Genomic DNA, 72089 nt, shown 5'->3' with positions numbered 1-72089 from the left:
GCCATGGCGGGGACCGATGTGCTCAGTGTGCGGTCAGCTGTCTGGGTGTTGGTCAGGAGTTCTGGACTCAGGCTGTGTCAGACAGTGCATTATTGCCCAGGTTAGACTATATAATTTGGGTACAATCAAGGGCTGTGTAGGTTTATCCTCATTTAAGGTGACTGGGATGCTCATTGGGGCAATATTTTTCTTCTGGAGGGCAGGCAGAGTGCTGCATTGTGGTTCTGGAATTGCCAAACTTAAGGGCTTGTGGGCCAGGAGTGTGAGGACAGAAGTCTGAGAACACAAGCTAGACGTAGGTTTCAGGGCGAGGGCACGGCAGGTAACCTCTGCAGATCTGAATAGAGATCTCGTGCATCTGAAGTCAGGGCGAGGATCAAACATTGGCTCAGGTTGGAGTTTCTGTCCATGACGGCCCCTTCATGAAGGGGGCGGAATCTCGAGGCCATGGAGGTTTTCCCACGTTGGGAGGTGTGGGATGCTCCAAACTGCAAGGATTCCTTCTGCGGGACAATTGAGACCTGTTGGATGGCTCCAGGACGTCCCATATGGAATGACTCCAGAGCACCGTTCTAAGGATAGATGCCTGGGCAGCCTGTCTCACATTCCAATTGTCTCATAGCAACAAGACAGGTTCGATCTAATGGCTCTGTGGGAGCAGCCAGGGAGGTGGGGATGAGTTGAAATGGACTCTCCTGAGGATGGGTCCTAATGTGTGTTTGTGTCCATGAGGACCTTGTAATGGGCGGTGGCACCGGGTCCCTGAAGGATTCTCCTAAGCCTTTGACACAACTCCAATGCACAAGTTTCCATGTGGAGACGAGATTTGTTCTGATTGTGCCTCAGGAAACCCCCCTATGCTGGTATTGGAAATCAGGTCTCTGAGGAGCCATGCCTGGAAACCAAAGCAATGGATCTGATTATAGCATAGGGTCCTGTCTGGTTGAATCTTCTTCTCTGGGGACATCAGGCTATGGGTCTGATGGAGGTAGTTGCTCAGCTGGTGTCAGATCGCCCCTGTTTGTCCTCGGCAGCATACATTATTAGAATGGCCTCGGGGACTTTGGAGGTTTCTCCTATTCGTACTGTTGTGGCCAATGGAATGGGCAGAATTCCCTTCGAGAGGGCATGCACAGTCATGAAGTGTGGCTCCATGGGCCCCAGTCTATAGGGTGTTAGGGCAATGCTATGAGGAAAGTTGTCTGAAAACAAAAACTTGGCTTAGGTTTCAAACATAGGTATGGCAGACCTTATCTACAGGCCATAAGGAAAACTCTTCAGGATATAAACAAAGGGCCAGTGTGAGGCACATGCTTAGGCTTTGTTTCTGGATTTTGTGTCACCGATGGCCATGAATGTCCGGGTGGCCTCAGGTGCCATGGACGAGTCTCCCTCTCTGGGGATTTGGCCCCATCCCAAGAATCTGGGGTCGTTTTGTGGGATGGGAGAAAACACTTCTGTTTTTATACCTCGGGTATGCCACAAAAGAGGGATTCCAGAGCAGAGCCCTGGGGAGGGACAACTAGAACTGTGGTTAAGATTCGGGGCCTAGGGACATGGCAAGCCACATATTCAGGCTCTTGGTCCAGCCACTGAGAGGCCTTACTTAATGACAAGGCTCACACTGAGGGTCACAATGCGTGTTTGTGCCCAACACAGCCCTCAAGCATGGGCGGGGCTTCATGGGCCACACTTGTTTCTTCTACAATGATGTTGGACAATATGCCAACCATAATATTTCTTGACGTGTGGAAGGGGGTTCCTGATTACTGCATCACGTTCATTCCTGGGCAGTGATTGGAGATAAGGTCTAAGTTCTGAAGCCTGAAAACTGAGGTTGGGAAGAGATGATGACCTAAGGCCATGGCGGGTCCGAAGTGCTCAGTGTGCAGTCAGCTGTCTGGGTGTTGGTCAGGAGGTCCGGACTCAGGCTGTGCCAGACAGTGCGTTACTGCCCAGGTTAGACTATATAATTTGGGTACAGTCGAGTGCCGTGTAGGTTTATCCTCATTTAAGGTGTCTGGGAGGCTCCGTATGGCAACATTTTTCTTCTGGAAGGCAAGCAGGGTGCTGCATTGTGGCTCGGAATTGCCAAACATGAGAGCTTGAGGAACAGGAGTGTGAGGATGGAAGTCTGAGGACACAAGCTAGACTTAGGTTTCAGGGCAAGGGCAAGACAGGCACACTCTGCAGAGCTGAATCGAGATCTCGTGCATCCGGAGTCTGGGCGAGGATCAGATGTAGGCTCCAGTTGGAGTTTCTGTCTATGATGGCCCCTTCATGAAGCAGGGGGTGGGGTGTGAGGGCGTCACAAAGCCATGGAGATTTACCCACATTGAGGCTTGTGAGATGCCCCAAAACGTAGGGATTCCTTCTACATTCCCTTGTTGAAACGTAGGGATTCAACAAGTCCCACGTTGGGACTTGTGAGATGCTCCAAAATGTAGGGATTCCTTCTGCAGGTCATCCAATTGACCTGTTGGATGGCTCTATGACGTCCGATACAGAACAAGGCCAGAGCAGGGTTCTAAGTATGGATGCCTGGGCAGCCAGCTTCACATTCCAATTGTCTCCTAGAGACAAGACAGGTTCAATCTGCTGGCGCTGGGGGAGCAACCAAGGCAGCTGAGTTGAAATGGAATCTCCTGCGGATGGGTCCTAATGCGAGTTTGTGTTCATGGAGACCTTGGAATGGGGCAGTGGCACCGGAGCCCTGAAAGATTCTCCTATCTGGCAGTTTTAAGACAGCTCCAAAGAGCAAGGTTCCCATGTGGAGATGAGATTTGTTCTGACTGGTGTCTCAGGAATCCCCCATATGCTGGTATTGGAAACCAGGACTCTGAGGAGAGATACCTGGTAACCAAAGCAATGGATCCGATTAGGGCCTAGGGGCTTGTCAGTTCAATCTTCTCTGGCGACATTTGTCTATGGTATGAGTGGAGGTAGTTGCTCAGCTGGTGTCAGACCGCCCCTGTTTGTCCGGGCAGCCTACACTATTGGGATGGTCTTGGGGACTTTGGAGGTTTTTCCAAATTTGTACGATTATGGACAATGGAATGGGCAGAATTCCCGTAGAGTGGGCAGGCACAGACCGGATGTGTGGCTCCAGGGGCCGCAGCCTGGAGGGTGTGTAGGCCAGGACTGAGGCAACAGATCTCTGAAAACACAAAACCCGCTTAGGTTTGTGGACGTAGGTATGGCAGGCCCGATCTACAGACCGTGAGGAGAATTTTTTGGGATATGAAGAGCGAGTGAGTGTGAGGCACTTATTCATGATTTTGTCTCTGAACTTAGTGTCAACGATGGCGGTGGAATGTCAGGAAGACCTCATGGGTCATGGACGAGTCTTCCTCTCTCTGGATTTGGCCCGATCCCAAGAGTTTTGGGTCAATCTGTGTGATGGGAGGAGTCCTTTCTGTTTTGTTACCTCAGGAGTCCCAAAAAAAAGAGGGATTCCTGAGCATAGCCCTGGGGAGGGCCGACTGGACAACCAGAAATCTGGTTAAAAGTTGGGGCCTAGGGACATGGCAAGCCCATTATGACGTTTAATGGTCTAGCCACTGAGAGGACTTACTAGAGGACAGGACTCACGCTGAGGGTCACAAAGCGTGTTTATGCCCTCGCAGCACTCATGCATGGGCGGGGCCTCATGGTGAATGCTGGTTTCTCCTACCCTGAACGTTGGACAACATGCCAACCACAAGGTTTCTTGCCATGGGTAAGGAGGAGTTCTGATTTCTGCATACGTTCACCCCTTGGCAGGGTTTGGAGTTAAGGTCTATGTTCTGAAGCCTGAAAAGCTAGGTTGGGAAGAGATGACGAGCGAAGGCCATGGCAGGTCCGATGTGCTCAGTGTGAGGTCAGCTGTCTGGGTTTTGGTCAGGAGGGCCAGACTCAGGCTGTGTCAGACAGTGCATTAGTGCTCAGTTTAGACTATATAATTTGAGTACAGTAGAGTGCCTTGTAGGTCAATCCTCATTTGGGGTGTTTGGGAAGCTCCATAAGGCAACATTTTTCTTTTGGAGGGCAAAAAGAGTGCTGCTTTGTGGGTCCGGAATTGCTAAACTTGAGGCTTGGGGGCCAGTAGTGTGAGGACGGAAGTCTGAAAACACAAGCTAGACTTAGGTTTCAGGGCGAGGGCACGGCAGCCACCCTTTGCAGATCTGAATCGAGATCTCGTGCATCTGAAATCAGGGCGAGGATCAGACTTTGACTCAGTTTGGAGTTCCTGTCCATGATTTCCCCTTCATAAAGGTGGGGGGATCACAAAGCCATTGAGGTTTTCCCACGTTGGGAGTTGTGTGATGCTCCAAAATGCAAGGATTCCTTCTGCAGGACATTTGAGACTTGGTGGATGGCTCCAGGACCTCCCATACGGAATGACGCCAGAGCAGGGTTGTAAGGATGGATGCCTGGGCAGCCGGCCTCGCATTCCAATTTTCTCCTATCGACAAGACAGGTTTGATTTGCTGGCTCTGGGGGAGCAACCAGGGGGGCTGAGTTGAAATGGAATCTCCTGCGGATGGGTCCTAATGTGGGTTTGGGCCCATGGAGACCTTGGAATGGATCAGTGGCATCAGGGTGCTGAAGGTTTCTACAAACCAGAGGTTTTGACACAGCTCCCACGTCCAAGTTTCCCATATGAAGACAAGATTTGTTGTGATGGATGCCTTAGGGAAGCCCCATATGTGGTTATTGGAAACCAGGCCTCTGAGGAGAGATGGCTGGAAACCAAAGCAATGGATCTGATGAGGTCCTAGGGGCCTTTCTAGTTCAATCTTCTTCTCTGGGGACATCGGTCTCTGTGTCTGAGTGGGGGTTGTTGCTCAGCTGGTGGGAGATAGCCCCTGTTCGTCCCGGGTGGCCTACACTCAGGATAGTTTTGGGGACGTTATAGGTTTATCCTAATTTGTTGTGATTGGTGCCACCCCAACATTCCACGGCTCTCGTTGACACAAAATCCAGACAAAAACCTGAGCAAGCACCTCACACTCGCCCTTTGTTCATATCCCGAAGAGTTCTCCTCATGATCTGTACATCGGGCCTGCCAAACTTACATCCCCAAACCTCAGCCGAGTTGCTGTTTTCAGACTTCTGTCCCCACAACCCTGGCCCACTCACCCTCCAGGCTGGGCACCTCGAGCCACACCTCAGGACTGTGCCTGCCCTCTCAAAGGGAATTCTGCCCATTCCATTGGCCACAACGGTACAAATTAGGAGAAACCTCCAAAGTCCCCGGGGCCATCCCAATAGTGTAGGCCACCTAGGACAAACAGGGGCGATCTAACACCTGCTGAGCAGCTAGCTCCACACAGACCCATAGACAGATGTCCCCAGAGAAGAAGATTTAACTGTACAGGCCCCTAGGCCCTAATCAGATCCATTGCTTTGGTTTCCAGGCATCTCTACTCAGAGGCCTGGTTTTCAATACCAGCATATTGGGATTTCCAGGAGCACCCATCAGAAAAAATCTTGTCTCCACATTGGAAACGTTATCTTTGGAGCTCTGTCAAAACCTCTGGTTGGGAAAATCCTTCAGTGTCCCAGATCCACCACCCCATTCCAAGGTTGCCATGGACACAAACACACAATATGACCCATAGTCAGGATAGTCCATTTAAATTCACCCCCCTTGGTTGCTCCCCCAGAGCCAGCATATCTAACCTGCCTTGTCACTAGGAAATAATTGGAATGTAGGCGGGCATACCATACATCCATCCTTAGAATCCTTCTCTGCAGTTGTTCCGTATGGGACCTCTGGAAGCCATCCAAGAGTTCTTGAGGGTCCTACAGAAGGAATCCTTGCTGTTTGTCGCATCTCACAACTCCCATTGTGGGAATACCTACATGGACTCTTGATAAACTCCCCCTTCATGAAGAGGTCATCATGAACAGAAACTCCAACCTGAGCCAAAGACTGATCCACTCCCTGAGTTCTGATGCATGAGATCTTGATTCAGCCCTGCAGAGTGTGCCTGCCGTGCCTTCGCCCTGAAACTTAAGCCTAACGTGTGTTTTCAGACTTCCTTCCTCACAATCCTGGACCACAAGCCCTCCATTTTGGGAATTCTAGAGCCACAATGTAGCACTCTGCCTGCCCCCAGAAGAAAAACGTTGCCATATGGGGCTACCCAGGAACCTCAAATGAGGATCAAACTTCAGGCCATTTAAATGTACCCCAATTATACAGTTTACCCTGGTCACTAATGCCCTGTCTGACACAGCCTGAGCCCAGACCTCCTGACTCACACCCAGACATCTGGCCGCACACTGAGCACATGGCACCCGCCATGTCCTTAGGTCATCATTTCTTCTCACCTTCGGTTTTCAGGCTTCAGAACCTAGACCTTATCTCCAATCACTGCCCAGTGGTGAACGTGATGCAGAAATCAGAACTCCTCCTTCCCCATGGCAAGAAACCTTGGGTAGGCATGTTGTCCAATGTTCAGTGTAGAAGAATTGCCATGCCCCAAGGCCCCCAATCTTTTTTTTTTAAAGATTTATTTTATTTATTTGACAGACAGAGATCAGAAGTTGGCAAGAGGCAGGCAGAGAGAGAGGAGGAAGCAGGCTTCCCACAGAGCAGAGAGCCCGATGTGGGGCTTGATCCCAGGACCCTGGGATCATGACCCGAGCCGAAGGCAGCAGCTTAATCCACTGAGCCACCCAGGCGCCCCCAAGGCCCCCAATCTTAACCAGAGGTCGAGTTTTCCAGTCGCCCCTTCCCAAGGCTCTGCTCTGGAATCCCTCTTTTGGTGGGACACCTTAGGTTTAAAAAGACAAACAAACAAACAAACAAACAAAAACAGAAAGCATTCCCCATCCCACATAATGACCCCAGTCTTTTGGGATTGGGACAAATCCCCAGAGAGGAAGACTCGTCCGTGGCCCATGAAGCCACCCTGACATTACACGGCTATTTTTGACACTAAATTCAGAGACAAAAGCCTGAGCAAGGACCTCACACTCGCCTTTTCCTCATATCCTGAAGAGTTCTGTATTTCAGGCCGTCCATACCTTCACCCCCAACACTAAGACGAGTTTGTTTTTTTAGACTTCTGTCCCCACAGCCCTGGCCCACACACACTCCATGCTTGCGCCCCTGTGGAGACACACATCAAGAGTGTGTCTGCCCTCTCCAGTGGAATTCTGCCCATTCAATTGACCACAACCCTACAGGTTAGGAGAAACCTCTACAGTCCCTGTGGCCATCCCAGTAGTGTAGGCACCCTGGGACAAACAGGGGCGATCTGCCATCAACTGAGCAACTACCTTCACTCAGACCCAGAGACAGATGTCCCCAGAGAAGAACATTAAACGGACAGGCCCCTAGGCCCTAATCGGATCCATTGCTTGTTTTCCAGGCATCTCTCCCCAGACGTCTGGTTTCCAATACCACCATCTGGGCGTTTCCTGAGTCACCAATCAGAAAACATCTCATCCACACATGGGAAATTTTCTCTTTGGAGCTGTATCAAAACTTCCGATTAGAGCAATCCTTCAGGGCCCCAGTGCCAATGCCTCATTCCAAGGTCTCCATAGACACAAATCACAATGCTCTTCTCTGGAATCCCTCTTTTGGTGGGACAACTGAGGTATAAAAACAGAAAGGACTCTTCCCATCCCACAGAATGACTTCTGAATCTTGGGATCAGGCCAAATCCCTAGAGAGAAAGACTCGTCCATGGCCCATGAGGCCACCCCGAAGTTCCATGCTCACTGCTGACACAAAATCCAGAGACAAAAGCCTGAGCAAGCGCCTCACACTCGAAATTTGTTAATAGCCCCCAAATTCTCCTTACGGTCTGTAGATTGATCCTGCCATTCCTACATCCTCAAACCTGAAAGACCAGAAAGGACTCCACCATCCCACAGAATAAACCCAAACTCTTGGATTCTGGCCAAATCCCTGAGAGGGAATCTCGTTCATGGTCCATGAGGCTACCCCATCATTTTACGGCCATCATTGACACAAAATCCAAAGACAAAAGCCTGGGCAAGCGCCTCACACTCGCCCTTTGTTCATTTCCCAAAGAGTTCTCCTCAAGGTCTGTAGACCGTGCCTGCCATACCTATGTCCCTTAATCTAAGCAGTGTTTCTGTTTTCAGACTTCTGTTCCCACAGCCCTGGCCCACACACCCTCCAGGCTGGGACCCCTGGAGCCACACCTCAGACTGTGCCTGCTCTCTCCAAGGGAATTCTACCCGTTCCATTGGCCACAACTATACAGATTAGGAGAAACCTCCACAGAACCCGAGGACTTGCCAATAGTGTAGGCCATCTGTGATAAACAGGGGCAATGTGACACAAGCTGAGCAACTACCTCCAATAAGACCCATAGACTCATGTCCCCAGAGAATCAGATTGAACCAGGCAGACCCCTAGGCCCTAATCAAAAACATTGCTTTGATTTTCAGACATCTCTCCTCAGAGGCCTGGTTTCCATACCCGCATATAGGAGATTCCTGAGGCACTCATCAGAACAAATCTTGACTCCATGTTGGAAACGTAATCTTTGGATCTCTGTCAAAACCTCTGGTAAGGAGAATCCTTCAGGGCCCAGATCCACCTCCCCATTCCAAGGTCTCCATGGACACAAATGCACAATATGACCCATTCTCAGGTGAGTCCATTTCAACTCAGGCCCTAGGTTGCTCCCCCAGAGCCAGCAAAGTGAACCTGCCATGTCGCTAGTAAATAATAGGAATGTGAGGCGGGTACACCACACATCCATCCTTAGAATCCTTCTCTGGAGTCTTTCCATATGGGACCTCTGGAAGCCACCAAACTATTCTCGAGGATCCTACAGAAGGAATCCTTGCGGTTTGGAGCATTTCACAACTCCCATCATGGGAATACCTACATGACCTTTTGAAACATTCCCCCTACATGAAGGGGCCATTATGGACAGGAACTCCAACCTGAGCCAAAGTCAGATGCTCGCTCTGAGTTCAGATGCACAAGATCTCTTTTCAGCTCTGCAGAGTGTGCCTGCCATGACCTCACTTGAAACCTAAGCCTAGCTTCTGTTCTCAGACATCCATCCTCACACTCCTGGCCTACAAGCCCTCCAGATTGGCAATTCAACAGCCACAATGCAGCACTATGCCTGAGCCCCAGAAGAAATACGTTGCCCTATGGGGCTACACAGAAACCTCAAATGAGGATTAACCTTCACGCCACTCGACTGTACCCCAAGAATACAGTCTACGCTAGCCACTAATACCCTGCCTGACACAACCTGAGTTCGGAACCCACGACTGACACCCAGACATATGGCCGCACACCGAGCACACCTGACCCACCATGGCCTTAGGTCATCGTCTCTTCCCAGCCTCGGTTTTCAGGCTAAACCTTATCTCCACTCACAGCTCTAGGGTTGAACACAATGCATAAATCAGAACTCCTCCTTCCACATGGCAAGAAACCATGTGGTTGGCATGTTGTAGAACGTTCAGAGTAGGAGAAACCAGCTTGGCCCAGGAGGCCCCACCCATGCTTGAGGGCCAGGTTGGGCACAAACTCGCATTTTGACACTCAGCGTGAGTCCTGTCCTCAAGCAAGTCCTCTTGGTGGCTGGACCAGGAGCCAGCATATGGGACTTGCCATGCCCCTAGGCCCCCATTCTAAACCAGAGGTCGGGTTGTCCAGTCGCCCCACCCCAGCGCTCTCCTCTAGAATCCATCTTTTGGTGGGACACTTGAGGTAAAAAAACAGAAATGAAACTTCCCATCCCAAAGAATGACCCCAAATTCTTGGATTTGCTCTAAATCCCCAGAGAGGGATACTCGTCCATGCCCGATGAAGCCACCTCGACATTCAACGGCTATCACGGAAGCAAAATCCAGAGACAAAAGCTTGAGGAAACACCTCACATTTGCCCTTTGTTCATATCATGAAGAGTTCTCCTCACCGTCTGTAGATCGTGCCTTCCATACCTACATCTCCAATCCTCAGCCGAGTTTGAATTTTCAGACTTCTGCCCCACAGCCCTAGTCCACACACCCTCCAGGATGGTGACCCTGGAGCCACACTTCAGGACTGTTCCTGCCCTCTCCATGGTAACTCTGCCCATTTCATTGGCCCCAACACTACAGATTCAGAGAAACCTCCAAAGACTCCGAAGCCATCCCAATACTGTGGGCCACCCGGGACAAACATAAGCCATATGAAACCAGCTGCACAACTACGTCCACTCAGACCAATAGACAGATTTCCCCAGAGAAGAAGATTCAACAAGACATGCCCCTTGGCCCTAATTGGATCCATTGTTTTGTTTCCAGGCATCTCTCCTCAGAGTCCTGGTTTCCAATACCAGCATATGGGGGTTTCCTGAGGCACCGATCATAACAAATCTCATCACCACATGGGAAACTTGCTCGATGGAGATGTGTCAAAACCTACGGTTAGGAGAATCCTTCAGGGCACCAGTGCTACCACCCCATTCCAAGGTCTCCATGAACAAAAACCTACATTTTGACTGTTCCTCAGGGGAGTCCATTTCACCTCAGCCCCCTCGTTTGCTCCCCCAGAGCCAGCAGATTGAACCTGTCTTGTCGAAAGGATACAATTGGAATTCGAGGTGAGCTGCCCAGGCATCCATCCTTAGATCCCTGCTCTGGGTATTTCCTTATGGGACAACCTGGAGCCATCTAACATGTCTTGACTGTCCCGCAGAAGGAATCCTTGTGCATGGAGCATCTCACAACTCCCATCATGGGAAAACTTCCCAGACCACATGATTCCCCCATTCTTCATGAAGGCAGATCATGGGCAGAAACTCCAACCTGAGCTAACGGATGACCCTCGCCTTGACTTTAGAAGCACGAGATCTCGAATCAGCTCTTCAGAGTGTGCCTGCCATGTCCTCACACCGATACCTAAGCCTAGCTTGTGTTCTCAGACTTCTGTCCTCACACTCCTGGCCCACAAGCCCTCCAGTTTGGGAATTCTGGAGCCACAATGCAGCATTGTGCCTGCCCTCCAGAAGAAAAACGTTACCCTATGGGGCTATACAGAAATCCCAAATGAGGAACAACCTGCATGCCACTCGACTGTTCCCCAATAATACAGCCTACTTTGGGCACTAATGCCCTGTCTGACACAGCCTGAGCCTGGATATCCCGACTGACAACCCAGACAGCTGGCCATACAATGAGTACATCGGAACTGACAGGAACTTAAGTCAACATCTCTTCCCAACCTCGGTTTTTGGACTTCAGAACCTAGACCTTATCTCCAATCACTGCCTAGTGGTGAACATGATGCAGAAATCAGAATTCCACCTTCCCCATGCCCAGAAACCAATGGTTCGCATGTTGTCCAACATTCAGTGTAGGAGATACTAGCATGGCCCATGAGGCCCCGGCCATGTTGAGGGCCGCTTTGGATATAAACACATTTTGCGACATTCAGTGATTTGACACAAGCTGAGCAACTACCTCCACTTAGACCATAGACCGATGTCCCCAGAGAAGCAGATTGAACCAGACAGGACCGTAGGCCTTAGGCTGTCATATCTTCCCAACGTGGGTTTTCAGACACCTGAACCTAGACATTATATCAAATCAATGCAAAGGTGGGTACCTGAAGCACAAATCAGAACTCCTCCTTCCCCATGGCTGGAAAGCTTGCTGTTGGCATGGAGTCACACCTTCAATGTAGGAGAAACCTTCATGTCCCCTGAGGCCACGCCCAAACTTGAGTGCCGACTTGGGCATAAAGTCGAATTGTGACCCTCTGTGTGAGCCTCATGTCGAAGTAAGGCCTCTCAGGGCTTGGACCAAGAGCCCACATATGGGGCTTGCCAAGCCCCAATGCTCCCAATCCTCACCAGAGTTCCAGTTTTCCAGTCGCCCATACCTGGGGCTCTGTTCTGGAATATCTCTCTTGGAGAGACTCCTGAGCCAGAAAACAGGACTCCACCCTTTCCACAGAATGACCCCAAACTCTTGGGAGTTGGGCCAAATCCCCAGAGAGGGAGACTCGTTCATAGCCCCTGAGGCCACCCTAAAATCCACGGCTATCCTGGACACAACATCCAGAGACAAAAGCCTGAGGGACCGCCTCCCACTTGCCCATCTTTCAATAGCTGAGAAGCTCCCCTCAAGGTCTTTAGGTTCGGCCTGCCATACCCTCAGTGCCACACCTAAGCCGAGATTTCAGTCCTCTGTGCACACAGCCAAGACCAACACACCCTATAGGCTAAGGCCTATGGAGCCACACCTCAGGACTGTGCCTGTCCTCTCAAAGGAAATTCTGCTCATTCCTTTTGACACAACCCTACAGATTAGGAGAAACCTCTAAAGTCCCCGAGGTCATCCCAATAGTGTAGGACTTCCAGGACAAACAGGGGTGATCTGACAAAAGCTAAGCCACTACCTCCACTTAGACCCATAGACAGATATCCATAGAAAAGAAGATTTAACAGGACAATCACCTAGGCCCTAATTGGATCCATTGCTTTTGTTTCCAGGCATCTCTGCTCAGAGGCCTTTATTCCAATACCTGCATATGGGGGTTTCCGGAGGTACCAATCAGAACAAATCTCATCTCCACATGGGAAACATGTGCTATGGAGCTGTGACAAAACCTCTAGTTAGGAGAAACCTTCAGGTCACAGGAGCCACTTCCCTGTTCCAAGTTCTCCATGGACACAATCCCACATTATGACCCATCCTTAGGAGAGTCCATTTCAACTAAACCCCCTCGGTTGCTCCACCAGAGCCAGCAGTTCGAACCTGCCTTGTTGCTAGGATACAATTGAAATGAGAGGCGGGCTCTTCAGGCATCCATCCTTAGAACCCTGCTCTTGCGTCATTCCTTATGGGACATCCTGGAGCCATCCAAAATGTTTCGACTGTCCCGCAGAAGGAGTACTTTCGGATTACAGCATCTTACAACTCACATCATGGGAAAACTTCTATGGGCACTTGATGCCCCCAATCTTCATGAATGTGGATCATGGACAGAAACTCCACCCTGAGCTAATGGCTGATCTTCGCCTTGACTTCAGATGCAGGAGATCTTGATTCAGCTCTTCAGAGTGTGCCTGCCGTGTCCTTTCCATGAAACCTAAGCGTAGCTTCTGTTCTCAGACTTCTGTCCTCACTCTCCTGACCACACGCACTGCAGTTTGGGAATTCTGGAGTCACAATGCAGCACTCTACCTGCACTCCAGAAGAAAAATGTTACCCTATGGGTCTACCCAGAAGTGACAAATGAGGACCAACCTGCACGCCTCTCGACTGTATCCCAATTATACAGTCTACCCTGGGCACTAATGCCCTGTCTGACACAGCCTGAGCCCGGACCTCCTGACCGTCACCCGGACAGCTGGGGTCACATCTCAGGACTGTGACTGCACTCTCTAAGGGAATTCTCACTATTCCATTGGCCACAACCCCACCGATTAGGAGAAACCTCCAAAATCCCTGAGATCATCCCACTTGTGTAGGCCACCCGGGACAAAGAGGGTTAATCTGACACAAGCTGAGCAACGACCTCCACTCAGAACCTTACACAGATATGCCCAGAGAAGATTGAATTGGACAAACCCCTAGGCGTGAATGGGATCAATTGCTTTGGATTCCAGGCATCACTCCTCAGATGCCTGGTTTCCAATACCAGCTTATGGGGGCTCCTGAGGGACCAGTCAGAACAAATCTCTTCTCCACATGGAATCTTGCTCTTTGGAGCTGTGTCAAAACCTCCAGTTATGAGAATGCTTCAGGGCCCCAGAACCGCTGCCCCATTCCAAGGTATCCATGGACACAAACCCAAATTATGACCGCTCCTCAGGGAAGTCCATTTCAACTCAGCCCCCTTCGTTGCTACCCAGAGCCAGCAGATCGAACCTACCTTGTCACTAGGAGACAATTGGAACGCTAGTTGGGCCGCCCAGGCATCCATCCTTAGAACCCTGCTCTGGAGAACTTCCTTATGGGATATCCTGGATCCATCCAACAGGTCTCAACTGTCCCAAAGAATGAATCCTTGCAGTCTGAAGAAACACATACTCCCACCGTGGGAAAACCTCCATGGCCTCGTGATGCCCAACCACGTTCATGATGGGATCATCACAGACAAAAACTACAAACTGAGCCAACATCTGATCCTACGTCCCCAAACCTAAGCTGAGATAGTGTTTTCACACTTCAGTCCCAACAGCCCTGGCCCACACACCCTCCCACGTGGGTCCCCTGGAGCCACAACTCAGGACAGTGCCTGCCCTATCCAAGGGAATTCTGCCCATTCCATTGGTCACTACTGTACAGATTAGGAGAAACCTTCAAAGTCGCTGAGGCCATCCCAAAAGTGTAGGTCGCCCAGGACAAACAGGGGCGGTCTGTCACAAGTTAAGCAACTACCTCCCCTCAGACCCATAGACAGAAGTGCCCAGAGAAGAAGATTGAACCGGACAGGCACTTAGGCCCTAATTGGATCCATTGCTTTTGTCTCCAGGCATCTCTCCACAGAGGCCTGGTTTCTAATACCAGTATAAGGGGGTTTCCTGAGGTACCAATCAGAGGAAATCTCGTCGCTACTTGGGAAACTTGTCCTTTGGAGCTGTTTCAAAACCTCCAGTTCGTACAAATATTCAGGTTGCCTGAGCAACCACCCCATTCCAAGGTCTCCATGGATACAAACCCACATTATGACCCATCAGCAGGAGAGTGCATTTCAAATCAGTCCCCTCCGTTGCTCTCCCAGAGCCAGCAGATGGAACATGCCTTGTTGCTAGGATACAATTAGAATGTGTGGCGGGCTCTCCAGGGATCCTTCCTTAGAACCCTGCTCTGGCATCTTTCCATATGGGATGTCCTAGAGCCATCCAACAGGTCTTGACTGTCCAGCAGAAGGAATCCTTGCGGATTGGAGCATCTCACAATTCCCATCGTGGGAAATCCTCCAAGGCCTCGTGATGCCCCCTTCCCTTCATGAAAGGGCCACCCTGGACAGAACTCAAACCTGAGCCAACATCTGATCCATGCCATGACTTCCGATGCACGAGATCTAGTTTCAACTCTGCAGAGTGTACCTGCCGTGCCCTCGTCCTGAAACCTAAGCTGAGCTTGTGTTCTCAGACTTCCGTCCACACACTCCTGGCCCACAAGCCCTCCAGTTTGGGAATTCTGGACCCACAGTGTAGCACTCCGCCTGCCCTCCAGAAGAAAAACTTTGCCCTATGCGGCTACCCAGAAATGCAAAATGAGGAACAACTTGCAAGCCACTCAACTGTACCCAAATTATACAGTCTAGCCTGAGCATTTAAGCCCTGTCTGACACATCCTGAGCCCAGACCTCCTGACCGACTCGAAGACAACTAGCCAGACACAGAGTACATTGGACCCTCCATGGCCTTAAGTAATCATCTCTTCCCAACCTCAGTCTTCAGGCTTCAGAAACCTAGACTGTATCTTAACTCATTTCCCAGGGGTGAACGTGATGAAGAAATCAGAACTCCTTCTTCCCCCTGGCCAGAACATTGTGGTTGGCATGTTGTCCAATGTTCATTGTAGGAGAAACTAGCTGGCCCATGAGTCCCCGCCCATGCTTGAGGGCCACGATAGGCACAAACATACATTGTGACCCTCAGCGTGACCCCTGTCTTCAAGAAAAGCCTCTCAGTGGCTCGACCAAAAGCCCACATATGGGGATGCCATGCCCCAAGTCTCCCAATCTTAACCAGTGGTCGAGACATCTAGTCACTCCAACTCAGGGCTCAGCTCTGGAATCCCTTTTTGGTGGGACACCTGATGAAAATAAATACAGAAAGGACTCCTCCCATCCATAGAATGACCCCAACAACTTGGGATCGGGACAAATCCCCAGAGAAAAAGACTCTTCCATGGGCCATGAGGCCACACTGACATTCCAAGGCCAGCGTTGACACAAAATCCAGAGACATAAGCCTGAGCAAGTGCCTCACACTCACCCTTTGTTCATAGCCTGAATAATTCCCCGCACAGTCTGTAGATCAGGCCTGCCATAGCTACGTTCACAAACATAAGGCGAGTATGTGTTTCAGACTTCTGTATGACAGTCTTGGCTCACACACCATCCAGGCTGGGGCCCCTGGAGCCACATCTCAGGACTCTTCCTGCTTCTCCAAGGGAATCCTGCCTATTCCATTGGAGAAAAACCTAGATATTAAGAGAAAACTCCAAAGTACCCAACGCCGTTCCAATAGTGTAGGCCTCCCAGGACAAACAGGGGCAATCTGTCCCAGGATGAGGAACTACCTTAACTCAGACCTGTACACAGATATCCCAAGAGAAGATTTAAACGAACAGGCACCTAGACCCTAATTGGATCCATTGATTTTGTATCCAGGCATCTCTCCTCAGAGGCCTGGTTTCCAATAGTAGCTTATGGGGGTTTCCAGAGGTATGAATCAGAACAAATCTCATCTCCACATGGGACTCTTCCTCTTTAGAGATTTGTGAAAAGCTCCAGTTAGGAGAAACCTTCAGGTCCCTGGAGGCACTGCCCCATTCCAAGTTCTCAATGGACACAAACCCACATTTTGACCTATCCTCGGGTGAGTCCATTTCAACTCAACCCCCTCGGTTGGTCCCCCAGAGCCAGGAGATCGAACCTGCCTTTTTGTTAGGAGACAAATGGAATGCGAGGTGGGCTGCCCAGGCATCCATCCTTAGAACCCTGCTCTGGAGAACTTCTTTATGGGACGTCCTGGATCCATCCAACAGGTCTCGACTGTCCCGCAGAATGAATCCTTGCCGTTTGGAGCATCACACACTCCCATTATGCGAAAACCACCATGGCCTCGTGATGTCCCCTTACCTTCATGAAGGGGCCATCATGGACAGAAACTTCAACCTGAGCCAATTTCTACCCTTGCCCTGACTTCAGGTGCACGAGATCTCGATTCAGCTCTGCAGAGTGTGCCTGCCCTGTCCTTGCCCCGAAACCTAAGCCTAGTTGTGTTCTCAGACTTTTGTCCTCAAATTCCTGGCACACAAGACCTCCAGTTTGGCAATTCTGGAGCCACAATGCAGCACTCTGCCTGTGTTCCAGAAGAAAAAGTTTGCCTCAATGAGGCTACATGGAAACCATAAATGAGGATCAACCTGCACACCACTCGACTGTACCCCTATTACACAGTCCAGCTTAGGCAGTAATGCATTGTATGACACAGCCTGAGTCCGGACTTCATGACTGACACCCAGACAGCTAAATGCACACTGAGCACATTGGACCCACCATGGCCTTAGGTCATCATCTCTTCCCAACCTCGTTTTTCAGGCCTCAGAAACTAGACCTTATATCCACTCACTGCCCAGCGGTGAACGAGATGCAGAAATCACAAATTCTCCTTCCCCGTGGCAAGAAACCTTGTTTTTGGCATGTTGTCCAACATTCAGTGTAGGAGAAACCAGCGTGTCCCATGAGGCCCTGGTCATGTTTGAGTGCCGCGACGGGCACAAACATATATTGGGACCCTCAGCATGAGCCCTGTCCTCAAGTAAGGCCTCTCAGTGGCTGAAACAAGAGCCCGCATATGGGGCATGCCATGCTCCTAGTCGCCCAATCTTAACCAGAGTTCGAGATGTCTTGTCACCCCTACTCAGAACTCGGCTCAGAATCCCTCTTTGGTGTGACATCTGAGGTAAAAAAATACAGAAAGGACTACTCCCATCCAAAGAAGGAAACCAACCACTTGGGATTGGTGCAAATCTCCAGAAAGAAAGACTCATCCATGGTCCATGAGGCCAGCCCAACATTCCACGGCTGCCATTGACACAAAACCCAGCGACAAAAGCCTGAGTAATCACCTCAAACTCACCCTTTGTTCAAAGCCCGAAAAATTCTCTCACAGTCTGTAGATCGGGCCTGCCATACCCATATCCTCAAACCTATGCCAAGTTAGTGTTTTCAGACTTTTGTCCCCACTGTCCTGGCCCACACACCATCCAGGCTGGGGCCCCTGGATCCACAACTCAAGACTGTGCCTTCCATCTCCAAGGATATCCTGCGCATTCCATTGGACACAACCTGACAGATTAGGAGAAACCTCCAAAGTCCCCGAGACCATCCCAATTGTGTAGGACACTCAGGACAAAGAGGGGCGATCTGTCACAAGCTGAGCAATGACCTCAACTCAGACCCATAGAAAGATATCCCCAGAAAAGAAGATTGAACCAGACAGGACCCTAGACTGTAATTGGTTCCATTTCTTTTATTTCTAGGCATCTCTCCTCAAAGCCTGGTTTCCAATGCCAGCATATGGGGGTTTCCAGAGGTACCAATTAGAACAAATCTTGTCTCCATGTGAGAAACTTCTCCTTCAGAGCTGTATAAAAACCTCCAGTTATAAGAAACCTTCAGGTACCCGGAGCCACCGCTCTATTCCAAGGTCTCCATGGAAACAAACCCACATTGTGACCACTTCGCAGGAGAGTACTTTTCAACTCAGCCCCCTCGATTGCTCCCCCAGAGCCAGAATAACAAACCTGCCTTGTTGCTAGGAGACAACTGGAATGTGAGGCGGGCTTTCCAGACATCCATCCTTAGAACCCTGCTCTGGCGTCGTTCTGTATGGGAAATCGTGGAGCCTTCCAACAGGTCTTGACTGTCCCGCAGAAGGAGTCCTTGCAGATTGGAGCATCTCACAACTCCCATTGTGGGAAAACCTCCATGGCTTCGAGATGCCCCCCTACCTTCATAAAGGGGCCATCATGGACAGAAACTCCAGCCTGGACCAACGTCTGATCCTCGCCCTGACTTCAGATACACTAGATATCCATTCAGCTCTGCAGAGTGTGACTGCTGTGTCCTCGACCTGAAACCTAAGCGTAGCTTGTGTTCTCAGACTTCTGTCATCACACTTCTGGCCCACAAGCCCTCCAGTTTGGCAATGCTGGAGCCACATTGCAACACTCTGCCTGCCCTCCAGAAGAAAAATGTTGCCCTATGGGGCTACCCAGAAATGGCAAATGAGGATCAACCTGCACGCCTCTCGACTGTACCCCAAATATACAGTCTAGTCTAGGCACTAATGCTCTGTCTGACACAGCCTGAGCCCGGACCTCCCGACCGACACCCAGACAGGTAGGGCCACACATAAGGACTGTGACTGCCCTCTCCATGTAAATTCTGCCTAACCCAATGGAAACAACCCCACAGATTAGGAGAAACCTGCAACGTTCCTGAGACCATCCCAGTAGTGTAGGCCGCCCGGGACAAACAGGGACTATCTGACACAAGCTGAGCAATGCCCTCCACTGAGAACCATAGACAGATATGCCAGAGAAGATTGAAGCAGAGAGGCCCCTAGGTGCAAATTGGATCTATTGCTTGGGATTCCTGGCAACTCTCCTTGATGCCTGGTTGCCAAAACCAGCTTATAGGGGTTCCTGAGGGACCATTCAGAACAAATCTCGTCTCCACATGGGAATCTTGCTCTTTGGAGATGTGTGAAAAACTCCGGTTAGGAGAATCTTTCAGGGCACCGGCACCACGGCCCCATTCCAAGGTCTCCATGGACACAAACCCACATTATAACTGACCCTCAAGAAAGTCCATTTCAACTCAGCCCCCTCAGTATCTCCCCAGAGCCAGCAGATCAAATCTGCCTGGTCGATAGGAGACAATTAGAATGCGAGGTGGGCCACCCAGGCTTCCATCCTTAGAGCCCTGCTCTGGAGAACTTCCTTATGGGACATCCTGGATCCATCCAACAGGTCTCTATTGTCCCCCAGAATGAATCCTTGTGGTTTGGAGCATCACACAACCCCAACGTGGAAAATCCTCACCCCGAAACCTAAGCCTAGCTTGTGTTCTCAGACTTCCGTCCCCACAATCCTGGCCACAAGCCCTCCAGTTTGCAATTCTGGAGACACAATGCAGTACTCTGCCTGCCCTCCAGAAGAAAAACGTTGCCCTATAGGGCTAACCAGAAACGCCAAATGAGGAACAAACTGCGTACCACTCAACCGTACCCCAATTATACAGTCTAGCCTGTGCACTAAAGCCCTGTCTGACACAGCCTGAGCCCAGACCTCCCGTCTGACACCCAGACAGCTCACCGTACACTGAGCCCATCGCACGCATAATGGCTTTAGGTAATCATCTCTACCCAACCTCGGTTTTCAGGCTTCAGAACCTAGACGTTATCTCCACTGACTGCCCAGGAGTGAACGTATGCAAAAATCAGAACCCCTCCTTCCCCACGGCCAGAAACCTTGTGTTTGACATGTGGTCCAATGTACATTGTAGGAGAAAGCAGCATGGCCCATGAGGTCTCACCTATCCCTGAGGGCCACGATAGGCACAAACACACATTGTGACCCTCAGAGTGAGCCCTATCCTCAAGTAAAGCCTCTCAGTGACTGGAAAAAGAGCCCGCATATGGGGCTTGCCAAGCCCCTATTCCCCCAATCTCAACCAGATCTTGAGATGTCTAGTCACCTCTACTCAGGGCTCTGCTCTGGAATCCCTCTTTGGTGGGACACCTGAGGTAAAAAAAAAAAATACAGAAAAGACTCCTCCCATCTACAGAATGACCCCAGCCACTTGGGATCGGGTCAAATCCCCAGAAAGAAAGACTTGTCCATGGCCCTTGAGGCCACACCGGCATCCCATGGCCAATCTTGACACAAAATCCAGAGACAAAAGCCTGAGCAAGTGCCTCACACACACCCTTTGTTCATAGCCTGAAAAATTCTCCTCACGGTCTGTAGATAGGGCCTTTCATACATACATCCCCAAACCTAAACTGAGTTTGTGTTTTCAGACTTCTGTCCCCACAGTCCTGGCCCACACACCCTCCAAGCTAGGGCCCCTGGAGCCACACCTCAGGACTGTGCCTGCCCTCTCCAGGGGAATTCTGCCCATTCCATTGGCCACAATCTACAAATTAAGAGAAACCTCCAAACTCCCCAAGGCCATCCCAGTAGTGTCAGTCGCCCAGGACAAACAGGGGTGATCTGTCACAGGCTAAGCAACTACCACCACTCAGTCCCAGAGAATGATATCCCCTAGAAGAAGATTGAACCAGACAGGCACCTGGGGCCTAAATGGATCCATTTCTTTTGTTTCTAGGCATCTGTCCTCAGAGGCCTGGTTTCCAATATCAGCATATGGGGGATTACTGAGGCACTCATCAGAAAAAAATCTCATCTCCAAATAGGAAACGTACTCTTTGGAGCTCTGTCAAAACCTCAGGTTAGGAGACTATTTCAGGGCCCTGGATCAAGCGTACCATTCCAAGGTCTCCATGGACTTAAACCCATATTATGACCCACCCTCAGGAGAGTCCATTTCAAATCAACCCCCTTGGTTTCTCCCCCAGAGCCAGCAGATCGAACCTGCCTTGTTTCTAGGAGACAATTGGAATGGGAGGCAGGCTGCCCAGGCATCCATCCTTAGAACCCTGCTCTGGAGTCGTTCTATATGGGACATCCTGGATCCATCCAACAGGTCTCGAGTGTCCCACAGAAGGAATCATTGCAGATTGTAGCATGTCATAACTCCCATCGTGGGAAAACCTCCATGGCCTCGTGAGACCCTCCCCTTCATGAATCGGCCTTCATGGACAGAAACTCTAACCTGAGCCAACGTCTGATCCTAGCTCTGTCTTCAGGTGAACGTGATCTCGAATCATCTCTGCAGAGGGTGCCTGCCGTGCCCTCACCCTGAAACCTAAATCTCGCTTGTGTTCTCAGAATTTGGTCCTCCCACTCCTTGCCCACAAGCCCTCCAGTTTGGGAATTCCAGAGCCACAATGCGGCACTGTGCCAGCTCTCCAGAAGAAAAACGTTGCCCTCTGGGGCTACCCGGTAACCACAAATGAGTATCTAACTGCACGAAACTCGACTTCATCCCAATGATACAGTCTAGCATGGTCACTAATTCCCTGTCTGCCACAGCCTGAGCGCACAACTCCTGACCCACACTCAACAGCTGGCTGAACACTGAGTACATTGTATACGCCATGGCCTTAGGTCTTCATCTCTTCCCAACCTCGGTTTTCAGGCTTCAGAACCTATACCTTAAATCCAATCACTGTCCAGGGTTGAACGTGTTGCAGAAATCAGAACTCTTCCTTCCCCATCGCCAGAAACCTTGTGGTTAGCATGTTCTGCAACGTTCAGTGCAGAAGAAACCAGCATGGTACATTAGGCCCCGCCCAGGCTTGAGGGGCTCATTGGGCACAACTATGCATTGTGAACCTCAGCGTGAGCCCTATCTTCAAGGAAGACCTCTCAATGTCTGGACCAAGAGCCCGCATATGGGTCTTGCCATGTCCCTAGGTCCCCAATGTTATCCAGAGGTCGGGTTTTCCAGTCGCCCCTCCTCAGGTCTCTGCTCTGGAATCCCTCTTTTGGTGGTATACCTGAGGTAAAAAACAGAAAGGCCTCCTCGTTTCCCACAGAATGACCCAAACTCTTTGGATCATGCCAAATCCCCAGAGAGGGAGAATCGTCCATGTCCCATGAGGCCACCTGGACATTCCACAGCCATCGGTGACACAAAATCCAGAGACAAAAGCCTGAGCAAGTGCCTCACACTCGCCGATTGTTCATATCCTAAAGAGATCTCCACACTGTCTATAGATTGGGTCTGCCATACCTACGTCCCCAAACCTAAGCAGAGTTTGTGTTTTCAGGCTTCTGTCCCAACAGCCCTGGCACACACACCCTCCATGCTTGGGTTCCTGGAGCCACACCTCAGGACTGAGCCTTCCCTCTCCAAGGGAATTCTTCCCATTCCATTGGCCACAACCTTGCAAATTAGGATAAACCTCCAAAGTCACCGAGGCCATCCCAATAGTGTAGGCCACCCAGGAAAAAAAGGGGTGATCTGACACAAGCTGAGCAGCTTCGTCCACTCATACCATAGACAGATGTCTCCAGAGAAGAAGATTGAACCGGACAGGCCCCTAGGCACTAATCAGATCCATTGCTTTGGTTTCCAGGCATCTCTCTTCAGAGGCCTGGTTTTCAATACCAGCATACGGTGGTTTCCTGAGGCACAAATAAGAACAAATCTCATATCCCCATGGAAAACGTGCTTGTTGGAGTTGTGTCAAAACCTCTGGTTAGGTGAATCCTTCAGGGTCCTGGTGCACTGCCCCATTCCAAGATCTCCATGACACAAACTCACATTATGACCCATCCTCAGGAGAGTCCATTTCAACTCAGCCCCCTCATTTGCTACCCCAGAGCCAGCAGATCAAATGTGTCTTGTTGCTAGGATAGAATTGGAATGTGAGGCCAGCTGCCCAGGCATCAATCCTTAGAACACTGGTCTGGATAACTTCCTTAAGGGAAGTCCTTGAGCCATCCAACAGGTTTTAATTGTCACACAGTAGGAATTGCGGTTTGGAGCATCTCACAACTCCTATTGTGGGAAAACCTCCATGGCCTCGTAATGTGCGCCCCCCCCTTCATGAAGGGGCCAGCATGGACAGAAACTTCAACCTGAGCCAACGTCTGATCTTCGCCCTGACTTCAGATGCATGAGATCTCGATTCAGCTCTGCAGAGTGTGCCTGCTGTGCCCTTGCACCAAAACCGAAGCGTAGCTTGTGTTCTCAGACTTCCATCCTCACTCTCCTGGCCCACAAGCCCTCCGGTTTGGGAAATCCAGAGCCACAATGCAGCACTCTGCCTGCCCTCCAGAAGAAAAACTTTGCCCTATGCTGCTAATAAGAAACCCCACATGATTATCTAATACACGCCACTCTACTGTACTGCAATTATACAGCCTACCCTGTGTACTAATGCCCTGTCTGGCACAACCTGAGACCAGACATCCCAAATGACGCCCAGATAGCTGGCCTCAAATTGAACACATTGGACCCATCATGGCCTTAGGTTGTCATCTCTTCCTAACTTCGGTTTTCAGGCTTCAGAACCTAGACCTTATCTCCAATCACTGCCCAGGGGTGAACGTGATGCAATAATCAGAATTCCTTTTTCTCCATGGTAAAAAACCTTGTGGTTGGCATGTTCTCCAACGTTCAGGGTACGAAAACCTGCATAGTCCAAGAGGCCACGCCAGTGACTGAGGACTGCCTTGGGCACAGAAATGCATTGTGACCCTCAGCGTGCATCCCGTATTCAAGTAATGCCGCTCAGTGGCTGGACCAAGAGCCCGCATATGGGGCTTGCCATGCACATAGGTCCCCAGGCCTTACCAGAGGGCAGTATTGCAGTTGTCAGTACCCACTACTCCACTCTAAAATTCCTCTATTGGGACACCTGAGACAGAATACAAGACTCCTCCCGTCCCACAGAATGACCCCAAAATCTAGGGAGCTGGGCATATCACCAGAGAGGGAATACTCTTCCTCGGCCCATGAGGCCACCCCTATATTAAACTACCATCATGGACAAGCATCCAGAGACAAGCGTGAGCGGCGGCCTCCCACTCGCCCTCATTTCATATGCCGAGGATATCCCCTATCGGACTGGAGATCAGGCCTACCATAACCTCGGCCCCAAACCTGAGCCGAGTTTGTGTTTTTGGACGTCTGTCCCCACAGCCCTGGCCCACACAGCCTCCAGGTTTGGGGCTCTGGAGCCACACCACAGGACTGTGCATGCTCTCTTCTAGAAAACTTTGCCCATTCCATTGGCCACAACCCTACAGAACAGGAGAAACCTCAAGGTCCCTCAGGACATCCCACTACTGTAAGCCGCCCTGGACACAAAGGGGCATTTTGACACAAGCTAAGCAACTACCTCCACGAAGACACACAGACAGATACTCACAGAGAAAGAAGATTGAACTGGACAGACCCCTAGGTCCTAATCTGAACTCTTGCTTTGGTTTCCAGGTGTCACTCCTCAGAGGTCTGGGTTCGAAAACCAGCATAAGGGGCTTTCTTGAGGCACCAAAGAGAATACCTCTAGTCTCCACATGGGAAGCTTCCTTGTTGGAGCTGTGTCAAACCCTTCAGGTTTGAGAATCTTGCAAGGACCCTGAGCCACCACCACTTTCCAAGGTCTCCATGAACACCAACCCACATTATGACCCATTCTTAGGAGAGTCCATTACATCTCAGCCCTCTGGGTAGCTCGCCCAAGATCCTACAGATTGAGCCTGCCTTATCCTGACCAGTCAACGGGAATATGAGTTGGCGTTTCCAGGCATCCATGGTTAGACACCAGCTCTCGAGTCTTTCTGTAGTTGTGTCCTGGAACTATCCAATAGGATTCGACTGTCATGCAGAAGGAAACCTTGAGGTTTGGAGCAGCTCACAACTCCCCACATAGGGAAACGTCTCTGGCCTCATGACAGCCCCACCCGCTTTAGGAAGGGGCCATCATGGACCCAAACTCTAGCCTGAGGCAACGTCTGATACTCGCTCTGACCTCAGATGCAGGAGATCTCGATTCAACCTCTGCAGAGTGGGCCTGCCGTGCCCTCGGCCCCAAACCTCACACTAGATTGTGTTTTCAGACTTCCTTCCTCACACTCCTGGCCAACAAGCCCTCCAGACGGGGAATTCCGGAACCACAACACAGCCCTCTGCCTGCCCACCAGAAGAAAATAGTTGCCCTTTGGGGCTCTCCAGAAACCCCAAATGAGGGTCAACCTGCTCGGACCTTGACTGCACCCCAATTGGATAGGCTGCCCTGGTCACTATTAATCTGTCTGACACAGCCTGAGGCCTGATGTCCTGGCAGACAAGGATACAGCTGGCCTCACATCCAGCACATCAGACATGCCATGGCCTTAGACCGTCATCTCTTACCAACCAGGTTTTTAGACATCTGAACCTAGACATTATATCAAATTCCCACACAGGAGGATACCTGAAGCACAAATCAGAGCTCCTCCTTCCCCATGGCTGTAAAGCTTGTTGTTGGCAAGTAGTAACACCTTCAGGGTAGGAGAAATTTCATAGCCCTTGAGTCCACGCCCAAACATGAGTGCCGACTTTGGCACAAACTCGCATTGTGACCCTCAGCGTGAGCCCCATTTTGAAGTAAGGCCTCTCAGAGCCTAGACCAAAAGCCAGCTTCTGGGGCTTGCCAAGCCACTATGTTCCCAATCCTCACCAGAGTTCGAGTTTTCCAGTCCCTATACCTGGGGCTCTGCTCTGGAATCTCTTTCTTGGAGAAACACCTGAGCCAGACAACAGGTCTTCACCCTTTCCACAAAATGACCCCAAACTGGTGGGTGGTGGGCCAAATCCCCAAAAAGGGGCACTCATCCATGGCACCTGAGGCCACCCTACAATCCACAGCTATCTTGGATAAAACATCCAGAGAAAATAGCCTGAGGGATCACCTCCCACTCGCCCTTCTTTCAATAGCGGAGGAGCTCCCCTCACAGCCTGTAGATCTGGCCTGCTATACCATAGGTGCCACACCTAACCTGAGTTACTGTTTTCAGACTCTGTGCTCAGAGGACGGACCCACACACCTTCCAGGCTAGGGTCTATGGAACCACACCGAAGGACTGCGCCTGTCCTCTGCAAGGCCAGTGTGCCCAATCCATTGGCCACAACCCTACAGATTAGGAGAAATCTCCAAGGACCCTGAGGCCATCCCGATAGTGTAAGCTGCACTGCACCAAGAGGGGCACTCTGACACCAGCTGAGCAACTATCTCCATTTAGACACTCACACAGTATCCCCAGAGGCAGAATATTGAAAAAGTGAGGCCTGTATGCCCTAATCTGAACCCTAGCTTTGGTTTCCACGTGTCTCTTCTCAGAGAACTGGTTTCGAAGACTAGCATCTGGGGCTTTTCTGAAGCACCAAACAGAACCTCTCTGGTCTCCACATGGGGAGCTTTCTTACTGGCGCTCTACCAAACCCTTCTGGTAGGTGAATTCTGCAGGGCCCCTGAGCCACCAGCACATTCCAAGGTCTCCATGGACACAAAACCACATCATGACCCATCCTCAGGAGAGTCCATTTCAACTCAGCCCCCTGGGTATCTCGCCCCAGAGCCAGCAGTTCAAACATGACTTGTCGCATAGAGCCAATGGGAATGCTAGGTATGCTGTGCAGGCATCCATCCTTCGAACCCTGCTCTCCACTCCTTCTGTATGGGATGTCCTGGAGCCATTCACCATGACTCGACTGTCCTGCAGAAGGAAACCTTGTGGTTTGGAGCAACTCACAAACTCAGCGTGGGAAAACCTCCTTAGCCTCATGAGGCCCCCGCTTCATGAAAGGGCATCTTGGCACAAACTCCAGATCAGCCAACGTTTGATCCTCACCCTGACTTCAGATGCAGGAGATCCTGATTCAGCCTCTGCAGAGTGGGCCTGTTGCGCTCTTGGCCCCAAACCTCACCCTAGCTTCAGTTTTCAGACTTCAGTCCTCAAACTCCTGGCACACAAGCCCTCCTGACTGGGAATACTGGGGCCTAAACGAAGCACTCTGCCTGCCCATTGGAAGAAACACATTGTCTATGGCGTTGTCCAGAAACCCAAAAGGAGGATCAAACTGTTCGGCCCTCAGCAACACCCCAATTGCGTAGGCTACCCTAAGCACTAATGCTCTGTCTTACATAGCCTGAGCCCAGCTCTTCCAACAGACTCCAAGACAGCTGGCCGCACACCCTGCACGTCGGACCTGCCATGGTCTTAGGACATTCATCCCTTCCCAATGACCTGCATGTCTTCCTGGAGGTATGTTCTGAGGCTTGTCAGACTGCATTTTTCCAGAACGGCCTATGGAATTGGGGTGGGCTTAGCGGCCTTGCAGGTTTCTGCTAATCTGGAGGGCTTGGGAAACTGAGGCAGAGAGAATTTCCTCAGAAAAGCAGGCCCAGTGATGTGATGTGGTTCTGGAGGCCCCATCCTGGGGTCCATGTGGGTCAGTACTTTGGGACCAAAGTCTTCAGACACAGACTCGGGTAAGAATTAGGGGGGAGGTGATGGCAGGCCGATCTACGGACCCTGAGGGCAGCTGCCCGGGATTTGAAATTCATACAGCTGGGAGGCAGGAGCACAGGATTTTCTGTCTGTATTGTGTCTAGGATGGCCATGGAATGGAGGGGTGGCCCCGTGGGTCCATGGGAGATTCTACCTCTCTGGGGATTCTGCCCGGCACCCCAGAATTTGGTGTCTTTCTGGGGGAAGGGGAGAGCATGATTTTCCATCTCAAGGGTCCCAACCAAACAGGCATTCCAGAGATTGGTTCTGCATTCGGGCACCTGGATAACCCCACCAAGGCTTAGGATTTGAGCCTAGGACCATGACAGGCCCACTCTTTGGGCTCCTGGTCCAGCTCGTGATTGAGCTTGTTGGAAAGGGTCTTAGGGTGAGGGTCACAATGACTGTTTGTGCCCAGATATCCATCCTGAGTCGGCATGGTCTCTAGGGCCATGCACCTGGCTCCCACTCTGAGGGTTGGACTGCCATCTCATCATTCAGTGTTCCTGCCATGGGGAAGGAGGAGTACTCATTTCTGCTTCAGGGTCCCCCATGGGCAAGAATTTGAGATAAGTCTTGGGAAAGTTACCTGATTACCCAGGTTGCTTCAAGATGACAGTCTCAGGCCAAGGCAGGACCCATCTGCCGGATATGGGACCAGCTGTCTGGTTGGCTGACCAGAGGTCGGGGCTCGAGCTGTGTCAGACAGAACATTCATGCAGAGGGTGGCCTATGATATTGGGGTGCCATTGAGAGCTGTGCAACTGGATCCTTATGTGGGGTTTCTGTGCAGACCCATAGGGCACTTCTTTTATCTCGTGGGTAGGCAGTAGGCTGCATTTTGGCTCCAGAATTCCCAATATGGAGGGCTTACAGGCGAGGAATGTGAGGACAGAAGCCTGAAAACACAAGCTATGGTTAAGCTCAGTGCCGAGCACATGGCCGTTCCAATGTACAGTGGTTGTTTCGAGATCTCCAGCACCTGAGTATGGGCGAAGTCAGATGTCTGCTCATGCTGGAGTTTGTATCTATGATGGCCAACAAATGAGATATCCAGCACCTGAATAAGGGTGGATTAATGTTTGCTCACACTGGAGTTTGTGTCTATGATGACCGATAAATGGAGAGGTGACATCAAGAGGATATGGAGGATTTCCTACACTGATGCTTGTGAGGTGCTCCAAACAGCAAGGTTGTTTTTTTTTTTTCTACTGACAGGTAGAGCCTGGTTTTTTACTTCAGAGTCCCCCACGTGGAAAGTATGGATAGCAGAGCTCTTCCGCATGCATGCCTGGAAAGCACACCTCAAATGACCATTGCAGCTGAGGAACATGGCAGGTTCCTTCTAGTGGCTCTGGGGCGAAGTACCAAGGCCTTGAGTTGACATTGAATCTCTTGAAGGTGGTTCACAGTGCTGGTTTTTCACCAGGGAGATCTTAGAATGTGCTGGTAGCTAAGGTGCCATGCAGGATTCTCTTACCCCTACGGTTTAACACAGGTGGAAGAGCACGGTTTCCTTCTGGGGACAGGAGATGTAGTGTTGTGTGACTCAGGGACCACATGTTGTATCATAAGTTCATATTCCAGAACAGGCCTCTGACGACAGATGTCTGAAAACCTATCTAGGGTTCCAATGAAGTCCTAGGGGCATGTCAGGCTCAATTTTCAGACTCAGGACAGTAGACTTGGGTGTATGCCTTGATGTAGGTGATCAGAGTGTTTCAGATTGTGCATTTGCATCCAGTGCGGCCTCCAATATTGGGGTGTGCTCAGGGGATTTGCAGGTTTCTCCTAATCTGGAGGGTTGGGAAACTTTGATGTGTATAGTTTCTCTGGGTTGCTGACACTAAGTCGGGACTCAGTTTCCTAGGGGATGGCACGCAGAGTACACTGTAGTGTGATTCCACGACCCCTTCCTGGAGGGCATGTGAGCCATGGTTATGGAGAGAAGTCTGCAAACACAAAATTGGGTTAGGGATAATGGCGAGGTAATTGCAGTCCCAATGTGTAGATCTGGATGGCAGCTCATCAGGAACTGTAATTAGGGCAACGAGAAGGTGGTAGCACAGGCTTTTATATCTGGATTCTGTAGCCAGGATGGCCTCGGATGCAAGTGTTGTCCCATGAGTCCATGGGAGATTTTACTCTCTAAGGATCCTGGTGTCTCCCAATAGTTTTGTGGGTATTTCAGGGAAGGGAATAGTGCAGTTTCCATCTTAGGGGTGCCCCAAAACAGGGATACAAAAGACGGGCTCTGGGTCTGAATGCTTGGAATATCCCACCAAGGGTCAGGATATGGGCCTAGGGGCGTCCCTGGCTTAGAAAGGGGGTACTGGTGGTGCAACGGAGAGATCTTGTTTGAAGGCATGCTCAGGCTGAGGGTCACAATGCCTGCTTGGGCCCTAGGCGGCCCTCATGTGTGGTTGTGTTGTTACTGGCCATGCAACTGGCTCCAACTCTGTGAGTTGTACACCCATCCCAACAGTTAGGAATTCTGCCGTGGAAAAGGTGGAGTGCTCTGATGTGCTTCAGGTTCCCCCATTGGCAGGGATTCCAGCAAAGGTCTGGGCACATATGTCTGAAAACCAAGGATGAGTAGAGATGATGGAGTAAGGCCATGTTCAGTCCCACATGATAGACACGGGTCCCGCTCTCTGGGTTGCTGACACTAAGTCGGGACTCAGGCTCTGACAGACACTGTATGAGAGATTAAGCAGCCTATAAGTCGGGTTCCCTCAAGCGCCTCGCAGGTTGATCCTCATGTGGGCTTTCTGGGCAGACTCACCAGACACTTCTTTTTTTTTTTTTTAAGATTTTATCTATTTATTTGACAGAGAGAGATCACAAGTAGGCAGAGAGGCAGGCAGAGAGAGAGGAGGAAGCAGGCTGCCTGCTGAGCAGAGAGCCTGATGCGGGACTCGATCCCAGGACCCTGAGATCATGACCTGAGCCGAAGGCAGCGGCCTAACCCTCTGAGCCACCCAGGCTCCCGGCACTTCTTCTTTCTATGGGGAAGGAAGAATACTGTGTTGTGACTCTGGAATTCTGTATCCAGAGTGCTTGGGGTCCAGTAGGATGAGAATGAAATTTTAAACAAAAGCTATGGTTAAATTTAGTGCCAAGTGGAAGACTGTCCCCATCTGCAGCGGATTCTGTGAGATATCCAGCATCTGAGTAAGGAAGGATATCAGATGTTTGCTCACAATTGAGTCTGTGTCTATGATGACCGACAAATCGAGAGGTAGCGTCAAGAGGGCAAGGAGGATTTCCAATGCTGGGGCTTGTGAGATGCTCCAAACAGCAAGGTTTCCTTCTACTGGACAGGGCGAGTCTCGTTTGTTTGCTCCAGGGTCCCCCATGTGATAAGTTAGGTAGTAAAATTCGCCCGGATGGATGCCTGGAAAGCACACCTCCATGGTCCATTTCAGCTGAGTAACATGGCAGGTTTGATCTGTTGGCTCTGGGGAAAAGTTCCTTCCAGCTTGAATTGACATGGATTTTTATGCTGTTGGAACACAATGTTGGTTGGTATCCTTGGAGAAATTAGAATGTTGCTTGGTCAGAGGGCCATGCAGGATTCTCCTACACTGTATCTGGGACACAGCTACCAAGAGCAAGGTATCCTACTTCGGACAGGAGGGGTTCTTTAGTGTGGCTCAGGGACGACATGTTGGAATATAAGTTGTTATTGGGGAACAGGCACCTGTGGACAGGCACCCGTAACTGGTGTTTACAATTCCATCCTCACCCTACTCATCCCCATGCCCACTTGATAGGGAATTCTGGAGCCACACCGTGGCATTCTGCCTTCCCCATAGAAAAAAGGGGTGCCTGGTGAGACTGCCCAAAAACCCCATATGAGGATAATCTGCTCGTCCCTAGAGGATCCCCATTTCATAGGCTGCCCTGGCCACTAGTGCTGTGTCTGACAGAGCCTGACACCCAACCTCGTGTCAGCCACCCAGAAAGCGGGGCCCTTATATAGCATGTGAGACTTGTCATGACCCAATCTGTCCTCTCTCTGCATCCTTGATATTCGGGCATCTGTCTTCAGACCTTTGCTAGAATCCCTTCCAATGGGAAAACCTGAAGTCCAATAGAGAACTCCTCCTTCCCCATGGCAGGAAACCTAGCTGTCGGGATGGTTGTCCAACCCTCATAGAGGGATCCAGTTGCATGGGCAATGAGACCATGCCCACTCCTGAGGGGCGCCCTCAGAACAAACAGGCATTGTGACTCTCAGCCTGAGCATGCTTTCAAACAAGCCCTCTATATTGCACCACCAGGATCCCACATTGCAGGCCTGGTATGTCCCTAGGCCCAAATCTTAAACCTTGGTGGGAATTTCTTGGTGCCCAAACTAAGAGTCCGTCTCTGGAATTCCTGTTTTGGGGCACCGCAAGATGAAAAACTGCACTCTCCCCTTCCCCAAAAAAGCCACCAAACAATTAGGAGCCACCAGGATCCGTAGAGATGAAGAATCTCCCATGGACCCATGAGACCACACCTCCATTCTGAGGTCATCCTGGACACACAATGTCAATAAAAAAGGCTGTGCTACCATCACCGAGTCACCCTAGTTACAGTTCCTGAAGAACTGACCTCCAGGTCAATGCATTGGCATGTGATCACCGTGCCACTAAGCCTAAACCTAGTTTTTGTTTTCAGACTTCTCTCCCAAAACCATGCCTCACATGTCCTGCAGGATTGGGTCTCTGGAGCCACACCACAGGACTGTGCCTGCCGTCTTCAAGGAAACTTTGCCCATCACATTTGCCCAAACCCTGCAGATTAGGAGAAACCTCCAAGGTCCCTGATCCCACCTCAATATTGGAAGTGGCTCTGGATGCAAATGCACAGTCTGAAACACCCTGATCACCTACATCCAGGCAGACACCAAACTCAATGATCCTGAGTCAGAACATTGAACCTGACATGCCCCAAGGACATCATTGGAACCCAAGAATAGGTTCTCAGGCATCTGTCATCAGATGGCTGTTCTCTAAAGCCAACTTATGATACAACATCTGTTCCCTGAGTCACACAACAGAACACCTCCTGTCCCTATAATGAAATTCTCCCCATTCCAATGTCTCCATGGACCCAAACCCCCATTAGGACCCATCCACAGGAGAGTCCATTTCAACTCAGCCCCCTCTGTTGCTCCCCCTGAGCCAGCAGATCGAAACTGTCTTGTCACTAGGAGACAGCTGGAATGCAAGGCATGCTGCCCAGACATCTATCCTTAGAACCGTGCTCTGGAGTCCTTCCATATGGGACGTTCCTGGAGCATTCCAACAGGTCTCAGTTGTCCCGCAGAAGGAATCCTTGCAGTTTGGAGCATCTCACAGGTCCCATCGTGGGAAAAATTCCATGGCCTCGTGATGCTCCCTCCCCCTTCATGAAGGGGCCATCATGGACAGAAACACCAAACTGAGCCAACGTCTGACCTCGCCCTAACTTCAGATGAATGAGATCTCGATTTATCTCTGCAGAGAGTGCCTTCAGTGCCCTCGCCCTGAAACCTAAGCCTAACTTGTGTTTTCAGACTTCCGTCCTCACACTCCTGGCCCAGAAGTGCTCCAGTTTGGCAGTACTGGAGCCACAATGCAGCGCTCTGCCTGCCTTCCAGAAGAAAAATATTACCCTCTGGGGCTACCCAGAAACGCCAAGTGACTATCAACCTCAATGCCACTAGACTCTACCCCAATTATACAGTCTATCCCTGGGCACTAATGCCCTGTTCGACACAGCCTGAGCCCAGAACTCCTGACCAACACCCAGACAGCTGGCCGCACACTGAGCATATAAGACCCACCATGGCCTTAGGTCCTCATCTCTTCCTAACCTAGTTTTTCAGGCTTCGGAACCTAGACCTTATCTCCAATCATTGTCCAGGGGTGAACATGATGCAGAAATCAGAACTCATCCTTCCCCATGGCAAGAAATATTGTGGATGTCATGTTGTCCAACATTCAGTGTAGGAGAAACCTTGTGGCCCATGAGGCCCCGCCCATGCTTGAGGGCAGCGTTCGGCACAAACACGCATTGTGACCCTCAGCGTGAGCCCCCTTCTCAACAAAGGCCTCTCAGTGGCTGGACCAAGAGCCTGCTTATGGGGCTTGCCGTGCCCCTAGGCCCCATCCTTTACCTCTCAGTGGGGCTTGCCATGCCCCTAGGCCCCATCCTTAACCTCGGGCTATCAATTTGCCCCTTCCCAGTGCTCTGTTCTAGAATCCCACTTTGGTGAGACTACAAAGGTTAAAAAACAAAACAAAACAAAAACAACAACAACAAAAACCATCCCACAAAATGCGCCCAAACTCTTGGGATTGGGTCAATTCCAACAGAGGGACACTCATCCATGGCCCTTGAGGCCACCCCGACATTCCACGGCCATCGTTGACACAAAATCCAGAGGCAAAAGACTGAACAAGCGCCTCACACTCGCCATTTGTTCATATCCCAAATAGTTCTCCTCACGGTCTGTAGATCAGGCCTGCCATACCTATGTCCCCAAACCTAAGCCAAGTTTGTGTTTTCAGACTTCTGTCCAAACAGCCCTGACCAAACACCCTCCATGCTGGGGCCCCTGTTGCCCCAACTCAGGACTGTGCCTGTCCTCTCCAAGGGAATTCTGTCCATTCCATTGGCAACAACCGTACATATTAGGAGAAAACTCCAAAGCTCCCAAGGCCATCCCAATAGTGTAGGCCACCCAAGACAAATAGGGGTGATCTGACACCAGCTGAGCAACAGCCTCCACTCAGATCCATAGACAGATGTCCACAGAGAAGAAGATTGTACCAGATGGGACCATAGGCCCTAATCAGATTCATTTCTTTGCTCTCCAGGAATCTCTCCTCAGAGGCCTGTTTTCCAATACCAGCATATGGGGGTTTCCTGAGGCATCTATCTGAACATATCTTGTCTCCACATGGGAAACTTGCTCTTTGGAGCTGTGTCAAACCCTCTGGTTAGGAGAATCCTTCAGGGCCCCATTGCCACCACCCCATTCCAAAATCTCCATGAACACAAACTCACATTAGGGACCATATGCAGGGGAGTCCATGTCAACTCAGTCCCCTTGGTTGCTCCCTCAGAGCCAGCAGATCTTACCGGTCTTGTCACTAGCAGACAATTGGAACGCGAGGCGGGCAGCCAAGGCATCCATCTTTAGAACCCTGCTCTGGAGTCGTTCCGTACGGGACGTCCTGGAGCCATCCAACGGGTCCTGACTGTCCCGCAGAAGGAATCATTGTGGTTAGGAGCATCTCAGAACTTCCACCATGCAGAAACCTCCATGGCCTTGTGATGCCCAACCCCTTCATGAAGGGGCCATCATGGACAAGAACACTGACCTTAGCCTACATCTGAACCTCGCCCTGACTTCAGATGCATGGGATCTCGATTCAGCTCTGCAGAGGGTGCTTTCCGTGCCCTCGCCCTGACACCTAGCCTAACTTGTGTTCTCAGACTTCCATCCTCACACTCCTGGCCCACAAGTGCTCCAGTTTGGCAATACTGGAGCCTCAATGCAACACTCTGCCTGCCCTCCAGAAGAAAAACTTTGCCCTATGGGGCTACCCGGAAACCCCAAATGGGGATCAACCTGCACTACACTCGACTGTACCACAATTATACAGTCTACCCTGGGCATTAAAGCACTGTTTGACACAGTCTGAGCCTGGAAATCCCTACCGACACCCAGACAGCTGGCTGCACACTGAACACATCGGACCCGTCATGGCCTTAGATCGTCATCTCGTCCCAACCTCGTTTTTCAGGCTTCAGAACCTAGACCTTATCTCCAATCACTGCCAAGGGTTTAATGTGATGTAGAAATAAGAACTCATCCTTCCCCATGGCAAGAAATATTGTGGTTGGCATGTTGTCCAACATTCAGTGTAGGAGAAAACTTGTGGCCCATGAGGCCCCGCCCATGCTTGAGGGCAGCGTTGGGCACAGTCATGAATTGTGACACTCAGCGCGAGCCCCATCCTCAAGTAAGGCCTCTCAGTGGCTGGAGCAAGAGCCCGCATATGGGACTGGCAACACTCCTAAGCCCCCAATATTAACCAAAGGTTTGGATGTCCAGTCGCCTCTCCCCAGGGATCTGCTCAAAAATCCCTCTTTTTTGTGGGAGACCTGGATAGGAAACAGAAATGACTCCTACCATCCCAAGAATGACCCCTAACTCTTGGGATTGGGCCAAATCCCCATAGCTTGGAGACTCGTCCGTGTCCCATGAGGCCACCCCATCATTCCACGGCCATCGGTGACACAAAATCCTTAGAAGCCTGAGCATGCGCCTCACACTCACCCTTTGTTCATATCCTGAAGATGTCTCGTCACAATCTGTAGATCAGGCCTGACATACCTACATCCCCAAACAAAAGCCAAGTTTGTTTTCAGACTTCTGTCCCAACAGCCCTGACCAAACACCCTCCATGCTGGGGCCCCTGTTGCCACAACTCAGGACTGTGCCTGTCCTCTCCAAGGAAATTCTTCCCATTCCATTGGCAACAACCATACAAATTAGGAGAAACTTCCAACGTCCCCTGGGCCATCCCAATAGTGTAGGCTTCCCAGGACAAAAAGGGGTGATCTGACACCAGCTGAGCAACATCCTCCACTCAGAACCGTAGGCAGATGTCCACAGAGAAGAGGATTGAACGGGACAGGCCCCCAGGCTGAAATCGTATCCATTGCTTTGTTTTCCAGACATCTTTCCTCAGAGGACTGGTTTCCAATACCAGCATATGTTGGTTTCCTGAGGCACCATCAGAGCAAATCTCATCTCCACATGGGAAAATTGTGGTTGGAGCTGTGTCAAACCCTCCGGATAGGAGAATCCTTCAGGGCCTTGGTGCCACCGCCCCATTCCAAGGTCTGCATGGACACAAACCAACATTAAAACCCATTTGCAGGAGAGTCCACTTCAACTCACCCCCCTTGCTTTCTCTATGAGAGGCAACCAATCGAACCTGTCTAGTCACTAGGAGACAATGGGAATGCGAGGAGGGCTGCCCAGGCATACATCCTTAGAACCGAGCTCTGGAGTCATTCCGTATGGGGCATCCTGGAGCCCTCCAACAGTTTTCAATTGTCCTGCAGAGGAATCCTGGTGGTTTGGAGCATCTCAAAACTCCCACTGAGGGAAAAATTTCATGGCCTCATGTTGCCCCGACCCCTTCATGAAAGGACCATCATGGACAGAAACACCAAACTGAGACAACGTCTGATCCTCGCCCTGACTTCAGATGTACGGGATCTCGATTCAGCTCTGCAGAGTGTGCCTGTCGTGCCCTTGCCCCCAAACCTAAGTCTCTCTTGTGTTATCAGACTTCCATCCTCATACTCCTGGTCCACAAGCCCTCCAGTTTGGGAATTCCAGAGCCACAGTGCAGCACTCTGCCTGCCGTCCAGAAGAAAAATGTTGCCCTATGAAGCTTCCCACATAGCCCAAATGAGGATAGACCTACACGGCACTTTACAGTACCCAAATTATATAGTCTAACCTGGGCAATAATACACTGTCTGACACAGCCCGAGCCGGGACCTCCTGACAGCTGACACCCAGACAGCTGACCGCACACTGAGCACATCGGACCCACCATAACCTTAGCTCGTCATCTCTTCCCAACCTAGCTTTTCAGGCTTCAGAACTTAGACCTTAGCTCCAAACGCTGCCAAGGGGTGAACGTGATGCAGAAATCAGAACTCCTCCTTACCCATGGCAAGAAACCTTGTGGTTTGCATGTTGTCTAATGTTCAGTGAAGGAGAAACCAGCGTTCACCCTGAGTCCCCATGCACGCTTGAGTGCTGCGAGGGCATAAACATGGATTGTGATGCTCAGCGTGACTCCTATCCTCTAGTAAGTCCTCTCAGTGGCTGGACCATTAGATGTCATAATGGTCCCAATTTTTAACCAGATTTCTGGTTGTACAGTCGCCCCTCCCCAAGGATCTGCTCTGGAATCCGTCTTTTGGTGAGACACCTGAGGTAATAAAACAAAACGGACTCCTCCCATCCCACGGAATGACCCCAGATTCTTGGGATCGGGCCAAATTCACAGAGAGGAAGACTCGTCCATTGCCCATGACGCCACCCGGAAAGTCCACAGCCATCGGTGAAACAATATCCAGAAACAAAAGCCTGAGCAATTGCCTCACACTCACACTTTGTTCATATCCCGAAGAGTTCTCCTCACGGTCTATAGATCAGTCCTGCCATACCTACGACCTGAAACCTAAGCCGAGTTTGTGTTTTCAGACAACTGTCCCCACAGCACATGCCCATACACACTACAGGCTTAAGCCCCTGGAGCCAAACCTGAGAAATGTACCTGCACTCTCCAAGGGAATTCTGCCCATTCCATTGGCCACAACCCTACAATTAGGATAAATTTCCAAATCCCCGAGGCCATCCCAATAGTGTTGGCTGCCCAGGACAAACAGGGGAAATCTGAATCCATCTGAACTTCTACCTGCACTCAGACCCATAGTCAGATGTCCTTAGAGGTAAATTGGAACGATAAGGCCCCTAGACCCTAATCGGATCCATTGCCTTGGTTTCCAGGCATCTCTCCTCAGAAGCCTGGATTCCAATACCAGCATATGGCTGTTTCTTGAGGCACCCATCAGAACAATTCTCATCTCCACATGGGAAACTTGCACGTTGGAGCTGTGTCAAAGCCTCTGGTTAGGAGAACCCTTCAGGGCCTCGGTCCCACTGCCTCATTCCAAGGTCTACATGGACACAAACCACATTAGGACCCATCTGTAGGAGAATCCATTTCAACTCAGTCCCCTCAGTTGCTCCCCCAGATCCAGTAGATCTCAACTGTCTTGTCTCTAGGAGACAATTGGAGTGACAGGCGGGCTGCCAGCCAGCCATCCTTAGAACCCTGCTCGGAATCATCTGTATGAGAGGTCATGGAGCCAACCGATAGGTCTCAATGGTTCCGCAGAAGAATATTTGCAGTTTGGAGCATTTCACAACTCCCATCATGGGAAAACCTCAATGGCCTCGATATCCCCACCCCCCTTCATGAAGGGGCAATCAGGGACAGAATCTCCAACCTGAACGATCGTCTGATCCTCACCCTGACTTCAGATGCATGAGATCTCGATTCAGCTCTGCAGAGTGTGCCTGCCGTGTCCTCGCCCAGAAACATAAGCCTAGCTTGTGTTCTCAGACTATGGTCCTCACACGCCTGCCCAACAATCCCTCAAGTTTGGCAATTCCAGGACTACAAAGCAGCACTCTGCCTGTCCTCCAGAAAAAAATAATTGCCCTCTGGGGCTGCCCAGAAACCCCAAATGAGGATCAACCTACACGTCCCTTGACTGTACCCCAATTATACAGGCTGCCCTGGGCACTAATGCCCTTTCTAACACAGCCTGAGCAGGACAGCGCCTCATTCCAAGGTCTCCATGGACACAAAGACACATTAGGACCCATCCACAGGAGAGTCCATTTCAACTCACCCCCTCGGTTGCTCCCCCAGATCCAGCAGATCTAACCTGTCTTGTCGATAGGAGACAATTGGAATGAGAGGCGGGTTGCCCATCCATCCATCCTTAGCAACCGGCTAGGAATCCTTCCATATGTAAAGTCCTGGAGTCAACCAACAGGTCTCAGTCGTCCCGCAGAAGAATCTTTGCAGTTTGGAGCATCTCACAACTCCCATCGTGGGAAAACCTCCATGGACTCGTGATCCGCAGTGGCCATCAAAGAGAAAATCTCCAACCTGAGTAATCGTCTGATCCTCGCCCTGACTTCAGATTCACGAGATCTCTATTCAGCTCTGCAGAGTGTGCCTGCTGTGCCCTCGCCCAGAAACCTAAGCCTAGCTTGTGTTCTCAGACTTCCATCCTCACACTCACAGCCCACAAGCCCTCCAGTTTGGCAATTCCAGAACTACAATGCAGCACCTTGCCTGCCCTCCAGAAGAAAAACTTTGCTCTCTGGGGCTACCCAGAAACCACAAATGAGGATCAATGTGCACACCACTGGACTGTACCCCAATTCTACAGGCTTCCTGGTCACTAATGCACTTTCTGACAGCCTGATACTGAACCTCCCAACCCACACCCAGCCAGCTGGCCACACACTGAGCACATCGGACCCACCATGGCCTTAGGTCATCATTTCTTCCACCTTGGTTTTCAGGCTTCAGAACCTATACCTTATCTCCAATCACTGCCAAGGGTTGAACATGAGGCAGAAATCACAACTCCTTCCCCATGGAAAGAAACTTTGTGGTTGGCATGTTGTCCAACGTTCAGTGTCATTGAAACCAGTGTGGTCCATGTGGCCCCGCCCATGCTTGAGGGCCACGTTGGTCACAAACACGCATTGTGACCCTCAGCGTGAGCCCAGTCCTCACGAAGGCCTCTCAGTGCCTGGAGCAAGAGATGGCATATTGGGCTTGCCATGCCCCTAGGCCCCAATTTTTAACCATAGTTCGGGTTGTCCAGTCACACCTCCCCAGGGCTCTGCTCTGGAATCCCTCTTCTGGTGGGACAGCTGAGGTAACAAAACTGAAAAGACTCCTCCCATTCCACAGATTGACCCAAAACAATGAGATGGGGCCAAATCCACAGAGAAGAAGACTCATCCATGGCCCCTGAGGCTGCCAAGACATTCCACGGCCATCATTGACACAGAATCCAGACACAAAAGCCTAAATAAGTGCCTCACACTCACCCTTTCTTTATATCCTGAAGAGTTTTCCTCACGGTCTGTAAATCGGGTCACCATAACTACGTCCCCAAACCTAAGACGAGTTTCTGTTTTCAGACATCTGTCCCCACAGTCCTCGAACATACACCCTCCAGGCTGGGCCCCTGGAGACACACATCAGGTCTGTGGCTGCCCAATCCACGGGAATTCTGCCCATTCCATTGTCCACAATCGAACAAATTAGGAGAAACCTCCAATGACCCCGAGGCCATCCCAATAGTGTAGGCGCCCAGACAAACAGGGGTGATCTGATATCAGCTGAGCAACTACCTCCACTCATACCATAGACAGATATCAACAGAGAAAAAGCTTTAACCGGACAGACCCTAGGCCCTATTCGGATCCATTGCTTTGGTTTCCAGGTATCTCTCTAGAGGCCTGGTTTCCAATACCAGCATATGGGGGTTTCCTGAGGCACTAATTAGAACAAATCTTGCCTCCACATGGGAAACTTGCTCTTTGGAGATGTCTCAAAATCTCCGTTTAGGAGAATCTTTCAGGGCCCCGGTGCCATCACCCCATTCCAAGGTCTCCATGGACACAAATCCATATTAGGACCCATATGCAGGAGATTCCATTTCAACTCAGCCCACGTGGTTGCTTCCCCAGAGCCAGCAGATTGAACCTGTCTTATCGCTAGGAGACAATTGGAATGCGAGGCGGGCTGCACAGGCATCCATCCTTAGAACCCTGTTGTGGCGTCTTCCCTATTTGACATCCTGGAGCCATCCAACAGTTCTTAATTGTCCTCCAGAAGTAATCCTTGTGTTTCAGAGCATCTAACAACTCCCAATGTGGGAAAACCTCGATAGCTTTGTGATGCCCCCCACACTCCTTTATGAAGGGGAAATCATGGACAGGAACTCCAACATGAGCGAACGTCTGATCATCGTCCTGACTTCAGATGCAGGGGATCTCGATTCAGCTCTGCAGAGTATGCTGCCTTGCGCTCGCCTTGAGACCTATGTCTAGCTTGTGTTCTCAGACTTCTGTGCTCACACTCCTGGCCCACAAGCCCTCAAGTTTGGCAATTCCGGACCTACAATGCAGCACTCTGCCAGCCCTCCAAAAGAAAATTGTTGCCTTATGGAAACTCCCACTAACCCCAAATGAGGATAGACCTACACAGCACTCTACTGTACCCAAATTATGTAGTCTAACATGGGCACTAATGCACTGTACAACACAGCCTGAGCCTGGACCTCCTGACCAACACCCAGACAGCTGACCACACACTGAGCACATTGGAAGGGCCATGGCCTTAGCTCATCATCTCTTCCCAACTTAGCTTTTCAGTTTTCAGAACTTAGACTTTAACTCCAAACCCTGCCAAGGGGTGAATGTGATGCAGAAATCAGAACTCCTCCTTACCCATGACAAGAAACCTTGTGGTTGGCATGCTGTCCAACGTTAAGGGTAGGAGAAACCAGCCTTCACCATGAGGCCCCGCCCATGCTTGAGTGCTGCGAGGGCATAAACACGCTTTGTGACCCTCAGTGTGAGTCCTGTCCTCTAGTACGTCCTCTAAGTGCCTGGACCATTACTCGACACAATGGGCTTGCCATGCCCCTAGGCCCCAATTTTTAACCAGACTTCTTCTTGTCCAGTCGCCCCTCCCCTGGGCTCTGCTCTGGAGTCCCTCTTTTGGTGGGACACATGAGGTAAAAAACAAACAAACAAACAAACAAAAACAAAAACAAACAAACAAACAAACAAACAAAAACAAAAAACAAAAAACAAAAAACGGACTCCTCCGACAAACAGAATGACCCCAGACTCCTGGGATCGGGCCAAATCCCCAGAGAGGAATACTCGTCCATTGCCCATGAGGCCACCCGGACATTCCATAGCCATAGGTGACACAATACTCAGAGACAAATGCCTGAACAATCACCTCACACTTGTCCTTTGTTCATATCCCGAAGAGTTCTCTTCACGATCTGTAGATCAGTCCTGCCATACCTACGACCCGAAACCTAAGCCGAGTTTGTGTTTTCAGACAACTGTCCCCATAGCCCTGGTCCACACACCCTACAGGCTCAGGCCCCTGGAGCCAAACCTGAGGACTGTATCTGCACTCTCTAAGGGAATTCTGCCAATTCCGTTGGCCACAACCCTAAAAATAGGATAATCCTCCAAAGTTCCTGAGGCCATCCCAATAGTGTTGGCTGCCCAGGACAAACGGGAAATCTGAACCCATCTGAGCACCTACCTGCACTCAGACCCCTAGACAGATGTCCCAAGAGGTAAATTGGAACAAACAAGCCCCTAGGCATTAATCAGATCCATTGCTTTGGTTTCCAGGCATCACTCCTCAGAGGCCTGGATTCCAATACCATATGGCTGTTTCTTGAGGCACCGATCAGAACAAATCTTGTCTCCACATGGAAAACTTGCACGTTGGAGCTATGTCAAAGCCTCTTTTTAGGAGTACCCTTCAGGGTCCTAGTGCATCCTCCTCATTCCAAGGTCTCCATGGACACAAACCCACATTAGGATGCATCCACAGGAGAGTCCATTTCAACTCAGCCCCCTCGGTTGCTCCCCCAGATCCAGCATATCTAGCCTGTCTTGTCGCTAGGAGACAATTGGAAAGAGAGGCGGGCTTCCCAGCCAGTCATCCTTAGAACCCTGCTTGGAATCTTTCCACATGGGAATTCTTGAAGCCAAGCAACAGGTCTCAAAGGTCCTGTAGAAGAATCTTTGCGGTTTGGAACATCTCTCAACTCCCATCGTAGGAAAACCTCCATGGCCTTGTGATCCCCACTCACTTCATGAAGGGGCCATCAGGGACAGAAACTCCAACCTGAGTGATCGTGTGATCCTCACCCTGACTTCAGATGCACGAGATCTCTATTCAACTCTGCAGAGTGTGCCTGCAGTGCAGATGCCCAGAAACCTAAGCCTAGCTTGGGTTCTCAGACTACGGTCCTCACACTCCTGGCCCACAAGCCCTCCAGTCTGGCAATTCCAGAACTACAAAGCAGCACTCTGCTGCCTTCCAGAAAAAAAAAAATTGCCCTTTGGGGCTACCCAGAAACCCCAAATGAAGATCAACCTGCACGCCCCTTAACTGTACCCCAATTATATAGGCTTCCCTGGGCACTAATGCCCTTTCAGACAAATCCTGAGCCTGGACCTCCGGACCCACACCTAGCAAGCTTGCTGCACACTGAGCACATCAGACCTGCCATGGCCTTACATAATCATGTCTTCCCAACCTCGGTTTTCAGGCTTCAGAACCTATACCTTATCTCCAATCACTGCCCAGGGTTGAACATTAGGCAGAAATCAGAACTCCTTCCCCATGGCAAGAAACCTTGTGGTTGGCATGTTGTCCAATGTTCAGTGAAGTTGAAACCAGTGTGGCCTATGATGCCCGAACCATGCTTGAGGGCCGCGTTGGCCACAAACACGCATTGTTACCCTCAGCGTGAGCCCAGTCTTCAAGTAAGACCTTTCAGTGCCTGGAGCAAGAGATGGCATATTGGACTTACCATGCCCCTAGGCCCCAATTTTTAACCATAGTTCGGGTTATCCAGTCACCCCTCCCCAGGGCTCTGCTTTGGAATTCTTCTTTTGGTGGGACACCTGAGGAAACAAAACTGAAAGGAGTACTCCCATCCCACAGATTAACCCAAAAAAATTGGGATCGGGCCAAATCCACAGAGAAGACGACTTGTCCATGGCCCCTGACGCCTCCCTGACATTCCACAGCCAAGGTTGACACAAAATCCAGAGACTAAAGCCAGAATAAGCACCTCACATTCACCTTCATATCCCGAAGAGTTCTCCTCATGGTCTATAGATCAGACCTGCCATACTTATGTCAGCTAAACCTAAGACGAGTTTGTGTTTTCAGACTTCTGTCCCCACAGTCCTGGTACACACACCCTCCAGGCTGGGGTCCCTGGAGCCAAACATCAGGACTGTGCCTGCACACTCCACGAAAATTCTGCCCTTTCCACAATCGTACAAATTAGGAGAAACCTCCAAAGTCCCTGAGGCCATCCCAATAGTGTAGACCGCCGGGGACAAACAGGGGCGGTCTGACACCAGCTGAGCATCTACATCCATTCATACCATAGAGGGATGTACCCAGAAGAGAAAACTGAACAGGACAGGCAAGTAGGCCATAATTGGATCCATTGCTTTGGTTTCCAGGTTTCTCTCCTCAGAGGCCTGGTTTCTAATATCAGCATATAGGTATTTCCTGAGGCACCAATCAGAACAAATCTGTTCTCCTCATGGGAAACTTGTCCTTTGGAGATGTCTCAAAACCTCCGTTTAGGAGAATTTTTCAGGGCTGGTGTGCCACTGCCCCATTCCAAGGTCTCCATGGACACAAACGCACATTAGGATCCATCTGCAGGAGAGTTCATTTCAACTCAGCCCCATGGGTTGTTCCACCAGAGTCAGTATATCAAACCTGTCTATTTAATAGGAGACAATTGGAATGCGAGGCGGGCTGCCCAGGCATCCATCCATATATCCATGCTATGGAGTAGTTCCATATGAAAAGTCCTGGAGTGATCCAATAGGTCTCAATTGTCGATCAGAAGGAATTCTTCCGGTTTGGAGCATCTCACAAGACCCATCGTGGGTAAACCTCCATGGCCTCAAGATGCTGTCCCTTTCATTAGGGGGCCATAATGGACAGAAACTCCAAACTAAGCCTAGGTCTGAACCTCGCCCTGACTTCAGATGCATGAAATCCTGATTCAGATCTGCAGCGGGTGCCCGCCGTGCCCTTGCCCCGATACCTATGCCTAACAACTGTTCTCAGACTTCCTCCTCACACACCTGGCCCATAAGGCATCCAGTTTGGGAATTCCGGAGGCACAATGCAGCACTCTGCCTGCTCTCCAGAAGAAAAACGTTGCCCTTGGGGCTACCCAGAAACACCAAATGAGGATCAACCTGCACGGCACTCGACTGTACCCCATTTATAAAATCTACCCTGGGCACTAATGCCCTGTCTGACACAGTCTGAGCCTGAACTTCCCGACCAACACCCAGACAGCTGGCTCCACACTGAGCACATTGGACCCGACATGGCTTTAGGTCGTCATCTCTTCCCAACCTCGATTTTCAGACTTCACAACCTAGACCTTATCTCCAGTCATTGCACAGGGGTTAATGAGATGCAGAAATCAGAACTACTCCTTCCCCATGGTCAGAATACATGTGGTTGGCATGTTCAACATTCAGTGTAGGAGAAACCAGCATGCACCATGAGTTCCCGCCCATGCTTGAGCGCCACGAGGGCATAAATATGCATTGTGACCCTCAACGTGAGTTCTGTCCTCAAGGAAGGCCTCTCAGTGGCTGGACCATTAGAAGGCATATTGGGCTTGCCATGCCCCTAGGCCCCAATTTTTAACCAGATTTCTGGTTGTCCAGTCGCCCCTCCCCAGGGCTCTGCTATGGAATTCCTCTTTTGGTGGGACACCTGAGGTAACAAATCTGAAAGGACTCCTCCCTTCCCACAGAGTGACTCAGAACAATGGGATCGTGCCAAATCCACAGAGAGGGAGGCTCGTCCATATTCCATGAGGCCTCTCTGACTTTGCACAGCCTTCGCTGACACAAAATCCAGAGACAAAAGCCTGAATAAGCACCTCACACTCGCCCTTTCTTCATATCCCAAAGAGTTCTCCTCACGGTCTGTAGATCGGGCCTGCCATACCTACTTCCCCAAACCTAAGCTGAATTTGTGTTTTCAGACATCTCTTCCCACAGTCCTTGCACATACACCCTCTAGACGCGGCTCCTGGAGCCACACATCAGGTCTGTGCCTGCTCACTCCATGGGAATTCTGCCCATTACATTGTCCACAGTCGTACAAATTAGGAGAAACCTCCAAAGTCCCTGAGGCCATCCCAATAGTCTAGGCCGCCCAGACAAACAGGGGTGGTTTGACACCAGCTGAACAACTACCTCCATTCATACCATAGAAAGATGTCGCCAGAGAAGAATATTGAACCAGACAGTCACCTAGGCCCTAATGGGATCCATTGCTGTGCTTTCAAGGTATCTCTCCTAAGATGTCTGGTTTTCAATATCAGCATATGGGGGTTTCCTGAGGCAACAATTAGAACAAAACTTGTATCCATTTGGGAAACTTGCTCTTTGGAGCTCTCTCAAAAATCTCCGGTTAGGAGAATACTTCAGGGCCCCGGTGCCACCACCCCATTCCAAAATCTCCATGGACACAAACCCACATTAGGCCCCATCTGCAGGAGATTCCATTTCAAATCAGCCCCGTTGGTTGCTACCCCAGAACCAGCAGATCGAACCTGTCTTGTCGTTAGGAGACAATTGGAATGCGAGGCGGGCTGCCCCAACATCCATCCTAAAAACAGTGCTCTTTCGTCATTCTGTATGGGATATCCTGGAGCCATCCAACATGTTTCAAATATCTTGGAGAAAGAATACTAGCGTTTTGGAGCATCTCACACCTCCCAACATGCAAAAAACTCGGTGGTTTTGTGATGCCCCCCCCACCTTATGAAGGGGAAATCATGAAAATGAACTCCAACCTGAGCCAACGTCTGATCCTCGCCCTGATTTGAGATGCACGAGATCTCAGTTCAGCTCTGCAGAGTGTGCCTGCCCTGCTTTCGTCCAGAAAACTAAGTCTAGCTTCTGTTCACAGACTTCCGTCCTCACACTAGAGGCCTGCAAGACCTCAAGTTTGGCAATTCCAGACTCACAGTGTAGCACTCCACCTGCCCTCCAGAAGAAAAATATTGCCCTATGGAGCTTCCCAGACACCCCAAATTAGGATAGACCTACACGGTACTCTACTGTACCCAAATTATATGGTCTAACCTGGGCACTAATACACTGTCTGACACAGCCTGAGCCCGGACCTCCTGACCAACACCCAGACACATCGGACCCGCCATGGCCTTAGCTCGTCATCTGTTCCCAACCTAGCTTTTCAGACTTCACAAATTAGACTTAACTCCAAACCCTGCCAAGGGGTGAACGTGATGCAGAAATTAGAACTCCTCCTTACCCATGGCAAGAAACCTTGTGGTTGGCATGTTGTCCAAAGTTCAGTGTAGGAGAAACCAGCGTTCATCCTGAGGGCCCGGCCATGCTTGAGTGCTACGAGGGCGTAAACACACATTGTGACCCTCAGCGTGAGTCCTATCCTCTAGTAAGTCCTCTCAGTGGCTGCACCATTAGACGTCATAATGGGCTTGCCATCCCCCATGCCCCAATTTTTAACCAGATTTCTGGTTGTCCAGTCGCCCCTCCCCAGGGCTCTGCTCTGGAATCCCTCTTTTGGTGGGACACCTGAGGTAAAAAACAAAAACAAAAACAAAAACAAAACAACGGACTCCTCCCGTCCCACCGAATGGCCCCAAATTCTTGGGATCGGGCTAAATCCCAGAGAGGAAGACTCGTCCATTGTCCAAGAGGTCACCCGGATATGGCATGGCCTTCGGTGACACAATTTCCAGAGACAAAAGCCTGAGCAAGCTCCTCAACTCGCCCTTTGTTCTTAACCCAAAGAGTTCAACTCACGGTCTGTAGATTAGTCCTGCTGTACCTGCCCTCTCCAAGGGAATTCTGCCTATTCCATTGGGCACAACCCTACAAATAGGATAAACTTCCAATGTCCTCCAGGACATCCCAATAGTGTTGGCTGCCCAGGAAAAACAGGGGAAATCTGAGCCCATCTGAGCACCTATCTGCACTCAAACCCTTACACAGATGTTCCCAGAGGTAAATTGGAATGAACAGGCCCCTAGGCCCTAATCAGATCCATTTCTTTGGTTCCAGACATCTCTCCTCAGAGGCCTGGATTCCAATACCAGCATATGGCTGTTTCTTGAGGCACCCATCAGAACAAATCTCGTCTCCACATGGGAAACTTGCACGTTGGAGCTGTGTCAAAGCCTCTGGTTAAGAGAACCCTTCAGGGTCCCAGTGCCACTTCCTCATTCCAAGGTCTCCATGGACTCAACCCACATTAAGACCCATTCGCAGGAGAGTCCATTTCAACTCAGCACCCTCGGTTGCTCCCCCAGAACCAGCAGATCTAAACTGTCTTGTCGCTAGGACACAATTGGAATGAGAGGCAGGCTGCCTATCCATCCATCCATAGACCCCTGCTCAGAATCGTTCCTTATGGGAAGTGCTGGAGCCAACCAACAGGTCTCAATTGTACCTTAGAAGAATCTTTGTGGTTTAAAGCATCTCACATCTCCCATCTTGGGAAAACCTCCATGGCCTCGTGATTCCCCCCCCCCCCCCGCTTGATGCAGGAGCCATCAGGGACAGAATCTCCAACCTGAGTGATCGTCTGATTCTCGCCCTGACTTCAGATTCACGAGATCTCGATTCAGCTCTGCAGAGTGGGCCTGCTGTGCCCTCGCCCAGAAACCTAAGCCTAGCTTGTGTTCTCAGATCAGTTCTCACTATCCTGGCCCACAAGCCCTCTAGTCTGGCAAGTCACGAACTACAATGCAGCACTCTGCCGGCCCTCCAGAAGAAAAACATTGCCTTCTGGGGCTACCCAGAAAACCCAAATGAGTCTCTATCTGCACGCCACTTGACTGTACCACAATTATACAGGCTTCCCTGGGCACTAATGCCCTTTCAGACAAAGCCTGAGCCTGGACCTCCCAACCCACACCCAGCCAGCTTGCCGCACACTGAGCACATCGGACCCGCCATAGCCTTAGGTCGTCATCTCTCCCCAACCTCGGTTTTCAGGCTCAGAGCCTAGACCTTATCTCCAATCACGGCCCAGGGTTGAACATGATGCAGAGATCATATCTCCTTCCCCATGGCAAGAACCCTTGTAGTTGGTGTAAGGGTGGGGCAGACTGAGTGGAGTCATCCAATCAGTAGGCCGTATGTATATCCACTGGGAAGGTTGGAATTCAATTGGCCACCTGTGTAGGGGCGGGGCTTAACCACCCCCATAAAGGTTGCTCTGCCAGGCTGCCAAGGGGGGCTGCTGCAGGAGAGCCGGGGCTGCTGCAGGAGGGCCGGGGGCTGCTGCAGGAGAGCAGCGTCTGCTACAGGAGGGATGGAGTCGGCAGAGAGCGGTGAAGTCCGCGGAGAGCGGTGAAGTCGGCGGAGAGCGGTGGAAGTCCGCGGAAGGCGGTGAAGTCGGCGGAGAGCGGTGAAGTGGAGCGGAGAGCGGTGGAAGTCGCAGAAGAGCAGGGGAGTCAACGGTGTATAGAAGAGCTGTAACAGCTCTTGTAAGAGCTATAACCGCGTTTGGCGGGCCAGCCTCCAGCCTCCGGCGGCCCCAGGCGCCGCCGCCTGCAGCTTCCAGCCTCCGGCGGCCCAGCAGTCCAGTCATCTGCGGTCCAGTTGTCAGCGGTCCCTCCATGCCTGCGGTCCTGAGACATCTGCGGTCCAGTTGTCAGCGGTCCCTCGACGCCTGCGGTCCTGAGACATCTGCGGTCCAGTTGTCAGCGGTCCCTCGACGCCTGCGGTCCTGAGACATCTGCGGTCCAGTTGTCAGCGGTCCCTTGACGCCTGCGGTGCCAGCGGCCCTGTCCCGCACTCCAGGACCCTCAGCAGTGACACAGTGAGAAATGACCTAGATGTCAGCAACCTCATTGGGAGTAGGCTCAGCGGGGTCAAAGTTGTCATCTTTTATAAAAGAAAGCCCTGACCGGGTCAGTGCGATTCATGATGCTTGGCGCGAAATAAAGCTTTGCTTGACCTTCGCTTTGTATCAGTCTCGTTCCTTTGATCACGGACCCTAACAGTTGGCATGTTGTCCAACGTTCAGTGTAGTTGAAACCTGTGTGGACCATGAGGTTCCGACCATGCTTGAGGGCTGCCTTGGGCACAAACATGCATTGTAACCCTCAGCCTGAGTCCCTTATTCAAGTAACACCTCTCAGTGGCTGAACCACGAGCCCGCATATGGGGCTTGCCATGCCCATAGGAACCAAGACCTAACTAGATGGCTGGTATTCCAAATGTCAGTACTCACTGCTCTGCTCTAGAATTCCTCTACTGGGGGGACACCTGTGGCAGAAAACAGTACTCTTCCCTACCCACAGAATGACCCCAAACACTTGAGAGCTTGGCCAATCCCCAGAGAGTGAGACTCTTCCATGGCACATGAGTCAACCCCTACATTAAACGGCCATTTTGCACACAACACCCAGAGACAAAACCCTGAGCGACGGCCTCCCACTCACCCTCCTTTCATATCGAGAGGAGCTCCCCTCATTGACTGGAGATCAGGCCAGCCATAATTTTGGCCCCAAACCTAAGTCAAGTTTGTGTTTTTGGACATCTGTCCCCACAGTCCTGGCAAACACAGCCTAAAGGCTGGGTCTTCTGGAGCCATACCACAGGACTGTGCCTGCTCTCTCCTAGAAAACTGTGCTCATTCCATTGGCCACAAATGGAATTGGCCACAAGAATAGGAATTGGCCACAAATGGAATAGGAGAAACTTCAAATCCCTCGAGGACATCTCACTACTGTAAGCTGCCCTGGACAAACAGGGGCATTCTGACACAAGCTGAGCAACTATCTCCACACAGGCATGCAGACAGATGTCCACAGAGACAGAAAATTGAAAAGGACAGCCCCCTAAGCCCTAATCTGAACTCTTGCCTTAGTTTTCAGGTGTCACTCCTCAGAGGCCTGGGTGTGAAGACCAGCATATAGGGCTTTCCTGAGGCACCGAACAGAACACCTCTCGTCTCCACATGGGAAGATTCCTTGTTGGAGCTGTGTCAAACCCTTCAGGATGGAGAGTCCTGCAGATTCCCTGAGCCACCGCCAATTTCCAATGTCTCCATGACCATCAACCCACATTATGACCCATCCTCAGGAGAGTCCATTTCAAATCACCCCTTTGTGTAGCTCGCCCAAGAGCCCGCAGATTGAGCCTGCCTTGTCCTGACCAAACAGTGGGAATGTGAGGTGGCATTTCCAGGCATCCATGCTTAGACCCCTGCTTTCGAGTCTTTCCGTATGGGGCATCGTGGAACCATCCAATAGGACTCGACTTTCCTGCAGAAGGAAACCTTAAGGTTTGGAGTAGCTCACAACTCCCATCATAGGGAAACATCCCTGGCCTCATGAAGCCCCTACCCCCTTCAGGAAGGAGCCTTCATGTACACGTACTCTAGCCTGAGGCAACGTCTCATACTCCCCCTGACCTCAGATGCAGGAGATCTCGATTTAGCCTCTGCAGAGTGGGCCTGCTCTGCCCTCGGCCCCAAACCTAATGCTAACTTGTGTTTTCAGACTTCCTTCCTCACACTCCTGGCAAACAAGCCCTCCAGACTGGAAATTCCAGAACCACAACACAGCCCGCTGCCTCCCCATCAGAAAAAATCTTTGCCCTATGGGACTCTCCAGAAACCCCAAATGAGGATCAACATGCTCGGCCTCGACCACACCCAAATTGGATAGGCTGCCCTGGGCACTAATTCTCTGTCTGACACAGCCTGAGGCCAGACGTCCTGACAGACAAGGAGACAGCTGGCCACACACCCAGCACATCAGACAAGCCATAGCCTTAGGCCATCATCTATTCCCAACCTCGGTTTTCAGACATCTGAACCTAGACATTATATCAAATCCCCACACAGCTGGGTACCTGAAGCACAAATCAGAACTCCTCTTTCCCCATGACTGTAAAGCTTGCTGTTGGCATGGAGTCACACCTTCAGGGTATGAGAAACCTTCATGACCCTGAGGCCACGCCCAAACTTGAGTGCCTCCTTGGACACAAACTTGCATTGTGACCCTCAGCATGAGCCCCATGTCGAAGAAAGGCCTCTCAGGGCCTGGACCAAGAGCCCACATATGGTGCTGGCCAAGTCCCTATGCTCCCAATCCTCACCAGAGTTCGAGTTTTCCAGTCGCCCGTAATTGGGGCTCTACTCTGCAATCCCTTTCTTGGAGAAACACCTGAGCCAGACAACAGGACTCCACCCTTCCCACAAAATGACCCCAAACTCTTTGGATCTGGGCCAAATCCCCAGAGAGGGAAAATCGTCCATAGTTCCTGAGGCCATCACTACAATCCATGGCTATCCTGGACACAACATCCAGAGACAAAGCCTGAGAGAATGCCTCCCACTCGCCCTTCTTTAATAAGCTAAGGAGCTCCCCTCTTGGTCTTTAGATCCGGCCTGCCATACCCTCAGCACCAAACCTAAGCTGAGTTTGTGCTTTCAGACTTCTGTGCTCATAGGCTGGACCCACACAACGTCCAGGATAGGGCCTCTGGAGCCACACCGAAAGACTGTGCCTGTTCTCTCCAAGGAAACTGTGCCCAATCCATTGACCACAACCCTACAGGTTAGGGAAAACCTCCAAGGCCCATGAGGCCGTCTCGATAGTGTACTCTGCCCTGGACTAAGAGGGGCACTCTGTCACCAACTGAGCAACTATCTCCACTTAGAAACTCAGACAGTGTCCCCAGAGACAGAAGATTGAAACGGACAGGTCCCTAGGCCCTAATCTGAACTCTAGCTTTGGTTTCCAGGTGTCCCTCCTCAGAGAACTGGTTTCAAAGTCCAGCATGTGGGGCTTTTCTGAGGCGCAAAACCGAACCTCTCTTGTCTCCACATGGGGAGCTTTCTTATTGGAGCTGTATCAAACCCTTCAGGTAGGAGAATTCTGCAGGGCCCCTGAACCACCAGCACATTCCAAGGTCTCAATGGACACAAACCCACATTATGACACATCCTCAGGAGAGTCCATTTCAACTCAGCTCCCTGGGTAGCTTGCCCCAGAGTCAGCAGATCAAACATGTCTTGTCGCTAATGGACAATGGGAATGTGAGGCATTCTGCACTGTGACCCATCCTTCGAACCCTGCTCTCCAGTCCTTCCGTATGGGACGTCCTGGACCCATCCAACAGGACTCGACTGTCCCGCAGAAGGAAACCTTGTGGTTTGGAGAAACATCCAAACTCAGCGTGGGAAAACTTCCTTGGCTTCATGAGGCCCCCGCTTCATGAAGGTGCCATCATGGACACAAACTCCAGCCTCAGCCAACGTCTGATCCTCACCCTGACTTCAGATGCAGGAGATTTCGATTTAGCCTCTGCAGAGTGGGCCTACCGTGCCCTTTGCTCCAGACCTCACCCTATCTTGTGTTTTCAGACTTCTGTCCTCACACGCCTGGTCCACAAGCCCTCCCGATTGGGAATTCTGGGGCCACAATGAAGCACTCTGCCTGCCCCCCAGAAGAGAAACATTTCTTCTTTCTGGTGAGCAGGCAGATGGCTGCATTATGGCTCCAAAATAAACAAGTTGGAGGTCTTGCAGGCAAGGAGTGTGAGGACAGAATTCTGAAAACACAAGCTACGGTTATGCTCAGTGCCGAGCATATGTCCGTTCCGACATACAACAGTTGTTTCGAGATCTCCAGCACCTGGGTGAGGGTCAGATGTCTGCTCACCCTGGAGTTTGTATCCATTATGGTCCATTATGGTCAGCGAATGGTGGGTTGGCCTCAAAAATTCTTGGAGGTTTTTCCAAGCTGGAGCTTGTGAGTTGCTCAAAACATCAAGGTGTCCTACTGCGGGACAGGAGAAGTCTGCTTACAGGGCTCCAGGGTCCCCCATATGGAAGATTCGATAGCAGAGCTCTCTGAATGGAGGTCTGGGAAGCCCATCTCGCCTTACCATTGCAGCTGAGGAACAGGGCAGGCTTGAACCAATGACACTGATTCCATGTTCCAAGTGATCTGCATTGATGGAATTTCTCAGTCTAATGGGTCCCAATGCTGCTTGGTGTCCAGGGAGACCTTATAATGTGTTGGCGGCTCTTAGGCCATGCAGGATTCTCTATCCTGAGGATTAGACCCAGTACCCAGAAGCCAGGTTTCCTTCTGGGACAGGGCTCACGGACCACAGGTTGGACCATATGTTGAATTTCCAGAACAGGCCTCTGGGTAGACAAGCCTCCAAACCTAAGCTAGGGTTCTGATGATGTTGCAAGGGCATGGCAGGTTCAATCTTCAGACTCCGTGCCGTTGACCAGTATGTCGTCTTGGAGGTAGGTGATGAGTCTGTGTCAGGCTGTGCATTTTTTCCAGAGCGGCCTATGAAATTGGTGTGGTTTCAGGGGCCTTGCAGTTTTCTCCTAATATGGATATTCTGGGAAACTGAGATGGGCAGAGTTTCCTCAGGAGAGCAGGCCCAATGATGTCGTGTGGTTCTCAAGGCCCCTTCCTGGAGGGCATGTGGGTCAGGACTTTGGGACCAAAGTATTCAGACACAAACTCGGGTAAGAGTTAGGAGCGAGGTGATGGCAGTCCAGATCTTCAGACCCTGAGGGAAGCTCCTCGGGATTTGAAATTCCGGTGGCTGGGAGGGAGGAGCACAGGCTTTTCTGTCTGGATTGTGTGTCTAGGATGGCCACAAAATGGAGGGGTGACCTCTTGGGTCCATGGGATATTCTTCCACTCTGGGGATTCTGCTTGGCACAAGAGTTTGATGTCTTTCTGGGGAAGAGGAAAACACTGTTTTCCATCTCAGGGCTCATGTCCAAATAGGGATTCCAGAGATGGGTTCTGGGTACAGGCACCTGGAAAACCCAAACAAGGCTTCGGTTTTGGGCCTAGGGTCATGAAAGGTCTGCTCTATGGGATCCTGGTCCAGCTCCCAAGGGGGCTCTTTGGAAATGGGTCTCATTCTGAGGGTCACAATGCCTGTTTGTGCCCAGCTGCTCATCCTGTGTGGGTGTTTTCTCATGGCCCATGCACTTGGCTCCCACTCTGAGGGTTGGACAGTCATCTCAGCATTCAGTTTTCTGGCCATGAGGAAGGAGGAGTACTCTTTTGTGCTTCAGGGTTTTCTATGGGCAGGAATTTGAGGTAAATCTGGGACAGGTACCTGAATACCCAGGTTGGTTCGATATGATGGCCTCGGGCCAAGGCTGGACCCACCTGCAGCATATGGGGCCTACTATCTGGGTGGCTGACATGAGGTCGGGGATTGGGCTGTCAGGGCATTTGTGCAGAGGTCGGCCTATTATATTGGGGTGTCATTGAGGGCCGTGCAGGAGGATCCTCATGTGGGTTTCTGCAAAGACCCATAGAGCACTTATTCTTTCTTGTGGGCAGGCAGAAGGCTGCGTTGTGGCTCCAGAATTCCCAATATGGAGGGCTTGCAGGCAAGGAGTGTGAGGACAGAAGTCTGAAAACACAAGCCACGGATAAGCTCAGTGCCAAGCACATGGTCATTCCAATGTGCAGTGGTTGTTTCGAGATCCCCAGCACCTGAGTATGGGCGAGGTTCAGATGTCTGCTCACACTGGAGTTTGTATCCATGATGGCCAACGAATTGTGGTGTGGCCTCAAGAATTCTTGGAGGTTTTCCCAAACAGGACCTTGCGAGCTGCTCCCAACAGCAAGGTGTCCTACTGCGGGACATGGGAAGTCCGCTTAGAGGGCTGCAGTGTCTCCAATATGGAAAGATTCGATAGGAGAGCTCTCTGAATGGAAGCCTGGGAAGACTTCCTTGCTTTACCATTGTAGCTGAGGAACATGGCAGGCTTGTTCTGCTGGTTCTGGTTCCAATTTCCAAGTGAGCTAAGTTCATGGATGTTCTCAGTCTAACGAGTCACAATGCTGTCTGGTGTCCATGGAGACTTTAGAATGTGGTGGTGCATCTGTGGCCACGCAGGATTCTCCTACCTGAGGGTTAGAACCAGTTCCCAGGAGCCAGGTTTCCTTCTTGGGACAGGAGGGGTTCTCTTGTATGTCTCAGAGACCACATATCAGATCATATGTTGGATTTCAAGAACAGGCCTCTGGGCACAGAGGCCTGAATATCTAGGGTAGGGTTCTGATGAGGTTGTTGGTGGCTTGTCATGTTCAACCTTCAGACTCAGAGCCTTTGACCTGCATGTCTTCTTGGAGATAGGTGGTGAGGCTCTGTCAGATTGTGCATTTTTTCCAGAGTGGCCTATGAAATTGGGGTGGGCTCAGGGGCCTTTCAGGTTTCTCCTAATCTGGAGAGTTTGAGCAACTGAGACGACAGAGTTTCCTCTGGAGAGCAGGCCCAGTGATGTAGTGTGGTTCTGGTGGCGCCAACCTGGAGGGCATGTGGTTAAGGCTCTGGGACCAAAGTCTTCAGACACAAAATTGAGTAAGAGTTAGGGGCAAGTTGATGGCCGGCCCGATCTGCAGACCCTGAGTGCAGCTCCTCGGGATTTGAAATTCGTATACCTGGGAGGCAGGAGCAAAGACTTTTCTGTTTGGATTGTCTCTAGGATGGCCTCGGAAAGGTGGGCTGTCCTCATGTGTCCATGGGATATTCTACTTCTCTGGGGATTCTGCCCGGCACCCAAGAGTTTGGGTTCTTACTGGGGGAAGGGGAGAGCACGGTTTACTGTGTCAGGGTTCTGTCAAAACTGGTATTCCAGACATGGGTTCTGGGTCCTTGTGCCTGGATAACCCCACAAAGGCTTAGGATTTGGGCCTAGTGGCATGACAGGCCCACTCTGTGGGGCCGTGGTCCAGCTCCCATGGGGACTTGTTGGAAATGGGACTCAGGGTGAGGGTCACAATGCCTATTTGTGCCCAGCTGCCCATCCTGAGTGGGCGTTGTCTCTTGTCACATGCACCTGGATCCCAATCTAAGGGTTCTACCACCATCTCAACATTTAGTTTTCTTGCCATGGGGAAGGAGGAGTACTCTTTTATGCTTCAGAATCCCCCATGTGCAGGATTTTGAGCTATATTCTGGAATAGGTCGTGAATACCCAGGTTGGTTCGAGATGAAGGACTCAGGTCAACGCAGGTCACACCTCCCGGATATGGGGGCCCGTTTTCTGGGTGGCTTCCAGGAGGTCAGGGCTCAGGCTGTGTCAGATTGCATTAGTGCACAGGCTGGCTTATGATATTGGGGTGCCATAGAGGGCTGTGCAGTTGGATCCTCATGTGGGGTTTCATGCAGACCCATAGGGCACTTCTTTCTGGTGGACAGGCAGAAGGCTGCATTGTGGCTCCCAGCTTCCCAATATTGAGGGTTTGATGGCAAGGAGTGTGAGAACAGGAGGCTGAAAATACAAGCTATGGTTAAATTCAGTGCAGAGCACATGGCCGTTCCAATGTTCAGCGGTTGTTTCGAGATCTCTAGCACCTAAGTATGGGCGAGGGTCAGATGTCTGCTCACGATGGAGTTTGTATCTATGATGGCCAACAAACGAAATATTCAGAACCTGAGTAAGGGTGGATGTAGATGTTTGCTCACACTGGAGTTTGTTTCTATAATTACCGAGAAATGGAGGATTAGCATCAAGAGGCCATGGAGGATTCCCCACGCTGATGCATGTGAGATGCTCCAAACAGCAAGGTTGCTTTTTCTACTGGACACGTGGAGTCTGGTTTATTTTCTCCACGGTCCCCCATGTGAAAAGAATGGGTAGCAGAGCTCTTCCACATGGATTCTGGGAAAGCACACATCCATTGACCAATGCAGCTGTGGAACATGGCAGGTTCCTTAGGGTGGCTCTGGGGCAAAGTACCAAGGACTTGAGTTGACATGGAATCTCTTGAAAATGGGTCACAATGCTGGTTTGTTATCAGGTATATTTTAGAATGTGCTGGTGGCTAAGATGCTATGCAGGATTCTTCTACCCTGAGGGTTTAACACAGGTCGAAGAGCACGGTTTCCTTCTGGGGACAGGAGATGTAGTGTTGTGTGGCTTAGGGACCACATGTTGTATCATAAGTTCGTATTCAAGAACAGGCCTCTGAAAATAGATGCCTGATAACCTAATCTAGGGTTCCAATGAGGTCACAGAGGCATGAGAGGTTCAATCTTCAGACTCAGGACCGTTGACTTGGGTGTCTGCCTGGATGTAGGTGATCAGGGTGTTTCAGACTGTGCACTTGTGTCCACAGTAGCCTCCAATATTGGGGTGGCCTCAGGGGCCTTGCATGTTTCCACCAACTCTCGATGGTTTGGGTAACTGTGACAGGCACAATTTCAATGGGTATGGCAGCCACAGTCCTGTGGTGTGACTCCAGAGACCCCATCCTGGAGGACATGTGAGCCATGGTTTTTGGAGAGAAGTCTGTAAACACAAACTCGGGTTAGGGTTAGTGGCATGGTTATCACAGGGCAATGCATAGACATGGAGGGCTACTCGTCAGGAACAGTAATTTGAGTGACTGGAAGGCGGTAGCCCAGGATTTTATATCTGGATTGTGTGTCCAGGATGGCCTCGGAATGCAGCTGTGGACTCATGGGACCATGGGAGATTTTTCTTCCCTAAGGATCCTGGTGGCTCCCAATAGTTTGATGGCTTTTCGGGACGGGGAGAGTGCTATTTTCGATCTTACGGGTGCCCCAAAACAGGGATTCCAGAGATGGGGTCTGGGTCTAGGTGCCTGGAAAATCCCAGCAAGTGTTATGATTTGGGCCTAGGGGCATTACAGGCCTGCAATGCAGGATCCTAGTGGTGTAACTGAGAGGTCTTGTTTGAAAGCATGCTCAGGCTGAGGGACACCATGCCTGTTTGTGCCCAGAGGGGCCCTCAGGAGAGGGCGTGGTCTCATTGGCCATACAGCTGGCTTCCACTTTGAGGATTGGACACCCATTGTAACAGCCAGGTTTCCTGGCATGGAAAGAGGAGTTATCTATTGTGCTTCCGATACCCCCATTGACAGGGTTTCCAGCAAAGCTCTGGGGAAAGGTTCCTGAATACCAAGGATGTGTAAAGATGATGGACTTGGGCCATGGCCGGTCTCACATGCTGGTAATGGGGCCCGCTCTCTTGCTGGCTGACACTATGTCGGGGCTCATGCTCTGTCAGACACAGCACTAGTGGCCAGGGCAGTCTATGAATCAGGGTTCTGTTGAGGGCCGAGCATATTTATCCGCATGTGGGGTTTCTGGGCAGACTCACCATGCACCTCTTCTTTCTATGGGTATGTCAGAATGCTGCATTGTGGATCCAGAATACCCTATCATGAGGGCTTGGGAATAGTATGTTGACGATGGATTTATAAACACAAGCTATGGTTCAATTCAGTCCCAAGTAGAATGCAGTTCCAATGTGCAGCAGCTTATTCAGATATCTAGCAGCCGAGTAAGGGCAGATGCCAGATATTTGCTCACACTGAATTTGTGTCTATTTTGACCAACCAGTTGAGGGTGGCAACAAGAGGCCATGGAGGATTTCCCACGCCAAACTTGGGAGATGCTCCGAACAGCAAGGTTTCCTTCTTCAGGACAGTTGGAGTCTGGTTTGTTTGCTCCAGGGTCCCCCATGTGGAAAGTATGGGTAGCAAAGCCCTCCCACTTGGATGACTGGAAAGCACAACTCCATTGACATTTGCAGCTTAGGAACATGACAAGTTTGTCCTGCTGGCTCTGGGACGAAGTACCCAGGCCTTGAGTTGACAGGAATCTCTTGCAGTTTGGTCACAATGCTGGTTTATTATGAGGGATATCTTAGAATGTGCTGGGGCTAATGTGTCATGCAGGATTCTCATACACGGAGGGTTTGGCACAGGTCAAAGAGCACAGTTTCCTTCCTGGGACAGGAGATGTTCTGTTGTGTGGCCCAGGGACAACGTGATGTATCCTAACATGGTATTCCAGAACAAGCCCCTGAGCACAGATGCCTAAAATCCTAATCCAGGTTTCCAATGCAGTCCTAGGGCTATGTCAGATTCAATCTTCTGACTCAGGACCATTGACTTGGCTGTCTGCCTGGATGTAGGTGATCAGGTTGTTTCAGACTGTGCATTTGTGTCCAGAGTGGGTGCCAATATTGGGGTTGGTTCAGGGGCCTTGCAGGTTTCTCCTAATCTGGATGGTTTGGGCAACTGTGATGGGCACAGTTTCCTTGGTGATAGAAGCACAGTGCTGTAGTGTGGCTCCAGAGACCCCATTCTGCTGGGCATGTGATCCATGGTTTTTGGAGAGAAATCTGCAAAGACAAATTTAGGTTAGTGTTATTGGCATGGTGGTCACAGGCCTAATGCATAGACCTGGAAGGCGGCTCATCAGGAACTGTAATTGACGTGACGGGAAGGCGGTAGCAAAGACTTTTCTATCAGGATTGTGTGTCCAGGATGGCCTCGGAATGCAGGTGTGTTCTCATGGGTCCATGGAACACTTTTCCTCTCTAAGGATACTGGCGGCCCCCCATAGTTTGATGGCATTTTCGGGGAAGGGAAGAATGCACTTTTCCATTTTAGGGGTGCCCCAAAACAGGGATTCCAGAGTTGGGCTCTGTGTCTGGGCGCCTTGAAACTCCCACCAAGTGTTAGGATTTGGGCCTAGGGGTGTAACGGAACTGAAATGCAGGATCCTCGTGGTATAACTGAGAGGGCTTGTTTGAAATCGTGAAGAAGGGCCTGGTGATTCTGCCCAGAAACTCCTCATGAAGATTAATCTACTTGGCCCTCGAGGGAACCCAGATTTATACTTTGCCCTGGATATCAATGCTGTTTCTGAGAGTGCCTGAGCCCTGACTTTGTGTCAGGACCCAGAGTGCGGGGTCCAAATCCAGCATGTGAGACCAGACATGGCCCAGGGCTGTCATCTCTATCCATCCTTGCTATTCATGCAACTGCCCCACACCTTTGCTGATATCCCTACCAATGGGGGAACCTGAAGCACAATAGAGAACTCCTCGTTCTATATGGCAGGAGTCCTGACTGTTGGGATAGGTGTCAAACCCTCAGAATGGGAACCAGCTGCATGGCCAAGAAGAGCACGCCCACTCCTGAGGGCCGCCCTGAACACAAGCAGGCATTGTGACCCTCAGTCTGAGCATGCTTTCAAACAAACGCTCTCAGTTGCAACTCCAGGATCTGGCAATGCATGACTGGTACACACCTAGGCCCAAATCCTAACTCTTGATGGGATTTTCCACGTGCCCATTCCCAGAGCTAGTCACTGGAATCCCTGTTTGGGGGCACCCCTATGATGAAAAACAGCACTCTTCGCTTCTCTTGGAAAGCAACCAAACTATTGGGAGCCACCAAAATCCTTCAGAGAAAAAATATCCCATGGACCCATGAGGCAACACCTGCATTCTGAGACCATTGTGGATACAAAATCCAGATACAATAGCGTGTGCTACTGCCTTTGAGTCACCTGATTTACTGTTCCTGACGTGCTGCCCTCCAGGTCTATGCATTGGGCCTGCGATCACCTCACCACTAACCCTACCCTGAGTTTGTTTGAAGACTTCTCTCCCAAAACCATGGCTCACATGCCCTCCAGGATGGGGTCTGTGGAGTCACACCACAGGGCTGTGCCTTCCATCCCCAAGGACACTGTGTCCATCACAGTTTCTCAATTCCTCCAGATTAGGATTAACCTGCAAGGCCCTTGAGTCCACCCCAATATTGGAGGCCACTCTGGAAGCAAATGCACAGTCTGAAACATCCTGATCACCTCCATCCAGGCAGACACCCAAGTCAATGGTCCTGAGTCTGATGATTGTACCTGACATGCACCTAGAACCTCATTGGAAGCCTAGATTAGTTTTTCAGGCATCTGTCCACAGAGGCCTCTTCTGGAGTACCAACTTCGGATACAACATATGGTCCCTGAGCCCCACAATAGAACATGTCCTGACCCCATATGGAATACTTGTGCTGGGACTTGTGTCAAACCCTCAAGGTAGATGAATCCTGCATCGCCCCTTAGCCACTGGCGTTCTAAGATCTCCCTGGGAACAAACCAGCATTGTTACCCATGTGCATGAGATTCCTGTCAAAATAAGTCCTTGGTACTTCGCCCCAGATACACAATAATGAACCTGCCATGTTCCTAAGCTGTAATGGTCAGTGGAGGTGTGCTTTCTAGGCATACATATGGGAGTGTTCTGCTACACAAACTTTCCACATGGGGTATACTGGAGACAACTAACCAGAATGTCCCTGTCCGTTTGAAGGAAACGTTCTGTTTGGACCTTTTCCCAAGCCCCAGCGTGGGAAATCCTCCATGGCCTCTTGATGCCACCCTTCCTTTTGTTGGTCATCATAGACACAAACTCCGACATGAGCAAACATCTGACATCAGCCCTTACTCAGGTGCTGGATTTTCAATTCAATCACTGCACACTGGAACTGCCTTTTGCTTGATTGAATGTAACCATAGCTTGGGTTTACAATTTCATCCTCACCCTACTGGTCCGCAATATCTCTTGAGAGGGAATTCTTGAGCCACTAAGCAACATTCTGCCTTCCACATAGAAAGAAGAAGGATCTATTGAGTCTGCCCAGAAACTGCACATGAGGATCAATCTACTCAGCCCATGAGGCAACCCTGATTAATAGTTTTCCCTGGCCACTAGTGCTGAGTCTGACAGAGCCTGATCCCCGACCTTGTGTCAGCCACCCAGAGGTCGGGGCCCATATTCAGCAGGAGAGATTGGCCCTGGCCCTGAGACGTCATCTCTACCTATCCTTGTTATCCAAGCAACTGTCCCCGACCTTTCCTGGAATCTCTACCAATGGGAGAACCTGAAGAACAATAGAGAACTCCTCCTTCCCCATGGCAGGAATCCTGGCTGTTGGGATAGTTGTCCAACCCTCAGCATGGGAGCCAGCCGCATAGCCAATGAGACTATTTCCACTCCTGCGGGCCGACCTGGGCACAAGGAGGAATGGTGATCCTCAGCCTGATCACGCTTTCAAACAAACTCTCTCAGTTGCTTCTCCAGTACTCGCACTGCAGACCTGGTATGCCGCTAGGCCCAAATTCTAACCCTTGGTGGGATTTTCCAGGTGCCCAGACCCAGAGCCCTTCTCCGAATCCCTGTTTGGGGAACACATAAGATGAAAAACAGCACTCTTCCCGTCCCCGAGAAAGGCACCAAACTATTGGGAGCCGCCAAGATCCTTAGAGTGGATAAATCTCCCATGGACCCATGAGAACAAACCTGCATTCTGAGGCCATCCTGAACACACAATCCAGATACTTTTAAAAGCCTGTGCTACTGCCTTCGAGTCACCCTATTTACAGTTCCAAACGAGCTGCCCTACAGACCTATGCCTTGGGCCTGTTATCACCTCGCCATTAACCCTAACCCCAGTTTGTGTTTGAAGACTTCTCTCCCAAAACCATGGCTCAAATACCCACCAGGATGTGGTCTCTGGAGCCACACCACAGGAAAGTTCCTGCCATCCCCAAGGAAACTGTCAGAGTTGCCCAAACCCTACAGATTAGGAAAAACCTGCAAGGACACTGAGCCCTGTACAATATTGGAGGCCACTCTGGATGCAAATGTGCAGTCTGAAACACCCTGATCACCTCCATCCAGGAAGACACCAATGTTAATGGTCCTGATTCAGATGACTGAACTTGACATGCCCCTAGGACCTCATTGGAAGCCTAGATTAACTTTTCAGGCATTTCGCCTCAGAGGCCTATTCTGTAATACCAACATGATACAACATATGGTCCCTGAGCCCCACAACAGAAAATCTCCTGTCCCCAGACGGAACCCGTGCTCTTCGACTTGTGTCAACCCTCAGGGTATATGAATTCTGCACAGCCCCTTAGCCAAAAGCACATTCTAAGATCTCCCTTGTAACAAACCAGCATTGTGACCCATCTTCATGAGATTCCATGTCACATCAAGTCCGTGGTAATTTTTCCCAGAGCCCCCAGAATGTACCTGCCATGTTCCTAAGCTGCAATGGTAAGTGGAGGTGTGCTTTCCAGGCATCCATGTTGGAGTACTCTGCTACCCAGTATTTCCACATGTGGGACCCTGGAGCAAACAAACCAGACTGCCTCTGACCGGTAGAAGGGAAACTTCTGTTTGGAGCATCTCAGAAGTACCAGCGTGAAAAATCCTCCATGGCCTCTTGACACAATCCCTCCATTTGTCGGTCATCATAGACAAAAACTTCAGCATGAGTAAACATCTGACACCCCCCCCTTATTTAGGTTCTGGATTTTCATTTCCAGCACTACACACTGGAACTTCGTTTTGCATGACACTGAATTTAACCACAGCTTGGGTTTAGAATTCCATCCCCATCCTCCTGGTCGGCAAGCCCTCTTGAGAGGGAATTCGAGAGCCACAAAACAACATTCTGAATTCCCAATAGAAAGAAATAGGGTCTGGTGAATCTGCCCAGAAACTCCACATGAGGATCAATCTGCTTGGTGCTCGAGGGAACCTTGATTTATAGGCTGTCCTGGGCACTAGTTCTGTGTCTGACAGAGCCTGAGCCAAGATCTAGTGTCAGCCACCCAGAGATCTGAACACATATCCAGCATGTATGATAGGCCAGGGACCAAGTCCGTCACCTCTACCCATCCTTGGTATTCAGGCATCTGTCTCCAGACGTTTGCTGGAATCCCTGCCAATGGGGGAACCTGAAGCACAATAGAGAACGCCTCTTTCCCCATGGCAGGAATCCTGGCTGTTGATATGGGTGTCCAAACCTCAAAGTGGGAGCCAGCTGCATGGCCAAGGAGACAACGCCCACTCATGAGGGCTGCCCTGGGTACAAGCAGCCATTGTGACCCTCAGCTTGAGCACGCTTTCAAACAAACGCTCTCAGTTGCATTCCAGGATCATGCACTGCAGGCATGGTATGCACCTAGGACAAAATCCTAACATTTGGTGGGATTTTCCATGTTCACATACCCAGAGCCCATCATTGGAATCGCTGTTTTTTGGCACCTTTAAGATGGAAAACAGCACTCTTCACTTCCCTGAGAAAGCCACCAAACTATTGGGAGCCCCTAGGATCCTTGAGAAGAAATATCTCCCATGGTCAAATGAGTCCACACGTGCATTCCGAGGCCATCGTGGATACACAATCCAGATACAATAGCCTATGCTACTGCTTTTGAGTGACCTGATTTACAGTTCCTGACGTGCTTCCCTCCAGGTCTATGCATGGGGACTGTGATCACCTCGCCACTAAACCTATCCCGAGTTTGTGTGTGCAGATCTCTCTCCAAAAACCATGGCTCACATGCCCTCCATGATGGGGCCCCTAGAGTCACACCACAAGACTGTGCCTGCAATCCCCAAGGAAACTGGGCCTATTACAGTTGTCCAAAGCCTACTGATTAGGAGAAACCTGCAAGGCTTCTGAGCCCACCCCAATATTGGAGGCCACTCTAGATGCAAATGTGGCAAATGCACAGTCTGAAACACCCTGATCACCTCCATCCTGGCAGACACCCAAGTCAATGGTCCTGAGTCAGATAATTGAACCTGACATGGCCCTAGGACCTCATTGGAAGCCTAGATTAGCTGTTCAGGCATCTGTCCTCAGAGGTATCTTCTGGAATACCCACTTATGATACAACATATGGTCCCTGAGCCCCACAACAGAAAACCTCCTGTCCTCAGACGGAAGCCGTGCTCTTGGACCTGTGTCCAACCCTCAGGGTATATGAATTCTGCACATCCCCTTAGCCACCAGAACATTCTAAGATCTCCCTTGTAACAAACCTGCATTGTGACCCATCTTCATGAGGCTCCATGTCAACTCAAGGCCGTGGTACTTCGCCCAGAGTAACCATAATGATCCTGCCATGTTCCTCAGCTGCAATGGTCAATGGAGATGTGCTTTCCAGACCTCCTTACGGGAGTGCTCTGCTACACCAATTTTCCACATGAGAAACTGGAGCAAAAAAACCAGACTGCCCCTGTCAGATAGAAAGAAACTTTGATGTTTGGAGCATCTCACAAGACCAGGGTGGGATATCCTCCATGGCCTCTTGACGCCACCCCTCCATTTGCTGGTCATCATAGACACAAACTCCAGCCTAAGCAAACATTTGAAATCCGCACATACTCAGGTGCTGATATTGCAATCAGCTGCTGCACACTGGAACTGCCTTTCGCTTGGCACTGAATTTAACCCTAGATTTGAATTGCAATTTCATCCTCACCCTATTGGTCCGCCATATCTCTATATAGGGAATTCTAGAGCCACAACACAACACTTGCCTTCCCCATAGAAAGAAGGACCTGGTGAGTCTGCCCAGAAACTGCGCATGAGGATCAATATACTCAACCCAGTAGGGAACCCCTATTTAGAGTTTGCCCTGGCCACTAGTGCTGTGTCTGACAGAGCCTGAGCCCCGACCTCGTGTCAGCCACCAGAGGGTGGGGCCCATATCGAGCATGTGAGACTGGCCATGGCCCAGGGCCATCATCACTACCTATCCTTGGTATTCATGCATCTGTCCCCTAGACCTTACCTGGAATCCCTACCAATGGGGAAACCTGAAGGACAATAGAGAAGTCCTCCTTCCCCATGGCAGGAATCCTGGCTTTCAGATGGATGTCCAACACTCAGAATGGGAACCGGCTGCATGGCCAAGTAGACAACGCCCACTCCTGATGGCCTCCTGGACACAAGCAGGAATTGTGACCTTCAGCTCGAGCATGTTTTCAAACAAAAGTGCTCAGTTACACCCCCAGGATCCCGCATTGTAGGCCTGGTATGCCCCTAGGCCCATCTCTGGAATCCTTGTTTTGGGGCATGCCTAACCTGGAAACCAGCACTCATCCCTTCCCTGAGAAATCCACGGAACTATTGGGAATCTCCAGGATCCTTGAGAGGAAAAATCTCCCATGCACCCATGAGAGCACACCTGCATTAAAGGCCATCCTGGAAATTAAATCCAGATACGATTGCCTGTGCTACCACCTTCGAGTCACCTGGTTTACAGTTCCAGACTTACTGCCCTCCAGATCTATGGACGATCACCTCGCCACTAACCCAAAGCCGAGTTTGTGTTTGCAGACTTCTCTCTCAAAACCATGGCGCACCTGCCTTCCAGGATGGGGTCTCTGGAGTCACACCACAGGACTGTGCCTGCAATCCCCAAGGAAACTGCCCATCACAGTTGTCCAAACCCTCCAGATAAGGAGAAACCTGCAAAGACCCTGAGCCCACCCTAGTACTGGACGCCACTCTGGATGCAAATGCACAGTCTGAAACACCCTGATCACCTCCTTCCAGGCAGACACCAGAGTTAATGGTCCTGAGTCAGAAGATTGAACCTGACATTTCCCTAGGACCTCATTCGAACCCTAGATTAAGTTTTCAGTCATCTGTCCTCAGAAGCCTGTTCTGGAATACCAACTTATGATACAACATATGGTCGCTGAGCCCCACAACAGAACATCTCCTATCCCCAGACAGAATCCGGGCTCTTGGACCTATGTTAAATCCTCAGGCTAGATGATTCCTGCACGGGCCTTTAACCACAAGCATATTCTAAGATCTCCCTGGTAACAAATAAGCATTGGGACCCATATTCATGAGGATCCATGTCCAATCCAGTCCTTGGATATTCGCCTCAGAGCCACCAGAATGAACCTGCCATGTTCCTCCACTGCAATGTTCAATAGAGGTGTGCCTTCTAGGCATCCATGCGGGAGAGCTATGCTATCCAATTTTTCCACAAGGTGAACCCTGGAGCAAACAAATCTGACTGCCCCTGTCCGGTAGAAGGAAACCTTCCTGTTTGGATCATCTCACAAGCCCCAGCCTGGGAAATCCTCTGTGGCCTCTTGACGCCACCCTCCATTTGTCGGTCATCATAGACACAAACTCCAGCATGTGCAAATATCTGACATCCGCCCTTACTAAAGTGCTGGATATTCAATTCAACCACTGCACACTGGATGCGTCTTTCGCTTGACATTGAATTTAACCATAGCTTGTGTTTACAATTCCATTCTCAGCCTCCTGGTCCACAAGTCCTATTGATAGGGAATTCTAGAGCCACAACACAACATTCTGCCTTCCCAATAGAAAGAAAATGGGCCTGGTGAGTCTGTCCAGAAACTCCACATGATGATCAATCTTCTCTGTGCTCAAGGGAACCCTGATTTATAGGCCTGCCCTGGGCCTAGTGTTGTGTCTGACAGAGTCTGAGCAAAGACCTTGTGTCAATCACCAAGAGATTGGTCCCCATATCCAGCATGTGAGACTGGGAATGGCCCAAGTCTGCCACATCTACCCATCATTGGTATCTGTCCTAGATAGGCATTTGTCCTTAGAACTTTGCTGTAATTCCTTCCAATGGGGGAACCTGAAGCACAATAGAGTACTCCTCCTTCCCCATGTCAGGAATCCTGGCCGTTGGGATGGGTGTCCAACCACAAAGTGGGCCCTGGCTGCATGGCCAAGGAGATTACACCCACTCATGTGGGCCACCCTGGGCACAAGCAGGCAATGTGAACCCCAGCCTGAGAATGCTTTCAAACAAGCCCTCTCACTTGACCCAAAATCTTCCCGCATTGCAGGCCAGGTATGCCCCGTGGCCCAAATCCTAACACTTAGTGGGATTATCCAGGGGTCCAGACACAGAGCCAGTCTCTGGAATTCCCTAATTTGGGGAACCACCAAGATGGAAAACAGCACTCTTCCCTTCCTCGAGAAAGCCACCAAACTATTGGGAGCCACCAGGTAGCTTAGAGAGGAAAACCTCCATGGTTCCATTAGACCACACCTGCATTCCACGGCCATCCTGGACACACAATGCAGATACAAAAGCCTGTGCAACCCCCTTTGAGTCATCTAATTTACAATTCCTGATGAGTTGACTTCCAAGTCTATGCATTGGACCTGCAATCAACTCGCCACTAACCCTAACCCAAGTTTGTGTTTGCAGACTTCACTCCCAAAACCATGGCTCACATGCCCTCCAGATTGTGGTATCTGGAGCCACACCTAAGGACTATGCCTGCCTTCCTCAAGGAAACTGTGCCCGTCACTGTTGCCCCAAATCTCTAGATTAGGAGAAACCTGCAAGGCCCCTGAGATCACCACAATATTGGAGGCCACTCTGGACTCAAATTGGCAGTCTGAAAAACCCTGATCACCTCCATCCAGGCAGACACCCAAGTCAATGATCCTGAGTCAGAAGATTAAACCTGACATGCCCTGAGGACTTCATTGGAACACTAGATTAGGTTTTCAGGTATCTGTCCTCAGAGGCCTGTTCGGGAATACCAACTTATGATACAATATGTGGTCTCTGAGCCACAGAACAGAAGATATCCTGGACCAAGAAGTAAGCCCTGCTTGTGGACCTATGTCAAACCCTCAGGGTAGATGAATCCTACACAGCCCCTTAGCAACCAGCACATTCTATGATCTCCCTGATAACAAACCAGCATGGTGACCCATCTTCATGAGACTCCATGTCAACTCAAGGCCTTGACACTACGCCCCAGAGCCACCAGAATGAACCTGCTATGTTCCTAAGCTGCAATGTTCAATGGAGGTTTGCTTTCTAGGCATCCATATGGGACTGCTATGCTACACAAACTTTCCACATGGAGAAACCTGAGCAAACAAACCAGACTCCTCCTGTCAGGTAGAAAGAAACATTGATGTTTGTAGCATCTCACAAGCCCCAGAGTGGGAAATCCTCCATGGCCTCTTGACGTCACCCCTCCATTTGTCGGTCATCATAGACACAAACTCCAACCTGAGCAAACATCTGACATCTGCCCATACTCAGGTGCTGATATTGGAGTCAGCTGCTGCACACTGGAACTGCCTTTCACTTGGCACTGAATATAACCCTACCTTCGGATGACAAATCCATCCTCAATTTACTGGTCTGCAAGCCCTCTTGATAGAGAATTCTGGAGTCACAATTAAGCATTCTGCCTTCCCCATAGAAAGAAGGACCTGGTGAGTCTGCCCAGAAACTGCACATGAGGATCAATCCACTCAGTCCACGAGGGAACCCTGATTTGTAGTTTGCCCTGGTCACTAGTGCTGTGGCTGACAGAGCCTGAGCCTCAACCTCCTGTCAGCCACCCAGAGGGTGGAGCCCATATCCAGCATGTGAGAACGGCGATGGCCCAGGTCCGTCATCTCTACCCATCCATGATATTCAGGCATCTGGCCCCTAGGCCTTTGCTGGAATCCCTACCAATGGGGGAACCTGAAGCACAATAGAGAACTCCTCCTTCCCCATGACAGGAATCCTCGCTTTGGAATGGGTGTCCAACATTCAGAATGGCATCCGTCTACATGGGCAATGAGACCACACCCAATCCTGAAGGCTGACTGTGCACAAGCGGGCATTGTTACCCTCCACTTGAGCATGATTTCAAACAAATTTTCTCAGTTGCAACTCCAGACCCGCATTGCAGGCCTTGTACACCCCTAGGTCCAAATCCTAACCCTTGGTGGGATTTTCCATGCGCCCTGACCCAAAGCCTGTCTCGTAATTCCCTGTCCTGGGGCACCCCTAAGATGGAAAACAACACTCTTACTTTCCCTGAGAAAGCCACCAAACTATTGGGACCCGCCAGGATCCTTGAGAGGAAAAATCTACCATGGACCCATGAGACCACACCTGCATTCCAAGGCCATCCTGGAAATTCAATACAGATACAGTAGCCTGTGCCACTGCCTTCGAGTCACCTGATTTAAAGTTCCTGACTTGCTGCCCTCCAGGTCTATTAATTGGACCTGCGATCACCTCACCACTAACCCTACCCCGAGTTTGTGTTTGCAGACTTCTCTCCCAAATCCATGGCTAACATGCTCTCCAGAATGGGGTCTCTGGAGCCACACTAAAGGACTGTGCCTGCCATCCCCAAGGAAAGTGTGCCCGGCACAGTGGCCAAAACGCTCCAGATAAGGAGAAAACTTCAAGGACCATGAGCCCACCCCAATACTGGAGGCCACTCTGGACGCAAATGTGCAGTCTAAAATCCCATGATCACCTCCATCCAGGTAGACACCAGAGTCAATGGTCCTGAGTAAGAAGATTGAACCTGACATGACCCTAGGACTTCATTGGAACCCTAGATTAGGTTTTCAGGCATCTGTCCTCATAGGCCTGTTCTGGAAAACCAACATATGATAAAACATATGGTCCCTGAGCCACAAAACAAAACATCTCCTGTCCCCAGACAGAATCCGGGCTCTTGGACCTGTGTCAAATCCTCAGGGTAGATGAGTCCTGCATGGCCCCTTACACACCAGCACATTCTTAGATCTCCCTGGTAACAAACCAGCATTGAAACCTATCTTCATGAGATTCCTTCTCCAATCTAGTCCTTGGTACATCGCCTGAGGGCCACCAGAGTGAATCTGCCATGATCCTCAGAAGCAATGGTCAATGGAGGTGTGCTTTCCAGGCATCCATGCAGGAGAGCTATGCTACCCATTCTTTCCATATGTGGGACCCTGGAGCAAACAAGCCAGACTGCCCCTGTCCAGTAGAAGGAAACCTTGCTGTTTGGAGCATCTCACAAGCCCCAGTCTGGGAAATCCTCCATGGCCTTTTGACGCCACCCTTCCATTTGTCGGTTATCATAGACAAAAACTCTAGTGTGAGCAAACATCTGACATCCACCCTTATTCCAGTGCTAGATGTCTTGAATAAACTGCTGCACACTGGAACTTCCTTCCGCTTGGCACTGAATTGAACCTTAGCTTGTGTTTACAATTCCATCCTCACCCAACAGGTCACGAGTCCCTCTTGGTAGGGAAAGCTGGTGCCAGAATGCAGC

The sequence above is a fragment of the Neovison vison genome, chromosome 5 (genome assembly GCF_020171115.1).
Source record: "Neovison vison isolate M4711 chromosome 5, ASM_NN_V1, whole genome shotgun sequence".
Taxonomy (NCBI): domain Eukaryota; kingdom Metazoa; phylum Chordata; class Mammalia; order Carnivora; family Mustelidae; genus Neogale; species Neogale vison.
This window is presented reverse-complemented; position numbering follows the sequence as displayed.